At 38.5% G+C, this 72,089-nt stretch overlaps 1 protein-coding gene and 1 pseudogene across 1 annotated transcript; one reads left to right on the plus strand and one right to left on the minus strand.

Annotated features, from left to right (window-relative positions):
- Window positions 1-5,203: 5,203 nt before the first annotated feature.
- On the minus strand, window positions 5,204-59,907 carry ETNK1 (ethanolamine kinase 1). Its single transcript, XM_036296993.1, has 8 exons — window positions 59,478-59,907; window positions 49,048-49,307; window positions 36,054-36,194; window positions 31,555-31,697; window positions 21,822-21,905; window positions 19,403-19,563; window positions 11,134-11,207; window positions 5,204-10,800 (listed from the first exon to the last, which is right to left on the minus strand). Exons 1-8 carry the CDS (start codon window positions 59,631-59,633, stop codon window positions 10,728-10,730), a joined length of 1,092 nt encoding a protein of 363 aa, XP_036152886.1. The 5' UTR covers window positions 59,634-59,907; the 3' UTR covers window positions 5,204-10,727.
- LOC118649676 lies at window positions 50,607-51,348 on the plus strand (annotated as a pseudogene).
- Window positions 59,908-72,089: the final 12,182 nt, after the last annotated feature.

Genomic DNA, 72,089 nt, shown 5'->3' on the forward strand with positions numbered 1-72,089 from the left:
CAATCCAGAACCCCTCGGGGTATGTCGGAGAGCTGGTTTCAGCCCGATCCCTGCAGGCCAGGCTTAGGTATTGAATCCATGCATTGGGCCTCTAACCCATTGGCTCCCCACTTCGGGTCTGGCTCCCCACCGGGCCTTTAGCCCATTGTAAAGATTGTGGGTCTGGCCCTTACAGAAACTTATTGACTGGATTAGCTAAATGATGAGACGAGCAAGACCTATTGGCCGCGGCCCCGAAGTCTGGCACCCATGCTAGCCCATCCACTTAGTATCAATTTCCAATGAAGGCAGCGAAACCGACTACCACTACCACTATCGGCTGGGAAACCGACTGTGGCTTCCCTCCTTCTGGACAGACAGTAGCACCAGCAGGCAACCTCTAGAGAGGGAAGGAGGCAAAGGAGCAGCTCAGGTGGGAAGAAGGAGGTTCCCGCTGCAATGGACTCTGCCTGGCCAGAAGGGCCTGGCAGGAGCCTGACGTTGAGCAGGGTCCTGCCTTAGGCCAACTAGATTCCAGGCTAAGTAAATCCTGTTTGCTAAATAATTGCATTTTGCAGCTAAATGCCCACAAGTCATCAGTTACCGCCAAACTTAGGTTAAAGTGAGATGAAAGAAGCGAGACAGAAAAAGAGAGAAAGTGACATAATATTGGGAGAAGAGAGGAGGGAGCCCGATTCTGGGTGCATCACCTGAGAACCGCCTTCTTGTAATCTGGGACCCCCCTGGGGGATGTTGGAGAGCTGGTTTCGGCCCGATCCCCACAGGCCAAGCCAAGGGACCCTACCAGTGCACAAATCCATGCACCAGGCCTCTAGTAATATACTGAACTACCTAAAAGCTCTAGAGAGCAACCAATAGCAAAATATAACTAGAGCAGATTTTACACTTAGAAAAAGAGAATAGCATTAAGTTGCCCATTTTGTTAGCATTAAGCCACAAGTCAGAGGTTTATGGAACAGCTAAAACTCAGAAAACTTGCAGCCTTACTTGAAGAACTAAAGAACAGAGTTCAAAGCAACCTCAATAGCTGGAAAGTATGAAAAGAAATTCCAAGAAGGATCCAAAGAGAAATGGCACTAAAATCTGCATATACATTGTCCAAAAATTTAGCTACTCTCCAACTAACAGCAGCCAGAGCATTTGAGGTTTGAGTATGGCCTAGTAACATGCCTGTTAAAATAAACAAAATCAATAGTTTCCAGAAGATCATACCAAAATCAAGTGTATCTACAAATTCAATCATAATGTCTAGGACACAAATCAAAACTATTATATATACAAAGAGGAAAATGTAAAGTATACGCAAAACAAATCAAATCAATAGAAGGTCCCTGAGATTGACCCAGTTGTTGAAAATAGTAGACAAGGATTTTAAAGCACCTATCACAACATGCTAAAAATATAAAGACTATGCTCATCATGAGTAAGAAATCCGAAAAGCCAAACAGAATCTCTAAAAATTATCAAATAGAAATTCTACAACTGAAATAATTGCCAAAACGCTCAGCTGGTGTGATTTAGTGGTTGAGTGTTGAAGCATAAACCAGGAGGTTCAATTCCATCAGGACACAAGCCTGGGTTGTGGGCTTGATCCCCAGTAGGGGGTGTGCAAGAGGCAACCAATCAGTGATTCTCTCTCATCTTTAATGTTTTATCCCTCCCCCTCTCCCTTCCTCTCTGAAATCAATAAAAATATATAATCACGAACTCATCAGAAACAGTGGAGGTAAGACACTGTACTTAGGAAATACAAGTTTTGAGAGGCAAAGAATATTTATGTGTGCAAATTGCTCTCAAATAATTCACAGTAGGAAATGAGAGAAAATAATAAAGCAAAGGAAGTAAAATATTAATTAGGGGACTGTGGAAAATATATGAAAGTGTACCAACTATTCTAGTGACTTTTTTAGAAGTCTAAAATGATCAAAATAAAAAGTTACAAAAACAGATGGATCGATATATAGATGCAAGTGTTATGTATGCTAAAAATTATGTAATTTCCTCATTTTGTCAACTGACAAGAATTTAGAAGCAGTAACACCCCAGGAACAATGAATACACCTGGCACCAGATCTCTAAATATCCTCTAAAAATAAAAGCGTCAGGGCTCCTTGAAGAAATAGTTGAGCTGAGGGTTGTTAGGGCAAGGAAGGTACAAGCCTCACCAGGAACGTCTTTATGTTGCAGGAAAAGGAAGTGCTCAGAAAATAATGTGGGCTTGATGAAAGGATATAGCAGCCAATTTGAAGCTCTCAATCACCAAACTGGGACAAACTGAACAACAAAACGATTGTTACAGAGAATGGCTCACAGAATTAAGTATCTTTGTGTCCTTGCTAATATAGTTGAACAAGGAAGGTACAGCTCGGTACAGCTCTTCCTTACAGTGTAAGTCCAGTTTATGAGTGTAGGAGGAAAGAGGGAATAGGAAATCAACATCCAGTAAACATCACAATCATTGGTGCAGGCAAAACTGCCAATAGATGCTAAAATTAATTTTTTAAAATCAGTTTCAAAGTATCCCCTCCCACAAGATACTTAATTAAAATGAGAAAATGGGGAGACACCACTTTCATCCAGAGCTAAGGGCACACCAATTGTATGGTATTCTTAACAAAAATACGTATCTTTTATCAGAGTAAGAAAAAAGTAAAAAAGAAGTATAAAATGGGGGGAAAGGAAAAACTGTGAAGTTGAATTAGAAATTGAAGGTGTCAGTATGATCTCAAGTTCTAAAAGATATATTCACATAAAATATAAGAGATAGGTATGTTTTCTTGCTTTGCCAGGTAGGATCAGTGATATCTCAGGAACAATAAGCATACAATTTCTAGATCTAAGTTTCTGAGTACTATTCCCTCTAAAAAGAACTAGACTCCTTGGAGAAATGGTTGATTCCAGGGCTCAGGAAGGAAAGGTACAAAATTAGAAAGTGAATAAAATGCTCAAAAAATATTGGTGCATATCAAAATGACACAGGAACCAGATTTGATAAGGTTTCCCAAAGCCAAATCTCATACAATTTTAATATCAATGTAAATATGTCCAGTAACATCATAATCCACTGAATAAAATAGAAACCTAAGAGTCTATACTTAAAAAACAGCCACATGTATGGTATATGATAAGTAGGTAGATATATAGAGTGTATGGAGTATGTAGTAGAATTAAAAAATATTTTGCAGCCATCACAATCAAAATTGGTTTAGACAATTATCAAGTGTTGCTAAAATCAGGAAAAAGGGAATGTTGAACAACAGACAAAACACATAAAAATACCGGCATAAGATTAAAGTAATTCCTCAAAGGTTGCTTATTTTTCACAAGGAGGAAAATATTCAGTGAAAACACAGAACAGTACTTTCATCAGGTGATCAAAATTAGTATCAACAATGAGTTCCTCAGATGTTATACCTTAACAAGGACACATCACTTTTCTAGTAGTTTGGCTGGAGATAAATAACCTCAATCTAATCATTAAAAAACACCACATAAACCCAAATTGGAAAGCATTCTGTCACACACACACACATACACACACACACACACACAATCACACTCACTGCTGACTTTATTATGGAGAATTGATCTCATGATAAACATTATCGGAAGGCAAAGACTGTGTCTTTGTATCTCCATCTATCACATTACCTGACGTTAATAAATGCTAGCTGAATGGATACTCCCTTCCTAGACTGTAGATGCTAAGTCCCAGCCAATGTCATGTTTCCAGAACCACACACAGTAAAGACACAAAGTATAGTGGTTAAAAGAATAATGAATTTTTACACTAGGCAAACAGAATCCTCCTATCTAATAATAGAGAAACATGGTAATTAACCGTAACTTCGCTACCCTTCCCATTGGCTAATCAGGAGATATGCAAATTAATCACCAGCCAAGATGGTGGTTAACCGCCAACAAAGATGGCGGCTAATTTGCATACTGCAGGCAGGGCGGGACAGTGCCATCCCGCCTGCCCCGCTGCCATCCAGGCCTGCTATTTGCGACCCGGGTGGCAGGCGGCCCGTATGGGAACAGACCCAGGGCTGGCGGTGGAACCCCAGCGATCAGCCACCAGCCACGCCCACAAATGGCCCTCAGGGAGGGGGCTCCCCAGCCAACAGGTGCTAATGCACTGATTTGCCAAAACACACACCCGGGCAGCCTTTGACCTGCACGAACTATGCAGCCGGGAGAGGGGAGTGGGGCCACTGGGAGCAGGGCAGGAACTTCCCAGGGTTGGCATCAGGCAGCTCAGAGCAGAGTGCTAACTATCCCCACTGGTAGCTGCTTGCTCATTCACTTACTCACTCATTCATTAACTCATTCACTCACTCATTATTCACTCACTCAGCAAACCCACTCAGGTCCATGGCACCAGGCCAGGCACTGAAGTTGAAGGATAAGACAGAGCTATGTCCTCAAGATGTTAGTAATTCAGTATGCAGCCAGGAGAGGGGTGCCAGGACGCTGGGAGCAGGGGGGAAATTTCCCGGGTTGGGCTTCAGGGAGCCAGGAGTGGGGCCGGGACTTCTGCCATGTTGCCATGGCAACAAGGCAGAAGTTCCCACCCCTTAGCTGCTTGCTCATTCACTTACTCATTCATTCACTCATTCACTTACTCATTATTCACTCACTCAGCAAACCCTCTCAGGCCCATGACACCAAGCCAGGCACTGAAGTTGAAGCAGGATAAGACGGAGCTATGTCCTCAAGATGTTAGTAGTTCAGTAGGGCGAAGCAGGCACATGAGGCAGTTGTATGCACAGATGCAGTGTACTGGGTTCTGTGAGGGCTGTAACTAATACCAACTTTGTTCTCTTGATAAATTGGGGCCTCGGGAGTCAGGCTGCCCCAAGCGTGTAGGCCTGTGCCTAGGCCAGGAGTGGCTGGGGTCCCGGAACATGACAGAGGGTGCAGGTCGGGCTAAAGGGTCTGGCCCCACTCCTCCACCCCCGAGTGCACAAATTTTTGTGCACCGGGCTACTAGTTTGTTTATAAGTTATAATATTCTATACTCTTGTCTCAGCCAAATTTTCGAAAGTAAACTTTTTTCAAAACCTTTAAACACTGTATTATAAAACCAGAGAATTGGAAATTTAAAGATGACTTCAAATATAGTTATACACTAACATTAAAGTCTTTTGTTTTTCCACACAAGCAAACCACAAAAATTAGTCGAAGTGACAAGATTTATGGAGACGCTGCAACTAGAACCCAACTTTATTGTTACAACCAACTTTTTATTTACAGAATATAAATCTCTTCAAAAAGATACATTCCTTCATTTAATAATGGTAAAAGGCCTTATTACACAGAAATAAAGCCTAAACATCACTTATATTTTAAACAAAAATACAAACAGCTTCATTAAACGTTTACGAACATAGAGCAAAAACATTTTTACGTAAGCAGTTACATGAATGAGGCTGTTTTTTATTTTCTTCACTGGCAACCCCATTTTTGTCCACAGAACAAGTTTTACTTAAATTAACAGTAGTAAAAATGTAAAAATTAAATTTTAAACATGAAAATATGCAACAAAAAACAGGAAGTATCTTCATTACCAAACAAATTAACAAGTTCTCAGATACTTTCTGAGGCATATCAAAACACCTCCTTCAAAAGTTGCATTCATTTGAGAGGTATCAATACATTTTCAGTGCTGAGACTATTTGTAGCACTTACAGTATATACAAAGCAGCATACTACTATGGTTCACATTTGATACACAAATTTAAGCTTTCTGCCAGTTTCCCAATTTAACATACAACTACGGTAATGACAATTATTCACTGGGGTTTTTTGTTTTTTTTCCCTCCTGCACCTGAAATTATCATTTAAGAACATGGAATGATGCCATGTCTTCTTTTTTTAATGATATTTAAAATTCAAATATTTCAAATCATGGAAATTTCTTCATCCCGCTGTACAATGGCTCCTATATATAGTACAGTTTAAAAGTTTTCCCCTTGCAAATTCCACCAATTTATAGTTACTTTAGTACAAACAAAAGGAAATTTCTTCAGATTATTGTACAATAAAAATGTCAGTGTGTCACTACCAAAACTGAAGTAGCAGCACACCACAACCATGGCAAGCAAATATTCACATTTTCTCCACAGCTTTTTGGGTCTTTTCCAGGTCACGTGAACTAGTTTACATGGATACTATCAGGTCTCAACCTAGCTTTTAAAGTTCCTGTTAGAGTTTTAATATTTAACTAATGTAACAATCTAAATTAGTCAGCTTTTTCTTATTCATCACTAACTAGTTTAAATACACTATGTAACCTTTTCAATTTTTATAAGTATTTTGTGTTTGTTAAAATGATTAATGGGTATATCATTAATGGATAAGATGTTAACAAAAACATTGAGTATTTTACACAATTTTTTTGTAACTAGAAAAGCTATAGGATTCATAATTAACACATTTTATTTTAACCTGTTTGATACCATCAGTAGCATAGTAAGTGCATAGGAAAGAAGAGAAAGCAGATTTCAGCACAGAAATCTACTAAAAACTTTAATTTTTGGATGCCCAACACAAATGGGTCTTCTCTATAAGCACTACTATTAGTTTTTCATTGAAATAGAGAAATTTTCTATTTCAAATTGTGACCCTAAAATAGAATTTTTAGCATGAAAATTGTGTTCAGAAAAATCTAATTCATTATGTAATGTATCTTATTAATTTCAGTTTTCAAGATTTCAAGTAATGCAATCCCAAGCATTTTCTTTTATAGTAACACATTTTAGAGACTAAGCTTCAAAGACAGGGGGAAGTTCATTTAAAATAATTGATATACTTTTCTGTCCAAAGATATCAAACCCAAAACATAACACTATAAGGTGTTATATAAGAAGAAATAAAAAGGCAGTTCAATATAACTAATTTCTTTTTAAAAAAAGGAAACAAAACAAAAAAAATGCCTTGTGTAACTAAGTTTCCAGTCAAAGGACAATCTAAAATCTAATGAACTAAAGAAAAATCAGAGAAAATTAACTTTCAAATAACGATAAAGCTGCTTTAATCACATACTTCTAATTCCATTTTCATCTGTGCATAAGTTACTAGCATTTGCCTCTTGTATAAGTTGTGCAAGTTGGTGCCAATAACAAAACTCTCCTAGCACATAGCACTATTAACTTTGTCTATCAACTGAAGTCTGTATCACTTTGGAATGCAGTATAAAATGCTTATTAAAGGTAATTTAAAGCAGAAAACCAAACTGAGAGTATTGTCATTTATATTATAAAGGAATTAAAAATGATACATAAGGCTTTGTGTAATGTAAAACAGAAATACCTATATAATTACTAAAGTGGAGGTTTTTAACTTGTAACAAAGTGTGTGGGGAATTTTTTAACTTTGAAAGTTTTAGTAACATATTTATGAACTTCAAATATTTTTAATCCAGCAAAAAAATAAAAAGTAAATAGCAATCATTAAAATATTACATCTTTTTGTTGTTTACAATCCCATAATAAACAACTTTATATCTAGAGAAGCCACATGAGATATGCTTTGGTTGAACTAAGAGCTATTATTTACCTATCTCCTGTATACATGGAATTTAGATTCACACTGAGATATCAAAATTTCATATTTTGTTTTTATTGTAGAAAAAAGTTAACCTTGAAAATAGGATAATACTTCAGTTTGCAATCATTAAATTTTATTTTTAATTTGCTTTAGCTTGAAATCATGGAATGGAATTCTGTGCATATTAATTGATCACTTGCAGGAATCTAACCTCACAAAAACTAACAACTAAAGAAAGAAGAAAAGTCATATTAGGCACTGAGAGGCTAAATAAATAAGTACTGACAATAACAAAAACTGATAAACCCTATCTCCAGTTCCTCTTGTTAACCTGCTGTGCAGCCAGAACTGCTGGCTGTTTCCAGTATAAAAACCAAAGAACTGGATCAGTTCCTTACAGAAAATTTTCTTTAAAAGGGAAGAGAATGAAAAACAATACACAATCTCATATGCAAGATACAATTCACACTAATTTACAAATTTTTATTTACACTGTTTTATATACATTCCAGGCAGACCTAGTTGATGAGTTTTGTGCTCGTTTAGATCTCAAATGATCATGTGAACAGTATGATTTACTACCACATCTCTTTGATTTCCAGAAAATGGTGGTAGCATGGGGTTGGGTGTTGGGAGGTGGGGGAATCAAATATTACTGGTCAGGTAAACTCTAACAAGTATGTAGAGAACAAAGAGGAAAAAAATTGTGGAATTCTGCTTGTTAAAGCATCCAGGCCACTATGGTCTATTGACTAATAATGAGTATACATGAATGCCACTTTTCTAACAACCATTTTCGTATTTACAAAATGAGCTTACAAGTTGAGTTATAAGGTAAGGCATTCAAGTTCCTTAGCTTAACATAAAAAGGCAACAGACATCTCAAGAAGCCACAGGACACATTTTAAGAGATGTCTTTCCTTTTGAATCTCTTAAATGGTCAACAAAAAGGAAAGCAATTTTGAACCCTATTAATAGCCTGCAGCATGATCCAAAAAAGATCTGTACAGAACTGGGAGCATCACAACATCCAAAATCTAACCAATGAGTGAGGGAAACACTTTAACTATCTGATTATGTTCCCAAGATCCACCGGATACTCCTAGGACTAGAGTGAGAGCCTTTATTACCCTTTACATTCACTTCTATATGATTCTTTCTGAAATGTTTATTATAGTGTCACAGCTAGTATTCACAGCCTATCAGCAATAACTCAGTGAATCTCTATTCAAAACAGTTTGAAGAATACGGAATAAGGTAGAAAAATGATCTTCTCTCCTCCGTTGCAAATATATACTGTTGCACTTTAAGAAGTCATAAAGCAAAAAAATCAAGAGTTTTACATATTCTTCATTGTTGAAAATAATATTCCAACCACAGATGAAAATCCCACCAAAAACAATTTTTCAAGTACACTCTAACATTATATAAAAAGGTATTTGTTGTTTAATTGGTTCCATTCAGTCAATTAAGTAAAATTCTATTGATTCTACAACAATGTGGTTTATAAAAACAGAAGTGAACATATTTAACATTGGGGAGGTAGGAAACAAATCTTGGTCTAACACTGTTATAGATATAAACAGATTTTTATATTCTATTTATGTAACTAGAATTTACCATTTAAAATGGCCTTTAAGTGTTTCTACTTAATTACCTTTAAACATCTTGAGATAACCCAAGTATTTTAAAGCACTTATCTGAGAATAGAAGTCATTTGGAATAATATATCAGACTCTCCAGAAGATTTCTCAGAGGATAATTTGTAGTTGCATATTCTGAATATGCAGATCCATTAAGCCAACTTTGTACATGGGCACTTATGTGACCAAAGTGAAAAGCTTGTCAGACTAATTTTCTAAGTAAAGACAACCATGACTACTCAACTCCACACGGCAGTCTTCAAAACATGAAACTTACTTATCCCAAAGATCTAACTCCCTTCCATATAATTATTACCATCCTCACTCCAAAACAAAATAAAAAAAATATACAAACAAAATCAAGAGAAATAAAAACAGAATCCTTCCTACAAGGAGTATTTCTGCTTAATTCACATTTTGATATATCAGATTTTAAGTGTACAAGATCAATGCCTTAAATGTTCCTTATTTAATTCTTTTAACACCTCAACTTCTCTGAACCTACATGTATCAAGCAATCATTTGCTATCATTCCAAAGATATGGAGCCAAACTAAAACATGAAACCAAAATGTAAAAAATGAATCGACGGGGGTAAAACAGAATTAATCTAAATGACATTTTCTTGTTCCCACGTATGATAAACATTCTATCTTTGTTTCCAATATTAGCAATTGTTCTACTAGCTATTATTTAATAACAAAGACATAGAACATCTCAATATGTAAAACAAAACATTTGGTTAGAAAAAACTTGATACACTAAAATCTTAAAAGCAAACTAGCAACTTAAATGACCACATTTAGTATATGAGAATATTATTAAATGCAGATTTTGGTGACACAAAATCATCCTATCTGTTCTAGGATTATACAGTAAATATTTATACTGCCAGACTCTGTAGGGAGAGGAGAATTAAATTCTAAGGTAAATTCCCCCCAAAGAAATAGTTTCCAATATTCAGTTCAAAAAGATGTACCACTACCATAGATAGTGAATGTGTCTCACACTCCTAAATAGGTATTTTTCAAAGAACATCCTATCTATACCAGTGTCTGGCATTTCAAGAGTAAATGATCCATTTTACTTACAGTGCATCAAGATAAAAAAGTTTCAATGAACACCTAGAACTTTTAACTAAAATTAATCTTATTAAAATAAAAAAAAATGTTTTCCTCTGGAACATTTTCATTGCTTACACTTAACAGATGAAATAGATGAAAGCAGTCACAGAATCATGTTACATTTATAATAAATAATTCACATATAGCAGATTAAATTATCAAAAAGACTAAACTGACATCTTTATACCTATTTGTAGATTTAACAAATTTCTAATCTACTGCATACTGACAGCAGTAGGTATATTTTTTTACATCATTCAGTCTATTTAAAAAACAAATTGGTTGATAGAGGCATAATTTGTAAAGCAAGATAACCAAATTAAATAATAGAATCTTAGTAATTGGCTTTTCGGAATTTTTCAAGAAAAGATTCACAAGCATTGTTCAGCTACTTGAGAATAATTACATCTTTACTCAGGTATTTTTAATGCAGTCACTTCAGGCTTCATTTTAAAGTACTGGTTAAAACGAACAATTGCATACCTAGTGAGAAAAAAAGAATAACAAAATTAGTCAAAGCTGAAAACTTAATCCTCCCTTTATTTCCACTTACCCCTCAACTAAATTTTTTTAAGTTTTACGATTTTTTTTCAAAAAACATATTTTTAGTTTATTGCACCACCTACTGGACAGCTTTCTAATAGTAAGTGCATTTAACAGATTAAACCAGATTTCCTCTCAAACCATGTATTAAATGTATGTATCCTTTATAACATTTGATTGAAAATAATAACTACAATGTGCCCTATGAGTTTTCAATGTTAATTCAAAAGAAAATAGAGACAAATATAATGCATACAGTAAAATTAAACTTACCCAAGGAAATCAAACTCAATAGTGGAGTATTTGGCTTGAATCAAAGCCCACAATCCCCAAAAGAAATGAGAAGCCTAAAAAGAAAGGCAGAAAAAACAAGAATTACAATAATTCATTTCTCTTTTTGATTTTTTTTGTATTTTTAGAGAGAGCAAAAGGGAGAGAGGGGAGAGGGAAGAGAGATAGAAACATTGATGAAAGAGAAACATCAAAATCAACCGACTGCCTCCTGCATACCTGCTACCAGGGATCAAGCCCGCAACCTGGGCATGTGCCCTGACCTGGAATCGAACCATTGACCTCTTGGTGCATGAGTTGACGCTCAACCATGGAGTTATACAGGCCAGGCAACAATTCATTTCTTTGTAAAGCAAATATCACATTGTTGATTTTTCCCTTTTTCATCAATTCCATAAAAAATACTTTATTGATGCTTTTTTATATAAAATATCTAAAATAAGGTTATAATTAAGTGTTCAGTTATATAGGTAGCTATAAATCACTTTTGTCTACACCAAAAGAGGCTATAATAAACTACTGTCATTTAAAAACTGTAAACCAACTTCTATAATCTGTTTTATGTAGGCAGAGTTCAGCTTCAGCACTAATAGGAGTTGGTTAAGTGGCGTTTTTATTCAAGCTTATTTTTTTTTTTTTTTGGCAAAGAGTTTTTAATGATATTGATAACAACCTCTCATATAAAAAACATTATCAAAGGACTTGGTTACTTGACATAAAAATATAAACAAAATAAAAAATCCAAATCTCAAACAAAAAAAAAATTAATGTGAAGAATGTTCTAGGGGGTGACAAACATCTGGAAACAATTTGTAGTGATCCAACAATTCTGCACACCAACCACAACATAAAATACGTTATTTATGTTAGAGAAAAATGGGTCTTATGAGAAACAAATAGCTGTGTAATTAGGAGCTGTAAAATCATTGTATGCACCCTTTATGATCATTGTGAGTTAAACATAGTATTTGAAGATTCTGATAACACCAATACAACTTCCAAAAAATACTCTAACTAGAAGTATTATTTTAAAAACTTTTACCCTAAAAAGATCGCTTTTAAAAAGTCCGTTGTTATATTTACCCAAATACATGTAGGTTTATTTCTGGAATATTAATTCTGTTCCATAGGTTCTTGTGTCTGTTTTTAAGCCAATACCACATTGTTTTGATTATTATCGCTTTGTAGTAAAATTTGAAGTTAGGGAATGTGATACCTAGGGCTTCATTCTTTCTTCGCAGGATTGTTTTGGCTATTTGAGGTCTTTTGTAGTTCCATATAAATCTGATAATTTTTTATTCTATTTCTTTAAAAAATTTCATTGGCATTTTGATAGGGCTTGCATTGAATCTGTGTATTGCTTTAGGACATACTATTGATTCTTCCAATCCATAAACAAAAATATCTATTTCATTGTGTGTTTTTTCAACCTTTTAAAATAGTGTTTTGTAGTTTAAAGGAGCCACAAGCATAAAATGGAGGGAAAAGGCTTCTTCAACAAATTGTGCTAAGAAAACTGGAAAGCCACACACAACAGAATGAAACTAGACTACAGTTTGTCCCATACACAAACATTAACTCAAAATGGATCAAAACCTAAATATAAGACCCAAAACAATAAACTACATAAAAGAAAAGATAGGTATTAAACTTATGATCTTAGTTTTAGAGGAAATTTTATAAATTTGACCCAAAAGGCAAGAGAAGTAAAGGCAAAAATAAATGAATGGGACTATATAAAACTAAAAAGCGCCCTAACTGGTTTGGCTCAGTGGTTAGAGCGTCGGCCTGCGGACTGAAAGGTCCCAGGTTCGATTCCGGTCAAGGGCATGTACCTTGGTTGTGGGCACATCCCCAGTAGGAGGTGTGCAGGAGACAGCTGATCAGTGTTTCTCTCCCATCGATGTTTCTAATTCTCTATCCCTCTCCCTTTCTCTCTGTAAAAAATCAATAAAATATAAAGAAAAAAAAACTAAAAAGCTTCTGCACAGCAAGAGAAATAGCCAACAAAACAAAAAGGCAACCAACCAAATGGAAGAAGATATTTGGAAACAACAGCTCCAACAAGGTGCTAATATCCAAAATATATAAAGAATTCATACAGCTCAACAGCACACAAACAAACAATCCATTTAAAAAATGGGCAGAGGACCGGAACAGACACTTCGTTAAAGAAGACATACAAGTGGCCAAAACATTTATGAAAACATGCTTAACTTCATTAGCTGTTAGGGAAATGAAAATCAAAACTACAATGAGGTGACACCTCACACTGTTAGAATGGCTATTATCAATAAGACAAGTAATACCAAGTGTTGGAAAGGTGTGGAGAAAAAGGAACCCTCATTCACTGATGGTGGGAATGTAAACTGGTAAAACCACCATGGAAAACAGTAAGAAAGTTCCTCAAAAAATTAAGAACATAGTTACCATTATGACCCAGCAACCCTTCTTCTGAATATCTACCTGAAAAATCTTGAAAAAATTTATTGGCAAAGATATAGGCACCCCTATGTTCACTGCAGCATTATACATGGTAGCCAAGACATGGAAACAACCAAAGTGTCTTTCAAAAGATGAAAGAAAAGTGATACAGGTAGCAATACTTATATCGGACAAAATAGGCCTCAAAGTGAAGGCCATAACAAGAGATAAGGAAGGCCACTTCATAGTACTAAAGGGATCGATACAACAAGAGGATATAACCCTGATAAACATATATGCACCCAATGTAGGAGCACCCAAATACATAAAAAACCTCCTGGAAGATATCAAGGAAGAGATCAACAACAATACAATCATAATAGGGGACTTTAATACACCACTGACATCACTGGATAAATCCTCTAGACAAAAAGTCAGCAAAGAAACATCAATCCTAAATGACTCATTAGTTCAGATGGACTTAACTGACATCTTCAGAACATTTCACCCCAAAGCCGCAGAATATACATTCTTCTCAAGTGCACATGGGACATTTTCAAAAATAGACCACACATTGGGTCACAAGCAAAGTCTCCCCAAATTCAAGAAGATTGAAATCATACCAAGCATGTTCTCAGACCACAATGGCATATTAGAAATAAACTACAATAAAAACAATCCAAAACACTCAAACACTTGGAAGCTGAATAGCATGTTATTAAATATTGATTGGGTTACCAATGAGATCAAAGAAGAAATTAAAAACATCCTGGAAAAAGATAAACAATCCAATCAAAAAATGGGCAAAGGACCAAAACAGACACTTTTCAAAAGAGGACATTCAGAAAGCCAAGAGACATATGAAAACATGCTCAAAGTCACTAATCATCCGAGAGATGCAAATCAAAACAACAATGAGGTACCATCTCACACCTGTCAGAATGGCTATCATCAACAAATCAACAAACGACAAGTGCTGGAGAGGATGTGGAGAAAAGGGAACACTCGTGCACTGCTGGTGGGAATGCAAACTGGTGCAGCCACTTTGGAAGACAGTATGGAGTTTTCTCAAAAAGTTAAAAATGGAACTCACATTTGACCCAGTGATCCCACTTCTAGGAATATATCCCAAGAAACCAGAAACACCAATCAGAAAGGATATATGGATCCCTATGTTCATAGCAGCACAATTTACCATAGCAAAGATCTGGAAACAGCCTAAGTGCCCATCAGCAGATGAGTGGATTAGAAAACTGTGGTACATCTACACAATGGAATACTATGCTGCTGTAAAAAAAAGAAGGAATTTTTACCATTTGCAACAGCATGGATGGAACTGGAGAGCATTATGCTAAGTGAAATAAGCCAGTCAATGAAAGAAAAATACCACATGATCTCACTCATTTATGGATAATAAAGACCATTATAAACTGATGAGCAAAAATAGATACAGAGGCAGAGCAGCATCGAACAGACTGTCAAAGTACAGTGGGAAGGCTGGGGAGGGTTTGGGGGCGGGGGGGGGGGGGGCGGTAAGAGATCAACTGAAGGACTTGTATGCATGCATATAAGCATAACCAATGGACATAAGACACTAGGGGGTAGGGGTGGCCAGGGGAATGTCGGGGGGGGGGGGGATACATATGTAATACTTTTTGTAATACTTTAAGCAGTAAAACAAAATTTAAAATAAAAAAAAAAAAGAAAAGTGATACAGCCCTGGCCAGTGTGGCTCAGTTGATTGGGCGTTGTCCCATACACCAAAAGGATGCAGGTTAAATTCCCAGTTAGGGGACATGCTGGGGTTGCGGGCTCAATTCCTGCCAAGAGGCAGCCAATCAATACTTAGGTACACATGGATATTTCTCTCTCTCCCTTCCTCTCTCTCTCTAAAAATCAATTTAAAATAACAGTGGTACATATACCCTATGGAATACTACTCAGCCATAAAAAAATGAAATATTGCCATTTGCACCAACATGGATGAACCTTGAGAAAATCATGCTAAGCAAAGTAAATCAGAGAAAAGATTTAGAATAATATGATCTCACTCATATGGAGGGTATAAAACCAAAAACAACAAACGAATAAACAAGAATCTCATGGACAATAGTATGGTGGTTACTAAAGGGAAGGGGGTTGGAGGTGAGGGTAAAGGGAGTGAAATATATGGGGATGGAAGATTATTTGACTTTGGGTAGTACAAAATACAGATCCTGTATCATAAAAATGTATACTCAAAACCTATATTGCGTTATTAACCAGTGTCATTCCAAAAAATGTAATTTTTAAAAAGTGTGTTGCTGATAAAAATCTTTATTTAAAATATATTGTTGCAATTCATTATACCATATCATTAATCTATATATATAAAAGCCTAAGTGAATGGACGACCGGACTGTAGCTATGATGCACACTGACCACCAGGTGGCAGACGCTCAACGCAGGAGCTGCCCCCTTGTGGTCAGTGTGTTTCCACAGCGGGAGTGCTGCTTAGCTGACAGGTGGGTGCCAGACACTGGGCTCACAACTGGTGAGAGCAGCTGCAGCAGCGCGAGCCTCTCCCACGGACACTCCCCCTGTGCGCCCAGCGGTGGTGGCAGGCGCAGTGGACCAGATGAGCATGAGGCACAGCACCCAGCCCGGGTTTGGGCTCCTCCCTGGCCGCCTGCCGCTTCGCACACTATTTTGTGCTGTGAGGGATCAACGCGGACAGCAGGCTGGAGCCCAATGAGCTGGCGGGTAAGGCCAGGCTGCAGTGACGTGGAAGTCCACTGATTCCCGCAGGCCAGGCCAAGGGACCGCACCAGTGCTTGAATCAAATAGTACCCATCAAATACAGATATTTTTAAAAAAGAATTAATAATATAATAAAGAGTAAACAGCTAAAGTCACAGGCATGGGAAACATATTGGTTTAAAACAGAAGGGCTGGGCTCTGGAGTCAAACTGCAAAAATTATTAGCTTTGTGGCTTTGAGCAGTTTAACTCCTTTGTGCCTTTGTTTTCTCATGTGTAAAGGCAAGTGTGATATTATGCTTTGTAATAAATATATTTTCGTTCCTCATCCACTATTCCTGGCTCATAGCTCCCCCAAATCCTTAGAATTTCCTAAGCATAAGCAAAATGGGAGCATCTTTTGTTATAATATTTGGTCTCTCGTCACAGGTTCCTGAATAATTCTTGAGTCACAGAAGTTTAAGAAATATCTATAATAATAAAAGCGTAATGTGCTAATTAGATTGGATGTCCTTCTGGACGTCCTTCCGGCCACGGCGGGCGGGGACTGAGCCCATTGCATGAATTTCGTGCATCAGGTCTCTAGTAATCCATAAGAAGCCCTTTTCAACCACACTTGAGTTTACAATATGAGGTTACTTCTGGAAAGCCCCTAAGAAAGCGAGCTGGTTGCCAGGGGAATCTGCCAAGAGATTAGAGAGAAAACTTTCAGCCCCACCACCTCCTAATCTTTGAGGAGAGGAAAGCGGCTGGAGATTGAGTTCAATCAGCAATGGTCAATGACTTAATCCATATTGCCTATGTAATGGAGCCTTTTATAGAATCTCCAAAGGAGGGTGTCTGGAGAGCTTTCAAGTTGGTGAACACATACACATGCTGGGAGGTTGGTGCACCTTGAACTCTAGGGGAACAGAGTTCTTGCATTCAGAACCCTTCTGGACCTTATCCAATGTACCTCTTAATCTAGCTATTCTTATATAGCCTTTATATTATCCTTGATAATACACTGGCAAGCATCTGTGAATGTTGCTGAGTTCCGTGAGCCACTCTAAAAAATAAATCAAACCCAAGGAGGGAGTTCTGGAATTTACCGACAGTAGGTAGGAAGCACAGGAAACAACCTAGACTCACAATTGGCATTCAAGAGGGGCAGGAGGGACAACAACAAACAGTCTTGTGGGATTGAACCCTTAACCTGTGGAATCTGACACTATCTCCAGAACTGAGTTAAATTTGTAGGACACTCAGTCACTTCTGCTGAGAATTGGAAAATTACTTGATAGTGTAAAAATAACACACATCAGAGTAGTAATAATAGTATCTATACCTCCTATATAACAAACATTCAATAAAATATTAATTACTATGTTAAATTATAATGATAAAGATTTTTTAAATGGCCTTCTTTTTACCTAAGTATCATACACATATAATGAGAAGTAAATTATGAGATGAAACTAGAGGCCTGGTGCATGAAAATTTGTGCAATTGGGGGGGTCCCTCGGTCCGGCCTGTGCCCTCTCGCAGTCCAGGATCTCTTGGGGGATGTCCACCTGTCGGCTTAGGCCTGCTCCCAGGGGGATGTGGCCTAAGTTGGCAGTCAGACATCCCTCTGGCAGCCCAGGAGCCCTTGGGGGATGTCCGACTGATGGCTTAGGCCCACAGTCGGATATTCTTAACACTGCCAAGGAGGTGGGAGAGGCTCCCACCAACACTGCTGCGCTCATAACCATCAGTCCAGCTTGTGGCTGAGTGGAGCTCCCCCTGTGGGAGTGCATTGACCACCAGAAGGGCAGCTACTACATTGAACGTCTGGCCCCTGGTGGTCAGTGCGCATCATAGTGACCAGTCGTTCTGTTGTTGGGGTCAATTTGCATATTATCCTTTTATTACAGAGGGTGCCTTTTTTTTTTTGGAAAGTCTAAACAAACCCGGGGTTCTCAAAGCTGTCCATCAAATCCATGAGAGGTTCTTGAGACCCAAAACTACTTTCATAATATGTTACACCTGCCTTTTGACTATGTTAACATTTGCACTGACGGTTCAAAAATAATGGTATATGAAGCTACTGGTACCTTAGCATAAGTCAAGACAGTGAAACTAAATTGTATTAGTGTAGTATCCTATATTCTTCATCACCACACACTCAAGAGTAAAACGTCAGTCTCACTAAAGAATGTCCTTAATGAAATCTTTAAAATTATTAATTTTATTAAATCTCTACCCGAGTGCATGCTACTCTAACATTCTATGAAATTACATAGAAAGCACATATAAAGCACATCTACTACATACCCAAAAAATGGAGATTATCTCAAGAAAAGCATTTAAATGACTTGAGTTGTGAGCTCAACTTGAACATGTATAATGGAAAACCGTATTTTACTTAAAAGAACAACAAACTAAAGTTATAAAACCAATAAACTTTTATGATGTTAACATTAAGATGTAATGATGAATGTGTTGTGGAAAACCTTGTTTCCCAATAATTTGTCCTTGAGTATGCTTTTCATAACATAAAGAAAAAAGAAGACATCTATAATAATAAAAGCATAATATGCTAATTAGACCAGACAGCAAACAACCTTCCGGACGAAGCTCCAGCAGAGGGGGCCGAGACAGTTAGGGGCAATCAGGCAGGCAGGCAGGCGAGCAGTTAGGAGCCAGCAGTCCCAGATTGCAAGAGAGATGTCCGACTGCCCCGAGGGGTCCCAGGTTGCAAGAGGATGCAGTCTGGGGTGAGGGATTTCCCCCACCCCTCCTGTGCACAAATTTCATGCACTGGGCCTCTAATATAATATACAAACACTGATTCACAAATAATCCTAACTCTAACTGGAATCCATTCATTAAACAAATAATTACTGGGCACTTATCAAATAGCCAGGCACTATTGTTCTAGGGGTTGGAAATACAGTTGTGAATAAAACAAAATCTTTGTCCTCAAAAATACTATAGTGAAAAAAATTGTAAAGAATCGCATTTTGTCATTATTTTGAACAAAATTCAAAACAGAAAACTGTTTTATAAGATGAAAATTTAAACAGTTGTTAAATCGTATAAAGAATCTTGTTAAAATTTAAACTTACCAGAGCAAACTGATTGACTTGAATGAAGAGTTTTTCTACCTCCTTTTCAGTAACTTCAGTCCCAAAGCCCTTATATTCTTTGTAGGCTTCAAGGTAAGAACGCAGCCACTGGTTCTGTAGTTCTCTACCTGGGTAGAGACTATAATCTACATCACTCACACCTAAAGTGAAAAAAAAAAAGTGCAATGAAAATTTTAAAAACACATTCTTTTATGGATACTTTTAAATATTCTTACTATCTACATAATTTTCATAGAAAAAATAAAACATCTGGCTGAAATACTAGATTTAATTAGCATGTATTAAAATAAACCAAACAATCATAATGTATATTTAAGTTTGAATGCACAATACAGTTGACCACCATAATCAATTCACATTGCTTCAATTTTTCCTCAGTGTGAAGCTTGAACTACCTGCATCAAAAGCACCGAATATTTGTACTAAGCAGCCCAGAAGATTCTTGTGCACATTAATATCTACAGCATTTCCTACAACTGTGGCTCAAAATCTTTCTTGACTATTGCTCACAGGGTAAGAAAGACATTTTATATTGAAACCTCATACACATACCTGATATTAAGTTTTACAAACCATATTTACCCTAGCTATACGTTACAATTCCAACATTTTCTACTACTTATTTTCTGGTCCTTGCTTTAAAATAATTACCCCACAAATTTGATCTTATCATCTGCAGTTTGCAAAAACTAGCCCAGAAGATAAAGTTCATACTATTTTGCCTAACATTCAAGGTTCTTCGTAATTTGGTCCAAATTTACTTCTCTGATCTTATAACCTATTCTCCTGCATGAATTTCATATCCTATAAAAATAAGTACACTCATCTTGGAAGTTTTCTCCCTTCTTCCTATAGTACCCTCCTTTTTCTTCTATCTGTACATGCAAATGCTACCTAACTCTCAAGTGTTACCTTTTTTTCTATGCTACTTTTCAACTGTTAGTTTAATTTCTTTTCTACACAAAATCATACTAAGATCAGTGAAGTTTCCTCTTTCATATCCAAAGCAGTGACTATCCTTAATACTAACACAATGATTATTCATTATATAAACAGTGCTTTCCCTTCCTACAGAGATGTGGAAATATGTACAGTATATATGTAGAGATATGACATGCATATGCTAAGCATGGTGTAGGGAAATTATTGAATACATGTAAATTGAAACTTTTCCTCAAGTTTTTTTCCAGCCGGTAACCTAAAGTATATTAAAATATATGAATGCATGAAAAAAAAATATATGAATGCATGAATGTATACAAACACAAATTCAGCAATGAAAAATTCCTACTAGGTGTAAACCATCTAGGGGAATTTCCTATTCCTTAGTTCTAGAGCATTTCATGTTTCTAAGTATAGTCATAAAATGTATTTTAAATTAATTCCATTTACATTAGAAAACCTAAACCTTTTATACTTGACAGTACTAATGGAATAACTTTCAGGGGCAAAAACGACCAGCTTTTCAATTATTCATAGTCAAAGACAAAAAAAAAACACACATAAAAACCCCTCAAGCTTTTTAATTAATCAACATTTCAAAAGCCCAATTACACAATGGAAATAGCAAAGGCTTTTAAATTATTTTTAAAATTGGTTTCAAATCATAGTCTCTGTATTTTACTGTGCCCTTGATGAGTTATTTTCCTCATCTGTATACTGGGAATATTACCTAACTTAAAATAATTGTTGTAGAGGAAAAAAATAAGGTAAAATAAGACTTATAAAAGCACCTTACACTGTGTCAGGTCCTAATAAAAGCCTCAATAATTATTTCTTACTAGAGACCTGATGCACAAAATTTGTGCAAGAGTAGGCTTTCCTTTCCCCGGCTGCCGGTACCGCTTCCCTCTGGCAGCCGGGACCCGGGCTTCCCTCACAGCCCCGGTTTAGTCCAGAAGGTCATCCAGAAGGACGTCTGGAAGGATGTCTGATCTAATTAGCATACTGTGCTTTTATTATTATAGATTTCCCTTGAGACATTAATGAAGTCTTCTCTATCCTCCAGTAATAAATAAAAACAAATAAAGAACAAAGATCAGCTGAAACCAGTTTGGCTCAGTGGATAGAGCGTCGGTCTGTGGACTGAAAGGTCCCAGGTTCGATTCCAGTCAAGGGCATGTACCTGGGTGGCGGGCACATCCCCAGTAGATGTGCGGGAGGCAGCTGATTGATGTTTCTCTCTCATCGATGTTTCTAACTCCCTATCGCTCTCCCTTCCTCTCTGTAAAAAATCAATAAAATATATTTAAAAAAAAAAAAAAGAACAAAGATCAGAAAAATGTTAATAGAATTTTGCTCCTCTTCCCAATTTATCTATTTTAAAGAAAAAAAAATTCTAGAAGTGTCAGATCAAAGTTACATTATGCTATTCCACTAGTTAAGCCCTGGATTTTACCTGCAAATTCATTGAAATGATTTCCAATATCATATGCCAGGTAGTTGTATCCAGAATATTCATAATCAATGAACTGTACATCACCTATGTGAGACACAAAAACAAAGACATAAGAAATCACATATAAGATCAGAAAAACCCTAAGCTATTTGTAATTAAATAGCTTTTAATATTTTGTCTCATTGTACGTGCTTGGTTACATGCACTTCTGAGACAATACAGGGTAAGGCTGTGAATTTATGGCAATGAGCTTTACAAAATTCAATTAAGTATCTTTGTCAACAGCTTCTTTATGAACATTAATGATCACTATAATTAAGAAAAGTCAAAATACTGTACAGTCATTCTCCAAATTCAAACAAAAGCAAAATGTCTTTCACCACATGGGGGCATCAGTTACTTAAAAATTCAAGTTTAATTAGAAATGAAAACTATCTTTGGAAATTATTATCTAAGCAATATTTTTTAAAAATCTGACACTCTAACAAGTGAACTAACAAGCTAACCTACATATAGGAATCAAATATAAACTTTGAAACACTTGAATTCTGTGAATCCTGCAGTTATGCTATTAATGCTTGCTGATCAACTTAACAATATCCCTAAAGAATTTAGCTGCAATCAAGTTTTAAGATTGTCTTAGAATGCCATATAACTAAAGTTTCTAATACATACCTGAGCAGCATTAAAGTGGTTGTTTTATCTTTTCTAAAAAAACAAAGGTACACTGACCACTATAGGAGATCTGGGGCTCAACAGATTCATGTTGTTGATTTTAAGAGACAAGAGAAAATGCTGAGAGCAAGAGAGACCGAGAGTGAGAGAGAGAATATGAATCTAAACGGGTCACACTATCTATAGCAGATATCATAAACTCAAAGGCTTACAAGGGCCAACAGTTAAAATGAATACATACACAGAGACACTGTAAGAAGAATTTATAAGCTGCAATTGTGAAAATAAATAGCATATGCCTGGTTACCCCGTCTTTTAAAGATAGATCATACTAAGGTAACAAACTCCTGGTCTTATACACACTGGCTTTCCTCCCTCCCAAAAAAAAGATCTTTTGAACTATAATGTCATGATACATATATGTATGTTTAATTTGTGATATATGTTGATCATATTCAAACTCAGAAAAACAGAATTTATGACAAAAAAAGTCACAGCAAATGAAGTATTTTACATAAAAGTAAATTTTTAATGTAATTGTATTTAATATATCATTATAAACTTGTATAAATAATAGTCAAGTCTAAAATAAAGTTGAGAATCTAAGTATCAAAGTTCAGTTATCAAAATCTGTATGCATACTGACAAAATAAGTAAGATTTTAAAATGTTGGTAACTACAATAAATCACTGCAATTTAAACATCATAAATATTGCATTCCTGAATTCACAAAAAATTATCCCATGGAAAGTCTTAAAGTTAACCAAATCACTCTACTAAAGTGTAGAATGAGAAGACAGAGCGTGTTTCAACCAGTCACTTTAAATTATTTTCTGGCCCTGACCGGTTTGGCTCAGTGGATAGAGCGTCAGCCTGCAGACTCAAGAGTCCCAGGTTCGATTCCAGTCAAGGGCATTACCTTGGTTGCGGGCATATCCCCAGTAGGGAGTGTGCAGGAGTCAGCTGATCGATGTCTCTCTCTCATCGATGTTTCTCTCTATCCCTCTCCCTTCCTCTCTGTAAAAAAAATTAATAAAATATATTTAAATTATTTTCTGGTTACCCTTGGGAATGAGAGTGAAGATCACTATCATGATAAAACACTTTGCAGCCATGAAAAAATTTTTTCATTTTCAAAGATGATTTAATGACCAGGAGAATTAGAAATGTTATATGAAAAAGATACAAAATAGTAAATGCCAATAATCCAATTTATTAAAATATTATGCCTAAAGAGGAAAAAATAAATAAAAATAATACATGGGGGTGGGTGGGGGGGGGAGTGAGTGGAAATAAAATATTTCAACTGCTTTCATTACCAGTGTGACAAATGACCCTTTTTCCTTTATATTTTAAATTCTTTACAATAAACATACTTTTAAGAGGGGAAAAAAGATAGTTTAAAAAATTAAGATGAATTCTTTACAAAACTGTAGATAGGTAAGAGACTAAAACACAATGATTTGGGAGATGCCTATTCACTTGGTCTACATGAAATCAGAATTCAAGATTTACCAAGTTGCACAACCGAACTAACGAGACAGTTTTAATATTAAAATGTTTTCATTGCAGCTGTTGATTGTTTTAGCTCTTTAAACATAAAATTCTTGTAAAGCTCATATTAACAGTTACATGCCAATAAAAATACACAGCCCAGTCCTGAAGTTTACTTGCCACATAAACAAGTTTCTATTTCAACTTTCAAAATTATATTTAGAATTTGGCAAATAAGTTAAAATGGCAGGTAAAACATGCCTGCTTATAAATACAACTTAAATAAGGCATAGATCATTTTAATAACAGTTAAAATCTGTTTCAGTATGAATGTTTTAGCAATGACTTTTTGTAGTAGCATTAATTCATTAAAACTATCCTTTATTTTTATATGCTATGTCCAGTTTATAAATAATGAAATTTTAAAAATAAGAAAATGAAGCTAAGAAGATACAGATGAGGCTGTTACCAGGCTCCGTGCATGTGAACAAGTGATGCGATAAACCTCCAGTCAGTGCGTTTAAGAAGCACGGGGTGCGCCGCCACATGGCAGCAACAATGGCATACCTAATCTGTAGCAGATGAAGAAAATTTGGCAAACTCACATTTTACAAGACACAAAGCTTAAAAGGAAAAAATTTTTAAATCCGCATTAACTATTCTTTTTCAAACTATTGCAAACAAAGTGGAACTCAACCTTAAATTTAATCTTCTGCAACAAAGTAAAATTAAAGACGCCTACTTCCCTTACTTTGGGTGCCAGAAAAATCAAATTACTACAAAATGCTTTCTACTAACAGAAAGCATACTAAACCTTTTTTCTTCTACAAATTTAACTTCTGACTTCTAAAATTTCCAATTATTTAGAGGAACGTTGACATCACTATTAACAATCAATAGTTTATATGGCATGATTATCTTTTTATTTCTTTAAAACAAAGTTTTAATAGGATTTTAAGGATGGAAAATAATGAGAATACTCCTTAAATTTTTATACAACATTTTATATGTATATGCATTTTCTGAGGGGATTCTCAAGTCTTCAAATTCTCAAGGGATCCTTGACCTCTGAAAAGTAAAGGAGTAGTGCTTTAAAGGCTAAGACTATATATTATTTATCTTTATTAATTACCACACTGACTAGCGCATAATAAGTAAAGCGTAAGATTATTGAATAAAATAATTTATTCAATTTTTAAAAGCTACATTTTTTCATTACTATATTTCTTGTATATCTTCACAGTAATAAAATCTACTCACTACCTAAACAAAGTGTTAAAATCTCAGTATAGCTGAAAAAAGCCCATTTTTAAAGTACTTTAAAACCAAAAATATATATATTAACTAAGACTATAATTCACATGACATTCATTTGGACTCCTTTATTTTACTGTTGCTAAGAAGAAAGGAGGAAAGATAAAAAGTAAAATAACCAATATAAGAACCTGAAAATCTTTCTAACTTACTCTACTTCGTCTGTAGTTTTATACATACAGTATGTATGTACTATGAGTATACTAATATTAGCAACATGCTTTCTTTCTTACACAGAAAAAATAAATACTCTGCTCTGGGAAACTATCCCTCTGGTTTTCAGTAGTAGCTTCACCACAGCACTCATCCTTCTGAATGTAAGTATCTGTTTCATAATCCAACTCCTCCACTACAGGACATATGGCTTCCTGAAAGGGCAGTAAGTCCCTCTCATCTTTCATCATACAATCCACAGAGCAATACCTAGCACACAGGAAGTATTAAAATGCTAGTGGAATAAATGAAAGTTTTTCAGAGAATGCTGGAGGCACAATGCTAACACACGTTTAAATGTGTGTGGGGAGAATAAGCATGAAAGAACAAAGGGTGGCATTTTTGACATTCATATTCAAGTATATGATTGAATATACAAAGGGACTGAATGTATGTACAGAAAACATTAAACTACTATTTTAGGTAGCTATTTTTACAATCCATTTAAGTTTTTTATTACCTGATTTAAGGATATTTTATTTTATGCCAATTATGACCTGAAATACAAGTTAAAACAAAGTTTAACTATCCTTCATAAAAATTCCACCCTGTAAAATATAGGTTACCAAATACAAAAATAAATTTGTATTTATTTAAATTTTAAAATAAAACCAAATAAGAAACTACCTCTCTCCTAAGTTATTAAAATGTCAGTAAAACAAGCACAATAATGCCTTTTCATGAATAACAGAATGGATAGGATTTAGAGCCAATCAAGTGACGAAGAATAGTGACTCACCCATTTTCTATTTATATTGTGTAAAACTAAAGAAAAACCTGGTTTACACTGTAATTCCCAGAAAAATCTTTTCTTTCCATTCATTTGTATTTCCTTAAATAGCTGTAACTCAGCTTCTTATATTTTGCAGACATAGCAAATAAACAATGATTGCCATTCCTGAAACTTAAAGTTATATATTAGATCTTTATATGAGCTTTTATGAAGAAATGGGGAGGGAGAAAATGAAACCACCTCCAGTTAACACTATGACAAAGCATTAAGACATGAGGCAACAAACTAAAAAACTTTAGCAATTATTTCTAACATGTCAGCAACTAAAGGTTTATTTGAAATTAAAATATTAGATTTAAAATGAGGTAATAAGCATTATTACTATTTGTTCTACTTAGTATAAATTATTTTTAAATTAATCATTGATGAATTTAAAAGATGACTAGTGACTGGTAAGTCTTATCTTACAGTTCAGGAGCAAGAACCACTGCTTTTGATTTTCTTATTATGTAACAATCCTATCATCGTATCATTAAGTAGTCTTTTCTTACCTTTTTAAGAAGTCATGTCACTGAAGGCGAGAAATGGGCTGCTGTTTTTAAAAACCACCTAAATTCTGGGACTAACTTTTCAAAAATCTTGACAGCTACCATCAACTTCAGAAAGGAAGCTCACTCTTCTCTCATATTCCTGAGTCCTGTCAACTGACATGGTGAGAAGAGGCAGTGGCAGTATTTCTTCCTGTAATGCCTACCATTCCTATAACATTCACAGGTGAAAATGCCTATAAACTGCAGGGTGCTCATAGTCTTCATGTGTGTCTATATGTGAATATGTAGTTATATAGTATATACATACATACACACATACATACATACATCCTTAAACTTTAAATTAATCACTCAAGGTACAGTTACCATAGAAAAGTTGCACTGAAAGACAAACTGCATTGTCATCGCATACCTAGGAGCCAAAATTCTCCTAGTTATAGTACATAATTAACCTTCTTACTTACAGTAACCATTTTAACTTTTTCACAGTCAGATACATTTTATAAAATGGATCCTAGACACAAAATACAGGTGTTGGCAAACTATGTATGCTGAGTCCAAATCCAGCCAGCCCACTGCCTGCTTTTGTAAATGAAATTTTACTGGAATACAGCCAGACATATTTATGTATTATCTAAGGCTATGTTTGCACTACAACAGAGTTGCACAGTTGCAACAGAGACTATAATATGGAATGCAGAGCCTAAAATAAGTACTATCTAGCCCAAGCATGTCAAACTCAAAGACTAACAAGGGGCAAATAAACAAGGTTTAAGTTTATGTGGGCCACATAAAAACAAAAGCTTCAATTTTCATAGAAACGTAGGTGTATTTAGATTAGACACATGCTGAATACAAAGGGCTAAAATAAATGAGTAATCGTTAGCATAAAATAGAACATTTTAATAAAAATTTTTTCTTAAACATTAACTTACCAGACACTGAATAACTGCACAAATAAGCGTAACGCAAATAAACCCATTTTTTCTTGTTCTCCGAAAGCAAAATATTTCCTATTGCACACACCAAACAAATCAGTACAAGACTAATGATGTGGCAATCAGCTGCTAAAATATTCGCTGCTAGTATTAGTGGAGAGAAATGGTGCGCCTACGCCTAAGACGTGTAAGGAAAATGAATGCAACACGACTACAGTAATCAGTCATGAGCAAACGTTGTAGTTCATTATTAATAATTATGTATAACAGGATATTGTAAAAATTTAAGTTATGAAATTTTTTATTAAAACTCTTACATACCATTATTTTAGCTGGGCCACAAAAATATTCATTGTGTGCCTCATGCAGCCCACAGGCCGCGAGTTTGACATGCTTGTTCTAACCCCTTACAGAAAAAGTTTGCCAACCCTTCTCATGGTAAAAATACCTGTAACTGACAGCTGCCTAGTACCTAGTCCAGTGCTATATACTTGATAAGCATGATCAGAAACCATCTGAAGTAGATATCATCTAAGTTGAAAATAAAGCAAACTAAAGTTCTAGACTATCAGCAATATAGGTACTGCATGGAACTCTCTGCTAAACATGCAGATTCTTAAGCTCATCTATAGAAATTTTTGTTCATTTGGTCTTGGACATTTTTTTTCCAGTAACCTAGATGATTCTGGCACAGAACTAAATATAAACACTGAATATAGAGATAAAATGACTTTTCTCAGGGGTGGGGATTGTCCTGCCCGGGGGCCGTATAAAGCCTGCAAAATCATTTGGTCTGGCTCTGTCAAGGCATTAGGGGTAAGTTAATTAAATGTCTGACCAAATATAGCAGGCTAATTTTTAAGTTGATAATTTTGTATGGCCCGCAAATGATGCTCTAAATATCCATATGGCTCTTGGCAGAAAAAAGGTTCTCACCCCTGACTTATCTAATACCACTCGCTTCCATATGTGATTGAGAAGAAATGTGAACCAAGGTGTGCTCCATTCCAAAAGTCTATGTTCTAACTTCTCCTGATTATAACTAAGCTTTAATATATATGCTTTTAAGAGTTAACGTAAAGATTTTTAAAATTGAGTTACAATATACAAAATCTAAGTTATTATGATTGAAAAATACATGTGGAAACATTGATAATCCAGTTTAAATTCATGAAGTTTAACTAAAATTTGCACTTCTGAGATATTAAGGATCTAAAACATACAACAGAGATACTAAGCTTGATGATGTCAAGGCCAGTTCCTTGGCTTTCATCTCATTATTTTTATATATTTATAGCTCATAGGTGAGTATAAAATCGTGAGGTCCTGAGCTCAAATTACAAAAAGTGATAAACTTATTTTGAACATAATATGCAGCTTAATAATTTATTCTATGTAGAATTTATTTTAACCCCAAAAGATTCAACACTTGGCTTTTAGATGCTGTACAAGGTGACGAGTTAAGGTAAAGAACTTTGAGATACATATTTCTCACTTTAATTATCATTCTTCTGATTGCAGCCATAAGTAAATACTAATGCTAAGCTACAGTCTATTTTTTGCTACTAAATTTTATAGAATTTACATTCTTTTAAAGTCTGAGGCATGGTATCTTCCCCTTATAAAGACAAATATGTCATACAGTAATGTTACTTCAAAAAATTAGCTAATTTGAAACAAAATGAGATAATAATAAACAGAAAAGGCTTGTCACAAGATTCCAACCACATTTTCTTAATGCTTATCAACTAATAACATAAGAATTGATTTTTTTTAAGTGGATGTCATGGAATTCACACTAGCCTTTCTAACAAACACTATAAAACCATTGGTAAGTAAAAAAAAAACAACAAAACATCTCCATAACTAACACACAAACAAACTCAAAGACAAGAAACAAATGGTATATAATAGACTTCTGAAGAAGGACAAACTATAAAATATCTATCAAAATAATATTTGTTGAACGTTGAAATTTATTGTGTAGAAAAAAAAATTAGACACAAAAGTATGATTTAGGTAATTCTTGGTAAATATAAACAAATGACAATTTTGAATTCCTAAAGCCAAACTGAAGCATAAAAATTTATTTCAAAATATGAGAACTTTTCATATCACCGATCAATAGTTTAGATAGGCAACTGGTAAAATTAAAACATAAAAATGTACTTTTAATAACTAAGACAAAGTAATATGATTTTTTTGGTCCCTTCTGTTTTAGTTTTATAAATAAATTTGTTCTATGAAATGAATATGCAAAAGAAACATAAAAGTATGAAAGTTAAAATTATATTCCAAAGGAAATAGACTCTCTTTGATTAACTTGCAGTTAAAAATAAAGCTGAGTGTCCACTTCAAGCGCAAGATGAAGTCCCTCACTTGAAATTCCATTACATAAAATAATGTGTTATTCGGTCTTACACTGAACTTAAAAGCTAATACATTCCTTTAATGTACAACTAATACTTGTCTCACAAATGGCACTGAGATTTGGTTACTAGTATATAATGTAGTACATATAGTCTATGGCAATAATATATAATAAATGGACAATAATAAACTAAAGGACACTGTCAAGTACTTAATGTTTTAAGTTACTCCTAAAGTTTTAAGAAAATAATTCTATACAAAAAATTCCAGATATTCAAAATAAAGATGTTAGCTTAGTGTATTTTTAAATAAGGAAATCTCTAAACTGCATTAAAATAGCAAATATAAAAGTTACTCAAATGTTTTTGAAAATAGATGCTTCAGGCTACCACCCTTGACAGTGTTCTTTACTTGGTTTTCTTCAAGTAAAGCAAGTTACAAATATCCACCACCTCTTATTAGAATAGTCTCAACTTACAATCTATTAATAATGGTCACAAATATTAATGTAACGTAACTATGACCATTTAATCAGAATTCTTTGGCTTTAGTATCTTCACAACAACACACTTTTGATTCAAAACAATCTTCCAACTATAATGATTATCTTCAAAACTGATTTCCTATAAAATGCAATAGCTTCAGTTTCAAACAGGCTTTTTGCATACTAATCTTTCAATCAAAATTGTATTTTTATATTTCAGTTTAGTACTGAAGGACATCTGTTTAGCAACCAAACCTCAAACCACTCTATCCAATAATAATACAACCAAGTGTTTCTGAAATATAAAACAGAGAATTTGAATATAGAAAGATATGATCAAAGAAAACATTTCACCAGAAAGTATCACTGTCTACCTCAAAATATATTAAAACTATTTGCCAGATCGTATTATTACTTTAGTAGGTACAAATATTTCCTCCATCTGTGGCCCTCTTCTTAGCATCAAACTACCTACCAAATCAGCATAATAAACAGGTTAACAGAAAACCTGGAAACATGTGTTTCTAATACTGTTGTCCTTCCTAACACTGAGAAAATTTCTATATTTATAAAGCAGCATAGTGTCAGTTGGTTTTTCAATAAACCCCATTACAAGCAGGTGTATTTTCGAATAATGAGTTATCAAATATGTTTTATAGTTAGATTTTATAAACAAGTCATTAAACAAGTCATTTTTATCATGTCTCATTTAAAACTCGCTTAACAGGAACCAATCTGTTTCTATTAAATCAACTCTAGGAAACAGTTTATACAAATATACAGAGAATATATATATTCCTAATTAGTAGTTACCATGACTTTATAACCTATAAGAAAATATTTAAAGACTTCATGCATGTTTTCAATCCTTGCATTTGAATTAAATTTGAGACAAATATCAAAGGACCACAAAGAACATCAAAGAATTCATCTCTACTTACAGCTAAGGTCAAATACCTACCTTGTTTCTCATTGTAGATTATATTCTTACATAGTAGGTCATTATGGCAAAGCACAACAGGTGAGCCCAGGTTGGAAAGAATCCTCTTCATCCAATTCATCTCTTCCTGAAGAATCTGAGAGCTTGGAATATCACTTAGGAACCTTTTAATTTTAAAAGAAGAGTTATAGTTTGCTTAAGTTAATGACATTTTTTTCAAGTTGGACTAAGGATTAATAATTAATTTAGTAAATTCTTTCCGTTCAATAGCACAGACTCCTGAATTAAAACAAGCCAATTATTCCAAAGGCCGGAATAAAGAAAAACCTTTACAATGAACTTACACATGAAAAGAAACTGAGCAAGAGTTAAATTTCAGGGCAGAAAAGTAAAAAATACATCACTACAAAATTGAAGGAAAAAATATATATGCTAATAGCTAACACTAAGCAGTTTTCTAAAAGTTTTACATTTACTTCCATTTTGTAGAGGGAAAATCAGGACACAAAGAGTTTAATAAAAACATGTTTAAGTGTATTACTTAAAGTTACAAAGACAGTCCATTAAAGAACTAAACATCTACTTCAAGTTTGGAAGGGTAAATGCAGTATAAATCCATTAAATTCACATTTCAAACTCAATCTATACTATCCACCATTGATAAATGGACTCCTATTATTCCATGATAATCTATAATCATTATATTACCATGTGGCAATCACACCATGGAGTTCTCATATTATTCATTGTAGAAACTGGCTCATAGTAGTCAGACTGGGAAGGGTGAGAGGTAGTGTGACAAGATGGCCTAGAGATCATAGCTCTTTACCCTACACTCTTCTGTACATTTATTATGCTATACTTATGTTAATTCGACAAAAATAGGGTGCTACCACAAAGTCCTCAATAGCACCATCAGGCTTACAAAATTGCTGTTAGTTTACTCTTTCTCTTCTTCCCTTTATACTTTAAGTCAAGTTCTCTGCATTCTTTCTCTAGACCAGGGGTGGGCAACCATTTTGTGAATGCATGCCAAAACCAGCAAAATCTCTGACTCAAAATTCTTCTGCGTGCCAACCCTAATTTTTTGAGAACATGTTACGCCTACTTGTTAACTCTTAAGGTGTACGTATGTGAAGAACCTTGAAGAAATAATAAAATTCATTCGAGCGACAAAAACACAGTATATGATGATGAAAAATACATTTATTTTTTTAATGTATACATGTACAGTGATAGTCCAACAGAAAACTTTGACTCCATTTGATATTATCAATGGGACTTTTGCTGCTGCATCACTGATGACAGATTTTACATCAGGTTTATATTTCGTGACCTTCAGAGATATGCACGAGCTACTACTTTCAATTGTCAAGCTACTCCTATTACAAGACTTAACAAAATTCATCACTAAGCACAAAGATTCACAAGCGTATGTAGATGAAACCAAAACACTGGTCGGATCTAGGAAGGCAGGGAGAGTTAAGGCAGAAGCATAGAAATTGCTCTTCCCCTCTCTCATCAATCCATGTCTATCGTCTTTAAGATAACTTGTTATGTAAAATTATTTATTTATCTAAGATGCACCTACAACTGAATTTATCTGAAAAATAAAAAAGTCGATATTAAGAAAAAAACTGTAAATGGGAGATTATAAGAGAGGGTTTCGCATGCTAGCAAAAGTTACTGGCGTGCCATGTTTGGCACGCGTGCCAGGGGTTGCCCACCCCTGCTCTAGACTCTCAAATTATCCCTTACTTTTCCATACCTCTTTCTTTCTTTTCTTTCTTTCTTTCTTTCTTTCTCTCTCTCTCTCTCTCTCTCTCTCTCTCTCTCTCTCTCTCTCTCTCTCCCTCCCTCCCTCCCTCCCTCCCTCCCTCCCTCCCTCTCTCTCTCTCTCTCTCTATATGTGTGTGTGTGTGTGTGTGTGTGTATGTATGTATATGCCTAAGTGACCATTAAGAATGACCAGAACGACTGGATGACCAGCAGTAGCTATGATGTACACTGACTCAGACTTTGCTGCTAGGGCCCTGACAACCCTGAATCTGGTTCACTAACACCCTGGACCCATACAGGAGAAAGGAGGGAGCCCGATTCCTCGTGGAATCAGCCATTGATTAGCTTGCTGCTGGGGCCAACCTCCAGCAGTCCCTCTCCCTGGCCAGCTTCCCTCCCCCACAATCGCCCCAATTGGGGGAGGGGGCGGCCCCCCTATTGGTCCCAATCACCAGCCAGGCTGAGGGACCCACCCGTGCACAAATTTGTGCACCAGGCCTCTGGTTACAATATAATAAAGATTCTGTACACTGAATTTACTTTAATGAATTTTCCAATTCAGGTGGTTGCTACCTGTATTTTTCCCACTACTGCATTCTACTCTACACAGTTTCTAAAAGTAATCCTTATAGTTCTTTAAGTGGTATAACTGGTTCGAAAATCTATTTTAAAAGTACAGAGTTAAGTGGAAATAACGGGATTCAAAGGATTATGAACATGGTAATTACAAACATGTACAAACAAAAAGGTAATTGCTTTTAATGTTCTAGTTGAATATTTTCTATTGGGACAGGATGCTTTCACCCTGTTATTAATCACTGGGCATCTCCAGCTTTTCCAAAGTATCACATCAAGATTTTAAAATATACCTCAAAAGAGTCTAGGAAATATGACCCAAAACCTATTCTACCTGCTCTGAATTTTAAAAGTACTAGCTAAAATTTATTTAGCACTTAAATGGCCAGGCAATGTTCTAACTAATTTCTACTAGTATATACTAACTCAATTAATTCTCACAAAAACCCTCAAAGGTTTTTAAATGTACTACTCTTGTTTTTTTCCATTTTACAAATGAAGAAATAGATAACTTGCTGCCAAAGGTTAAAAAGCAGAAATGTTAATTGGCAAAACTGATATTTCATCCCCAAGCAATACAGTTCCAAAGTCTTCTGCTCCAAAACCATACTATACTGCCTCTCAAACTCTGCCGTCATCTTTAAAAAAAACCCACAAGGAAATCTAGTATTCACTTTTGCCATCTACTTCATTATTTTTAAGTAGCCTTCCCTAAAATCTTTCAACAAAATAGCTATTTCCAAAAAGAATTTTCTGTTTTTATGCTGTTGCTTCCCCAGCACACTAGACATTTGCCTATCCCAGTTAAAGGAGAATAATATCCCTATCAAATTCAAAGTTTGACCAAATTCCTGCAGATACAAACAGTTACACCACCCTGGCCGGTGCTGCTCAGTGGTAGGAGTGTTGGCCCTTGCACCAAAGGGTTGAGGATTTGATTCCTGGTCAGGGGCACATACCTGGGTTGTAAGTTTAATCCCCAGCTCTGTTCGGGAAGCATATGGGAGGCAACCAATCATAGTGTCTCTCGCACATTGATGTCTCTCTCTCCCCCCACCACTGAGGTTTAACAACAAACAAAAACAAAAAATAAACAGCTACACAGTGATTCAAATTAAATGTTGAAATAATAATACTCAACAGAAAAATACAACTATTTTTCCCTAATAAAAATTATTTAAAAAACAAAAGCAAAAAAACTTTTTAGGTCCTACATGTGTCTGTTGTTCTTAAAACAAAGACTTGCTAAATACAAAAGCTGAAGTTTTAATGTACATTTTAGATGTAAAGAACAAAATAAAATTCCTAATTTTTGTACTAATATTAATTACACTATAAAATATATGTTCAGTGGGGCCCACATGGCTAAGTGAGTGGGCAACGACTTATAACCCAGGAGAAGTCATAGTTCGATTCCCGGTCAGGACACATGCAGGAGGCACCCAATTAATGACTCTATCATTGATGTTTCTATCTCTCTCTTTCTCTCCCTTCTTCTCTGAAATTAATAAAAATATGTTTAAAATATATATATATGTTCATATAACTTAGAGTCTACAAACTGATTTATGAATAGTTTTATATAGAAAATAATGAAATACTATAGTCAGTTTGACCCTACAAAATCTAAGTAAGACTCTAGTAAATGAATTTTCAACTTTATTATATGGGACTTCAATAGCCATAGTAAACTAAGACAATCCAAGCTTTTTCACATTCCAATATTACTATAGACTGCCCCAATGTAATATCTAGGCCTATTTAAAACAGCTTTGAACAAAAAGATTTTTTTTAAGTCTCAATGACCAACTCATACTATGCAAAAACATACCTATTCATAAGTGATCTTTGTATTTCAGTTACTTGCAAATAAATGTTCTATATTTATTTTTTGTCCCCTCATCTCTGCCCACTCCCATATCCCCTTGCTTTTGTAGGATTTGGTTTTGTTTTTGGTTTTTTAGTCATCTGGGGGGGAAAAGAGAGAGGCTTTATTTCTATAGTGCCATCTGAAAGTCAAATGAATCAATGACTATTTTATTTCAATGCAGAGATAAACCAAACCAGATTTTATATACAGAAACCTTATAGTTATCTTTGAGAACTAGTATTTAGAGCAATGTGAAATATCATTTCAAATGTAAAAGTAATTTTAGTAATTTTACCTTTTATTAAGATCTTCATCTGCAAATCCTGTGGGAATAAGAGAGAAGTATTTCCTCATCTTCAGCCATAGATTAGATTTGGGAATCCAGCCATTGTGTGCATGAATAGCATGAATTTTAGCAAGCTGACGTGCAATTAGCCTGTTTAAAAACAAAAGAGCATAAAAAGAAAATGTTAAGCAAGTCAATTCTCACAAGGAGAGGAAAACAAATGCTTAAAGCATCAGAAGGAAGAAAATTACAATTAATATGGCAATTAAATACTGTGTCCCAAAAGGGGTTGAGTATCTGAAAGTAGGTGGCCTATTTTGATTACACAATGTTTGGGACCAGCAGAACAATACACAAATATAAATTATATCAAGACACATATTAGACATTAATCAAGAGATGCATACATTTATACTGAGTCACTTTAATCTTGAGCCTTGAGGTTAAGGGGCAAAAAGGGACTAAAGTAAAAAGGTAACCAGGGAGATAAATGGGTTCTATGAGTTAATTTCTGTAACTGTTGTTAAAGACAAATTCTCTGAAAAAATATTTGGGCCGAAACCGGTTTGGCTCGGTGGATAGAGCGTTGGCCTGCGGACTGAGAGGTCCCAGGTTCGATTCCGGTCAAGGGCATGTACCTGGGTTGCGGGCATATCCCCAGTGGGAGATGTGCGGGAGGCAGCTGATCGATGTTTCTCTCTCATCGATGTTTCTAACTCTCTGTCTCTCTCCCTTCCTCTCTGTAAAAAGTCAATAAAAAATATATTTTAAAAAAAAAAAATATTTGGATTTTACAATGTCAGAATCAATCATCTTGATGCAACCTCAAAATAATTTCAACTTGCATAATCTAGTGCCCATGCTATGTTTGTCTCTGTAGAAACCAGTACAGCAAATCTGATGGAGGAATAAGCATACCAAACAAAAATTAGTTACCAAACAGCCTATAGACTAGCAGGCGAAAAAATGACTTAACAATAATCCACAAATTAAAAAACTTAAAACTGACATATTGTCAAAATGCTAACAATCTAATGTAATGCTCCTCAAATTAGTTCTACGACGTACTACAAAGCACCATGTACAAATGTCTGAGGTCCCACCTGAGATCTATTCAATCACAATCTCTGAAGGTGGGGCCCCCAATATTCTTCATTTTAAACAAAATCTCCAAGTAATCCTAATCCACTTGTAAAGTCTGAAGGGCACTAATATAATGCTCTATAGCTTGGCTGTGTACTGAAATCAAACTCTGGAACTTCAAAGAAAAAAATACAGAGCCCCCCCCCCCCCCACGACCCCGAAAACTGTGATTTAATTGGTCTGGGCATTGGGATATTTAAAAGCTTCCCAGATGATTTCAGTATGCAAAAATGGTTGAGAACCACTCAAACTAAGGCACACAGGAATCTAACACTGTAGTAATCCTTCACCAATCTGTGATGACATAACATAATTTTATGACAGTTTTATTACTATAGTGACTATTTTTATCTACCCAGTTCTGATTTGTCCTTTGGAGAAATTTCCATACTCTTCATTTTTAGTTCATGTGATTCATACAGAGTTTATCTCAATCCTGACTCCCTGTCCTATCTGCAACAGTAACTTAAGTGAAGATATGACACACACTTGCCCAGGGCATTCCATCCTTCAGGCCACAATAATTGGTTCAGGGCACATTACCCAAGCTAGGTAAAAAGGACTTGATCCCTGAACTTTCATTGAAGCTTTGACTTTGGTTGAAGCCTTTATAAAAAGAGGAATTCCTTACCCCACAACCTGGTGTGGCAATATTAGGTAAGCCTGCAACTGCTGATCACTGTAATTGTCACTCTTAAAAAAATTTGCCAGAAAATAAAACTTCTTAATAAAGTTTGTCAGAAAATAAAGCATGTGGCTCAGTGGATGGAGCGTCAGCCAGCACACGGAAAAGTTGCGGGTTCGATTCCCTATCAAGGACATATAGCTGGGTTGAAGGTTTGATCCCCCAGCCCAGTGAGTCCAGGCACATACAGAAGGCAACAGATTCATAGCTCTCTGTCTCCCTGTCTCCCTGTCTCTCTCTCTCTCTCTTCCCCCAGCCCCCTTCTACTCTTTCTAAAAATCAATGAAAAAATATCCTTGGTTAAGGATTAACAAAAACAAACAGAACTTTTTCAAAAAGATAGTGATATTCCTAATGATACTGTTCTAGAGCCCGTGGATCCATCCATGTTTGAACTCATTCTCAGTTGTATGTACCAATAAATTCCTTCTTCTTTAGGTCAGTTTGAATTCTCAAGTAATCCTCAATCAAGAGTACTAATGCATTACCAAAATATTAAAATCTGTAACCTTTTTAGGTATGTGTGCTTTGGTTCATATCTCTCAAACAAATTAGGAAACAACTTTTTATATAAATTAAATAACTGCTACTTGATTGACCTTCCTGAAGACCACATACTTCTGTCTAAAAAGAATACAGTAAAAAAGAAATCTATTTTTATGCCACGTTCATACCCGCATAGGCCAGTGGTTCTCAAACTTCTGGTCCTTTAAATACAGTTCCTCATGTTGTGACCCAACCATAAAATTATTTTCGTTGCTACTTCATAACTGTAATGTTGCTACTGTTATGAATCATAATGTAAATATCTGATATGCAGGGTGGTCTTAGGTGACTCCTGTGAAAGGGTCGTTCGACCACCAAAGGGGTCGCGACCCACAGGTTGAGAACCGCTGGCATAGGCCCAAATGAATGTATGATACTTTAAGCAGATGGAAACTTCAGGGAAAGCCAGGTGATGATAAAGACAAAACAAAGAAGGGGGCAAATACAAACACACACACACGTAGAGATGTGTGAGAGAGACATATATGTTTTTATGCCAGTAAGAATAGGTTTAAAACTTTAAGAATAGAGTTGGGACAAGAGGCCTGAGGAAAGATACGATCTGTGTTAGATAAAACTCATGGGCGATCTATGTCAAAAGAACATTATGTCCTAGAAATGTTTACTGAAAAAATGAAACTGGTGATTCAGGAGAAAAATCACATATTAGAACAGGTATTTAACACTGACAAACTTTATTTACTGTGACTTTTAAAAATAAAAATAATGTCAATTTTTATAGTTTTACCCAGAGTTTGTATGAAACCCTGATTTGCAAAATATAAAATGTAGTCTCAGATGTTGTCTAATTCTAAGTTATCTAGCTGGGAGTGACTAGAATGCCAATTCTCTGGTAAATACTTCAAAAATGAATAATAAAAATGGCCACAATTTCAAGGGGCTCTTATAGATAAATGGAATCTGTTGAATATGACTAGCTGCTAGAAGAGAAAGCATGTACAAATTTCGAATGTCTTGACTTTTCCAGCAGAAAGGTGAATAATTGGGGTTGTGCCAATTTCCTTACAAAAAAACAAAATTGCTGTTTTATTTCATAATCTTTAAGTTGTCCTTCAAATCTAAAATTATAAGCCATGGAATACCAGAAAAAAGTGCATAAAAATTTAATTAATTACATGAACTTCACCTTCACATTCATATACAAAGATCCTGTAGACTACTTCCCATTTCACACCAATTTCCTACTAGTTATAAGAGAAATATTAAATGAATATAAACTCTAGGTTAACAAGCAAAATTTTCCAAATGATGATTTTATAAAACACTTATCAAATACCATTGTCTCCTTTCAACAAATTTGATATTAGTTGAAAATGAGTTATTTTTATATGAAATTTAAAAAAAAACATTTCTGCATAAAGTAATATATACCTACGCAAATGGACAATAAACTAAAATATTAATGAACATACTTGCCGGGAGCCGGTCCATGCTTGCTGTTTCAAGGGACCTGGCATATATGGCATACTGTTCTTAATATGTTTGCTCACCTTCTTGGCACTATGTGTTTTAACCAATGTCTCTGAGAAAGGTTGTTTCCCCAGGTAGGGATTTTCCCCTGAAGTTAGGGAGGGAATAAAACCTCTTAACTAGTGCCAGGTGGGTAATTAATCACTTTAACTACGAACAATCATGCTTAAGCTACATAATCTTTACTCCCTGGAATGGAGATAGGAAACACCCTAACCTTTGTAATAGAGATTGATAGGATTGAATCAACTGGTATAAATACAGATGTAATAAGACAGTAAGAGACAGAACTTAGAATACAGACCAGGAGAGACGGAACCTAGGCACAGAACCTACACAGAACATTCTCTAGAGACAGAAGAACTTCGCTGGATAGAACATGGCAAAAGATCCTGGACTGAACCTGACTACAGAAATGGGCAAGAGAACCTGACTAGAACCTGGTGACTGAACCTGGCTGGAGAACCTGGACAGAACCTGGCTGGAGAACGTAGCGAGGGAACATGGCTACAGAACCTGGCTGGAGAACCTAGCGAGGGAACATGGCTACAGAACCTGGCTGGAGAATCTGGAGAACCTAGCAAGAGAACATGGACACAGAACCTGGCTGGAGATCCTAACCAGAACCTCTCTGGAGATCCAGACCAGAACTTGGCTGGAGATCCTGGCTAGGCTGCTGATCAACTGAACGCTGCCTCCATGTCATTCCTTCTTCGCCGACTCCGTCTACGCCTTTGGGGACCCCTGGACCTGCTGGGGTTGGACTCCGGCACATACTAGAGCAAAGTTAATAACTGTAAAAAATATATCAAAACTTAAGAGCTAATTATGATCTTCTAAAGTAAATTACAGATATATTTGCCCTATGTATAGGTGCATTATTAAAATAAAACTAAATTATATAAGGGGCAAAATTAATATTAAATAATTGTATTGTATTTAATAGTTAAAATACATTCAGAATGTTATTTAAAATGTTTTGTGGCATTTTCCCATAAAATTCAAAATAGAATAATGGCAAATAATAATAGTAATAGTTGAGATTGCTCGGTCAATACAATTGATAAATACTTCCATAAATTATCCTACAAGGAACAAAGATCATGCCTTATTCTTCCATCTAGTGTAGAACTCAGCATTTAGAAGAGGTACTTAATAAGCATTTGATAAATTAGAATCATTATATTAGCACCAGACTCAGAGTACATTTAGAAATTTACCAGACCACCAAAAGATTCTGCCACTAGTAGCCTTATTGTCAGATGGATTAAAATCTATCTTGTATTTTTTTTAAAATCACATATAGTCAGGATTGTAACAAAATTAATGGCTTGCTATATAAAAACAAAGTGACCATTTGAAATACTGCCTGTTTTTTAAAAGAAAGACATCTTCTACAAGCCTCTTCTCAAAGTATAGAAGTCAAGTCAACTTCTACAGGTCCTAAAATAACCTGCTCGATTTTTTCTGTAGAAACGTTAACAAGAGCTATGGCCGGGTGACTGAGTTGGTTGGAGTGTCGTCCCATAAACCAAAAAGTTTCATGTTTGATTACTGACTAGAGCACATACATAGATTGTGGGTTCTATCCCTGGTAGGCAGCATAAAGGAGGCAACTGACCAATGTTTCTCTCTCATATCTATCTCTTTCTTTCTATTTCTTCCCCTCTCTCTCTCTCCCCCACACACACGTCCTCTCTCTAAAATCAATAAACATATCTTCAGGTGAGAGAATAAAAAAAAAAAATAAGGAAAGGAAGAAAATCTATTTATAATACAAATATCCTCCTGGAAATAACAAATATAGTTCAACTGTAATCATAGCACCTACATACTAAAAAAGTAGGCTTTGCTAACATTTTTTTTTTTTTTTAAATAAATCCTTCATACAAGTTCCATATTCACCTAAAATTTTTGATAAATTGGGCTCTGGACCCCAAAACCCTATGTATTATTTCAGTGCTTAATATTAGAAGTGTTTTGGGTCATTATTTAGAAGACTGGTGATGTTTCTATGACCAGAAATATGTCATTAGAACTTAACTCTTGTTTACAGTTGACCCTTCAACAATGCAGCAACTAGGGACACCAAGGTGGACTTCCCTGCACAATAGAAAATCCACACATAGCCCTAGCCAGTTTGGCTCAGTGAATAGAGCATCAGCCTGTGGACTGAAGGGTCCTGGGTTCAATTTTAATCAAGGTCACCTGCCTGGGTTGCTGGATCGATCCCCAGTAGGGGGCGTGCAGGAGGCAACCAATCAATGATTCCCTCTCATAATTGATGTCTCTCTTTCTCCCTCTACCTTCCTCCGGAAATAAAAAAAAATAAAAATAGAGCCCTAGCCGGTTTGGCTCGGTGGACAGAGCCTCGGCCTGCAGACTGACGGGTCCTGGGTTCGATTCCAGCCAAGGGCACATGCCTGGGTTGTAGGCTTGATCCCCAGTCGGGGGCGTGTAGGAGGCAGCCAGTCAATGATTCTTTCTCATCATTGATGTTTCTATCTCTCTCACCCTCTTCCTTCCTCTCTGAAATGAATAAAAATAAATTTTTTTAAAAATGGCTATTACATTAAAAAAAAAAAAAAAAAAAAAAAAAAAAAGAAAAAGAAAGGAAATCACATATATCTTGGACTCCCCAGAAACTTAAATACATTATATAGTTGACCCTTGAACAGAACAGGGATTAGGGGTATTGGCCTCCCATGGAATTGAAAATCTACATATAACTTTTGACTCTCCCAAAAAATAACTACTAATAGCCTACTATTGACTGGAAGCCTTACTGATAACATAAACTCAATTTCCTACAATGGGATACCACCTCACAGCCAACAAGATGGATACTATAAAAAAAAAAAAAAAAAAATCAAGTTTAGTAAGGATATGGAGAAATAGGAACCCTTGTACACCGTTGGTAGGAATGTAAAATGTTGCAGCTGCTATGGAAAACACTACGACAATTCCTCAGAAATATAAAAATAGAATTACCATGATACAGTAATTCCACTTATTTAGTGGCCCAGTGCACGAAATTCATGCATGAGGTTGGGGGGGCAGGGGGGTTGTCCCTCAGCCCAGTCTGCACCCTCTCCAATCTGGGACCGCTCGGGGTATGTCTGACTGCTGGTTTAGGCATGATACCTGTGGACAGCAGTCGGACATCCCTCTCGCAACCCAGGACTGCTGGCTCCTAACCACTCACCTGCCTGCCTGATCGCCCCTAACCACTCTGCCTGCCGGTCTGCTCACCTCCAACTGCCCCCCCGCCGGCCTTCTCACCCCCAACTGCCCCCTCTTGCCGGCCTTCTCACTCCCAACTGCCCCCCCTTGCCAGCCTTCTCGCCCCAGAATGTCCCCCCTGCCAGCCTGCTCACCCCAACTGCCCCACCGCCAGCCTGCTCACCCCCAAGTGCTCCCACTTGTCAGCTGGCTCGCCCCCAACTGCCACCCCCGGCCTCATGGCCCCCACTGCCCTCCCTGGCCGGCCTCATGGCCCCAACTTTCTCCCCTTGCCAGCCTTCTCGCCCCCAACTGCCCCCCCCCCCCCCCGCTGGCCTGATCATCCCCAACGGCCCTCCCCTCCTGGCCTGATCGCCCCTAACTACCTCTGCCTCGGCCCTGCCACCATGGCTTTGTCCAGAAGGATGTCCGGAAGGTCTCCTGGAAGGTCTCCCAGCCTAATTACCATATTAGCCTTTTATTAGTATAGATTGGTACTTCCACCTAGTCTCAACAAATAAGGTTTTGGTTATAAGATACAAGATTTGGGGCAATTTACTCAGTCTCTGTGATGCATATTTCTTATCTATTAAACAGACATTCTCCACCTTTGAGCTTGAGAACTAAATATTCAATCCATATAAAGTTCTTATTATTGCCTCTTGCCAACAATAAACGATCAAAGAGAATTAACTATTATCTTCATTATTATCTTAAGAACAAAAACTTTAAATTATATTTTAGCTATTTCTTGTCTATTATTACCTATTGTTCCATTCATTCTGTTACTGTATCTGTATAAAAGGTTTAGGCTATCACCTTATAAAAATATTGATTAATCAATATCTATATATATAAAAGGCTAATATGCTGAGTGACCTACCATCCAACTGGTTGCTATGATGCGCGCTTACCACCAGGGGGCAGGCCCTCAATGCAGAAGCTGCCAAGCTGCAGTGACTTGGCAGCAGTTCTCAGGTGACACACCCCAAAACCAGAGAGGAGGGAGCCCGATTCCTTGCAGGGCCTTGCAATTCCACCTTTGGCTGTGGGTTATGTTGTTGCTGGGGCACTGTTGGGCCCCGAATCTGGTTTACTGCACACCTGCATTTACTTAACACAACCTGTTACAGCAACTTTGCAGAGTGCCCTCTTGTACTCTGGGACCCCTAGGGGGATGTCGGAGAGCCGGTTTCGGCCCGATCCCCGCAGGCCAGGCTGAAGGACCCCACCTGCCAGAGGGACCCTGCTCACTCCACAGATGCTGGGGAGGGTACCAAGGGAGTTTGGCTCCAGGGCATGTCCAACCAATCTTGCCCAGTCCCACCCCGCGGCCATCTTCTAATTTCCTTTCAATGTGCATGAATCCATGCACCAGTTCACTAGTTTATATAATAAAAGTGCAATATGCTAATTAGACCAGACGTCCTTCCAAACGTCCTTCCTTAAAGACAAAGCCGCAGCCAGCATGGCCACGGCAGAGGTGATAGAGCCCCGGGCCACAGTGACAGCAGGCATGGGCGGGGTCAAGGCCCTTGCACGAATTTTGTGCATCAGGACTCTAATATTAAATAATTCAACAGAAACAGAACATCAACTATGTTCTGAGCATTGTTAGTCGTTGATGAAATAACAGAACAAAACAGATTTGTTTTTTGTTTATGGGATTCTCATAGTTCACTATGGAAAGATTTAGATAACCATGAAAGGGGAATTTTCTATTTTATTATAATAAAAAACTACCATCCTATTTTTAATTAAAAAAAAATAAGGTTTTACTAGACTAACATCAAGGCAAATGCTACTTAAAAATCCCATCCTATCTAATAAAAGAGAAACATGGTAACTAGCCGTATCTCCACTACCCTTCCCATTGGCTAATCAGGGCGATATGCAAATTAACTGCAAGCCAAGATGGCGGCCGGCAGCCAGGCAGCTTGAAGCAAACATGAGGCTTGCTTGCTTCAGTGGCGGAGGACTCCAATGTTCCCTGCCTGCCGCTGCCAGCCTCTGAGCTTGCAGTCTGAAACATTGTTACAAATGTAGAAGCTAAACAAAACCCCAGAAACCTGCTTTCAGCCAGCCGGGATCTCAGAGCTGGAGTTGAAACAGTGTTTCAATTATAGAACCCAAAAAAACCAGATACCTGCTTTCAGCAGCGGAGGCCTCAGAGCTGGAGCCAAGCCTCAGCGCTAAAGCTGGCCCAGAATTAAAAAAAGAAAAAAGAAAAAAAGGAGCGGTTGGGAGCTTCAGTCACCCACCAGCCTGAAAACAGCCCTCAGCCCCTCACCCAGACTGGCCAGGCACCCCAGTGGGGACCCCCACCCTGAAGGGTGTGTGACCAGCTGCAAACAGCCATCATCCCCTCATTCAGGCTGGCCAGGAACCCCAGTGGGGACCCCCACCCTGATCCAGGACACCCTTCAGGGAAAACCAGCCAGCCCAAGCCTCTATCCTATATAATTAAAGGGTAATATGCAAACTGACCCTAACAGCAGAACGACTGGGAATGACTGGTCACTATGACACACACTGACCAACAAGGGGCAGATGCTCAATGCAGAAGCTGCCCCCTGGTGGTCAGTGCACTCCCACAGGGGGAGCTCTGCCCAGCCACAAGCCAGGCTGATGGCTGCCAGTACAGTGGTGGTGGTGGGAGCCTCTCCTGTCTCCTCAGCAGCACTAAGGATGTCCGACTGCAGCTTAGGTCTGCTCCCCACTAGCAAGTGGACATCCCCCGAGGGACGATGGAGGAGAGTGGGCAGCACTAGGCCAAGGCAGATGCGAGCAGGGGCCCAATTACCCTGCCAACTGCCCCAAAGATGGCAACCAGTGGCCGGCAGGCCCTGATAGCCCTATTTGGGTGGGGCTCCGGGCTGGGACAAGGAACTGGGGGTGGGTTGTGGTGCTTGAGTTGGGGCTGCATCCTCTCACCAGCTACCTGGAGATGGGGGTGACTGGGATGGTGGTGCAGTGAGAATGCAGGGTGTCCGCCAACCTCACTCTCATTCCCCCCTGCTACCCTCTCCCAGGATGCCAAGGCTCATGCGCCAGGCACCTGTGAGGAGCCCACCCCGCAGCCGCTGGGTCCGCAGGGGCCAGTCAGGCTCCACGTGGGTTCAAGCAGGAGCCAGTCTGTGCGGACAGCCGGAGAGAGCGCACTGCCTGCCAGGCTTCCACACGGTGCAGCTGGGCGGCCTAGAGGCCCACGCTGTGCCCTGGCCCGTGGCATCCGGCCTAGCTCACCACATCTCCGCATGGGGACTCAGGCACTGTGACTCAGGTGGAGGGTGTGTGCAGACACTCGGGGGCCCAGGTGCTGCCCAGGGCCCAGAGGTCAGCTGGGACCTGCCCTTCTATGCCAGATGCTCGCACTTCGATCACTAGCCAGGCCCAGGGACCACACCTGTGCCCGAATTTCGTGCACCAGGCCTCTAGTACTCATAAAAGTCAAATGTTTAAAAATCATAAGGCTTCAGAGACTTCCTCAAATACTCACTAATACTCAGTAATTGCTTCCCCTCTTGGAACTTCTTAAATAATTAAGAGATTGTAATAACAGAAATTTTCTGAAATTGAAAAATAATCCCTAATCCTACCATCCCAATATAGTTTACTACTGCCCCGGTGCATGGATTCACGTACAGTGAAAGGAAATTAATTAGAAGGTGGTCAGCGGGGCTGGACTGGGCAAAAAGGGCCAGACATGCCCTGGAGCCAACCTCCTGTGGTCCCTCCCCAACTGGCTGCACTTGAGGCAGTTCCACAGCGCAAAGGTCATCTGAAGAGTGAGCGGGGTCCCTCCAGCAGGTGGGGTCCCTCGGCCTGGCCTGTGGGGATCAGGCCGAAACCAGCTCTCTGACATCCCGAGGGGTCCCAGATTGCGAGAGGGTGGTTCTCGGGTGACGCACCCTGGAATTGGGCTCCCTCCTCTCTGGTTCTGGGGTGCATCACCCAAGAACTGCCGTTGCCAAGTCACCGCAGCTCGGCAGCTCCTGTGTTGAACATCTGACCCCTGGTGGTCAGTGTGCATCATAGCTACCGGTCAAAGCATCTGTCCCTTGGTGGTTAGTGTGCATCGTAACTACTGGTCGGTCACTTACCCTTTTATATATATAGATTTTATTTTTACACACTCCCTTTTAGTTTTCACCTAAGTAAATTATTACCTGATTATAGATATAGTTCAGTTATCAAGCTGATTTTTTTTCTTTGCCTTGTGTAAGCCGTTTTGCCTGGTTTAGACAATGTTCAAAATTATTACTTCAATTGTAGCATAACGCTTATTAGTTCTGGTGTATCTTAGTTATACCTAAATATGAATTGTCATGACAGAAACATAATTTTCTTTTGTAAGTTAATTTTATTACCTTGTTGATTTCCAAAAGAGAACATTACCAATTTTACTTGTAACCCACAATGAACCAGTTTCACTACAATACCCTCAGCACTGTAAGTCAGTGTTTTTTAGTTAAACTTCTTGAAAAATGTACAAATTAATTTTAAAGTACATTTCTCCATTATGTCTGTTGCTGGGTAGTTTTTAATTAAACTTCAGCCAGGATTCCCAGCAAGAGGCAAGTTTTAGAGAAATACCTGATAAGAGACAATTCCTAAACACCTTTAAATTTTAAAAGATTTTCTAAAGGCCTATGTAATATATGATTGTTACAGAAGAGTTCAAATAAAACAGATTGTGATAACTTTCCACAGTTGAATTACTAGTTAAGCATTAAGTTGGTACAAGTCATCTTTTCCTATCATCCCATTCCCTCAGCCTCCTCCATGCTCTGCTTGATCCTTTAGAGCCAAGTTTAAATGTAATTTCAGTGAAGCACTGCCTAACTTCCCAAGTATACCACAGTAAACTATCTGTACTCTTTTGAAAACCTTTTCCTTTCTTCAGTTATACCATTTCACTTTTTCCCCAAGATTATTGTCTGTCACAGACTCTAAATTACTAGGAGAGCAGGGACTGCTTAAATTCATTTCTCTCCCCTAAACTGGATCAAATATAAACATATATTCTAACGCCTTTTATATTCAAAGTAGATATTCTTTGTTATATCCATAATATAAGCAAGTAGATATGTCTGAATGAATCAAAGTAAACAGAGCACTGTGGACTTTGATCTAAGATTAAATCAACATTTACTGAAGCTGTGATTAATCAATCCACATTGTTGGCTGCATATTACACTGACCTAAAAACAATGGCTTAAAATGTGACATCTAGGCCCAGCCGGGTAGCTCAGTTGTTTATAGCCGCGGTTGCCAATCTTTCAGACCTCACAGATCACCAGTGGTCCACAGACTATAGGTTGGTGACCGCTGGTTTAGAGCATTATCCCCATATCCGAATATTGTGGGTTGGATCCCTGGTCAGGGCACATACAAGAATCAACCATTGAATGTATAAATAAATGGAACTAAATTGATGTTTCTCTTTTTCCTTGTCTCTTCCACTCTCTCTAAAAATCAATGAATAATTTTTTTTTATTTTAAAAAATAAATAATAAAATATGGCATCTAACTAATCCCAAATTGGTAATAAGAAATGTGAAATGCTTTGAGTTAAGCACTACTTTAAAAAATTAAGGAGACCCTAGCCGGTTTGGTTTGTTGGATGGAGCAGTGGCCCCTGGACTAAAGGGTCATGGGTCCAATTCCAGTGAGGGGCACATACCTCGGTTGCAGTCTAATCCAAAATCTCTCGTAGTTCTGTCTTTTGCAAAGAGTCAATAATTGGCATGGAAGACAGAAAATGTTTCTTTACCAAAAGAAAACCCTAACTAAAGAAAGTTTCTAAGTCAAACAAATAGTTGCTCAAAGGAAAGGCAGTTTTAACATATATTTTCTTAGTGCACTTAATACTCTTGTTTTTCAAAGAGAAAACTTTTAGAAAAAGGAATGTACCTGAAAATAGCAGGGTTGCAGACATGCTTTGGATCCAATGCTTCTCCCTGTATAAATTCATAGCATAGTCCATTATTGAAGGTACAGTAGAGTTGTGGTGCACAGCCATGAGCCTGTAACACTCGGAAACTCTTCACTTCCTCATCTCGATCGACTAACAACTCGGTCTTGTTGCCATAAATTCGCACCAAAACTACATCCTCCATTGCATTACCCACATAACAGCCAATAAGTTTATTTGTGATTCCATCTGTGAAGACCTGCCCAAAAAGAAAAAAGGGGAAGAAATTATATACACTCAAAGAACTAAATAAGAGATGTGAAAATAAATACCAATTAAAAGAAATTATCTACTTTTTAATATAAAAGAACTGTTGAATATAATTTTGCCTAACATGTCTATAATTTTAATTATAGATTTTAAAAAATAGCAATCATACTGTTTAATCTTGAACTTAGTTTTTATAGCACTGCCTTTAATTTGTGTTAATTATTCAACAACTAGTATTTCTACACTTTTGAAAGCTATTATATCTCAGTCTGCCTTGAACATTGCAAATGAATGTGTTTATATTCTACATTCTACATACACACACGCACGCGCACGCGCACATACACAATCTCTCCTCTAATAGAGTGGAAAGTCTCAGAAGACAGAGACACTGCCTCCTCCCTAGCATGGTAACCTATATAATAAAGAGCTAATATGCTAGTTAGACCTGATGGCCAAATGACCTTCCAGGACGACCTTCCGGACGAAGCCGGGGCTTCGAGGGCCAAGGCAGCTGGGGCCTCTAATATGACATAAAAAAAGGTCTTTAATAATGTTCATGAGTCTACTAAAATTAAAATTTTAAATGCTAACTGTAATGGTTACTTAATATGCATTAGAAAATTTTTTAAGTATTCAGGTTATAATCATTTCTTTTCTTTCTTTTTAATATATCTTAATTGATTTCAGAGAGGAAGGGAGAGGGAGAAGGGGATAGAAACATCAATGATGAGAGAGAATCATTTATTGGCTGCCTCCTGTACACTCCCTACTGAGGATCGAGCCTGCAACCCAGGCACATGCCCTTGACTGGAATCAAACCCGGGACCTGTCAGTCCGCAGGCCCACACTCTATCCACTGAGCCAAACCAGCTAGGGCCAGGTTATAATCATTTCAACTTGAATGCTACAGCTACACAAAGAAGCACAACCTTAATTGGAGGAAGATAGGTAATTAGAGATTTCTACAATATTTTCTAAAATGAACTTTTGGCCCTGGCCAGTGTGACTCAATTGATGGGGTGTCATCTGCACACCAAAATGACATCTAACTAATCCCAAATTGGTAATAAGAAATGTGAAATGCTGTGGGTTTGATTCCTGGTCAGGGACATACCTAGATTGTGGGTTCAATCCCAGGTTGGGGTGCATATGGGAGGCAACCAATCAATGTTTCTCTCTCACATCAATGCTTCTCTCTCTCCCTTCCACTCTCTCTAAAATCAATAAAAAAAACTTTAAAAAAAAAAGAGAGAATTATTAAGGGTGAAGCCCTTGAGCCTGAAAGATGGCAGCAGCCACAGAGCTAGCACTGCTAAAGAAGTCCCTGGTCTAAGTAAAGGGAAAAATATAGCACTCAGGGTGAGCGCCAGATTCCAGTTCTTCAAACAAGGGTCCATGTCTAACAGGATTGACTACTATAGTAGTTCATCTAGTCAAGCAGCCCAACAAAGACTACCTGGCTTGGAAGCACTGCAGAAGAAAAAGCAATAGTAGCCCAGTTGGTGTGGCACAGTGTATGTGCATTGACCTAAGAACCAGGAGGTCACAGTTCAATTCCTACTCAGGGCACATGCCCAGGTTACATGCTCAATCCCTAGTATGGGGGCATAGAGGAGGCAGGCCATCAATGATTCTCTCTCATCATTGATGTTTCTCTCTCTCTCCCTCTCTCTTCCTCTCTGAAATCAATAAAATATATTTTTTTAGAAAGGAAGAAAAAGTAGTAATATTCAGCAATGGTTAGAACACAGAATAACTCCAAAAGATGGAAACTCCAATAAAAATGATATCCACATTCTGTTGAAGGATCTTAATTCATATCTTGAAGTTAAAGTCTATCTTACAGAATATAACTTTACATTAGCAGGTACTCTATTATTCTGTGGATCCCATTGCTTCATAGGTGACTAGACAGTTCAAGAAAAGGAGAAATATCTTAAATGTGCCACATTCAGCATCACCCAGGCATCAGGCAGCATCTGCCTAGTGTTGTCTTCAAAAACAAACTACATACTAATTCCCATTAGAAGCTACATATGCCATACAGAAGTGATTAAAAATATATTAAACAGAAAGTGTACTCAGGAGCAGAGGACTAAGGTAAATTGATATGCAGTCATTATTTGCTAAAGTTGATAGAATTTTTAAAATACAAACTAGTGTCTGAATGTTTTTTGTTCTTTAGTTGAAATTTGTTATATAAAAATTCAACTGCTGTCAATGCTTGAGTTAAGATCAAGTTATAAATTACCTTGTTTTTAGAGATGAAACTTATTTTAGTAAAAGTTGTGAATCAGTGGTTTGTTTTTAACGTCCGTTTAATGGTTCACCTATTTGGCTATCTATTTAGCACTCTTTCATAGTTTGAAATTCATTTTCCTCTTATTAATATACTAGAGGCCCAGTGCACGAAAATCATGCACGGGGGAGGAGGGGGGGTGTCCCTCAGCCCAGCCTGCACCCTCTCCAATCTGGGACCCCTCGGGGGATGTCTGACTGCTGGTTTAGACATCCCTCTCACAATCCGGACCGCTGGCTCCTAACCGCTAGCCTGCCTGCCTGCCTGATCGTGCCCTAACAACTCTGCCTGCCTGCCTGACCACCCCTAACCCCTCTGCCTGCCGGCCTTATCACCCCTACCTTGCCCTCCTGCCAGCCTGATCGCCCCTAACTTGCTCCCCTACTAGCCTGATCGCCCCTAACCGCCTCTGCCTCGGCCCCCAGCCTAAGCCGCAGTCTGGCCTCCCTGTGTGGGAGGCAACCTGGTTAATTAGGGGAAGGCGCTGCCCCTATTATCCTGCTGCTGCTGCCACTGCCGGCCTGAGCCTGGGCCCTTCGCAGCGTTGTGGCTTTGTCCAGAAGGATGTCCGGAAGGTCATCAGGAAGACGTCCACTCTAATTAGCATATAACCCTTTTATTAGTATAGATATAGTAGTTTATTTATTAAGTTCTATAATAATTTGTATCAAGGATAAAGAAAGGGAAGACAAACTTGTTTTCAAATATTCATGTGAACCAATAAATGTGACTGAAAAAATTAAATTAAAAATAAAGTCCCAGGGGGGTGGCTCTGTTGATTAGAGTGTGTCCCATGCACCAGAAAGGTTGTGAGTTCAATTCCCGGACAGGGCACATACCATACCTAAGTTGCAGGTTCGATCTCTAGTTGGGGCATGTATAGGAGGCAAATACACAATGCTTCTCTCACTGATGTTTCTAACTCTCTCTCCCTGTCCCTTCCACTCTGAAATCAATTATCTGTATTAAATATTAATAAAACGGTAATATGCTAATTAGACCGGAAGTCCTTCCTGACAAAGCCAGGCCTGGGTGAAACCGCCCACCCGCGTCCCAGGCGCCAGTGGCTGTTGCTGCGGCCCTGGAGAAGAAGCTGCCTGCTCGTGGACCCGGGCACCAGTGGCTGCAGCCCGGACTAAGCTGCCCTGCCCCAGGTCCCAGTCACCTGTGGCTGCTGCGGCTGCGGCCCAGGCAAAGCTACCCCACCCGGATCCCGGTCCTGGGCGCTTGCGGCTGCAGCCCAGGTGAAGTGTCCCCGCCCCCCCCCTCCCCCCCGCCCCCGTCCCAGTCCCGGGCACCTGCAGCTGCGGCCAGGGCAAAGCTGCCCTGCCCCCAGTCCCACTCCAGTCTTGGGCACCTGCAGCTGCTGCTGCAGCCTGGGCAAAGCCACCCTGCCCCTGGTCCTGAGCCGGCCAGAGGGAGGGAAGCCTGGGTCCTGAGGTCCTGTGGCCGGCCAGAGGAGGGAAGCCTGGGTCCTGGGTGCAGCCCAAGGCAGAGGCAGTTAGGAGCGATCAGGCCGGCAGTGGAGCAGTTAGGGACGACCAGGCAGGCAGACAGAGGTGGTTAGAGGCAATCAGGCTGGCAGAGGTAGTTAGGGGCAATCAGGCAGGCAGGCAGAGGGGTTAGAGCAGCCGTGGGCAAACTATGGCCCTCAGGCCGGATCCGGCCCGTTTGAAATGAATAAAACTATTGAAAAAAAAGACCGTACCCTTTTATGTAATGATGTTTACTTTGAATTTATATTAGTTCACACAAACACTCCATCCATGCTTTTGTTCTGGCCCTCCAGTCCAGTTTAAGAACCCATTGTGGCCCTCGAGTCAAAAAGTTTACCCACCCCTGGGATAGAGGCAATCAGACAGGCAGGCAAGTGGTTAGGAGTCATTGGTCCCAGATGACGAGGGGTATGTCCCTGTAGGATCGGGCCTAAACTGGCAGTCGGATATCGCCCAAGAGGTGCCAGATTGGAGAGGGTGCAGGCCGGGCTGAGAGCACCCCCCCACCGCCATTCACAAATTTCGTGCACCAGGCCTCTAGAGTGTGTGTGTGTGTGTGTGTGTGTGTGTGTGTGTTTGTTTTGTGTGTTTGTGTGTGTATGTATATATACATATATATACAATTGTATATATGTTTATATATAACGTATATATATGGGACAGATTACATGGGAGGATGTCTATACTAACATGGGAGGATATCTAAGATATATTATTTTAAAAAGCAAGATACAGAGTAACTTAGTTATGTATACAAAAGGAATATAGTGGTATTTATTGATATTTATCAACATACTTGGATATGTGCTCTGGTAAAATACATAATTTACTATTTTTTAAGAAGTTCAAAGGAAACCTTTCACAAAATTACCTGTGGAGAGAATGACTTGGAGTTGAGGAAGTTAGACTTTTCATTTTACATTTATCCTTGTATGTGTTTTAAGTCATATATCATTTATATTTTTTTAAACAGTATCAACCGGTTTACACAGAATATCAGTCTTTCTAATTTTTCTTCATTATACTCTTCAAAATTTTTTTAAAACCTCATTTTAAATTAAATGTGGCCCAGCCAGCATGACTCAGTGGTTGAGCATCAACCTATGAACCAAGAGGTCACAATTCGATTCCTGATCAGGGCATGCCTGGGTTGTGGTCTTGATCCCCAGTGTCGGGCTTACAGAAGGTAGCCAATCAGTGATTATCTCTCATCATTGATGTTTCCATCTGTGTGTGTGTCTCTCTCTCCCTTCCTCCCTGAAACCAATAAAAAATGTATTTTAAAAAGAATAAACTGCCCTAACTGGTTTGGCTCAGTGGATAGAGTGTTGGCCTATGGACTTAAGCAGGGGTGCTCAAACTTTTTAAACAGGGGGCCAGTTCACTGCCCCTCAGGCCGTTGGAGGGCCGGACTATAGTTTAAAAAAAACTATGAACAAATTCCTATGCACACTGCACATATCTTATTTTGAAGTTAAAAAACAAAAAGGGAACAAATACAATATTTGTATTTGCATGTGGCCCACGGGCTGTAGTTTGAGGACCCCTGGTCTAAAGGGTCCCAGGTTCAATTCCAGTCAAGGGCACATGCCTGAGTTGTGGGCTCAATCCCCAGTAGGGGGTGTGCAGGAGGCAGCTGATCAATGATTCTCTGTCATCATTGATGTTTCTCTCTCTCTCTCTCTCTCTCTTTCTTCCTCTCTAAAATAATAATCATAATAAAATTAATTAATTAATTAATTGATTAATTAAATGTGCCCTAACCAATTTCAGGTCAGGGCACCAGCCAGGGTTTCAGGCTCGATCACTGGCAGGGGGCATGCAGAAGGCAGCTGATCAATGTTGATGTTTCTCTCTCACTGATGTTTCTCTTGGTCTCTCCCTGTTCCTTCTTTAAAAAAAACGTCAACGGAAAAATATTCTTAGGTAAGAATTTTTTTTTAAATGCAGCAGAACAGTATATTTTTAAGTGCTTTCATGTAATCTTTACCTGTGAAAATCTGAATGTTCATTCCAAAAACACTATACTACATATTTTCTTCCATTTGTACTGTACATCAGAGTGAGAATTTCAAATAACATATATATTGTTTGTTTTTTTGATTCGGGCATCCACTATACAGTAGTACTCAGTAGTGGTTAATAATTATTGTGAAAGGTAGCATTTATTTCATTCTCACAACACTGAGGTAGAACATTTGGATCTACTTTATAACTAAGGATACTGAGGCTTAGGAAAGGTAAGTAACTTGACCAAGATAACACATTTAGTTAAGCAAAAAGCCTGGACTCAAAACCAGCACTATGTTCAAACCCCTGTTCTTGACCACCGTAATATATTGTCTATTGAAAAATTAACACAAGTACTATATAGCAATTGATCTCATTGAGACTCTATAATAAGAATAAATATCTTAGCTTACAATGCCACATAATAATTAAGGCCTTTCTATCCTAACCAATCTTTCCCATCATCTACTATAGGTACCAAGTTATTAAAAAAAAAAAAAAAATCACAAGTTAGTGAAACAACATTGTCCAACATTGCAGAGAATGATCCAGAGACCAGAATATTCCAAACACTGATTCATCAATTTTTTTAGAAGAAAAACAATTTTAAGAGTCGCCTGAGAATTATTCCATTAAGCCTAAAAGATCTCACTTGCTTCTTTATTCTTTTTTCAAGGACTATCCAAAGAAATGAAGATAAATCAAACTCCACATTTTCATGTAAGATAGGGAGTTGTTACATAACAAAAGGAAAGCTGAAGTGAATCCCTTTTCTAAAATGTCACAGGTTTAAAAAGTAATGCAAATTTATGTTCAGAAGAACTTAAAGCAGAATCTTTTTTTGGGCCAAAGCTTTTATTTTTAAGAAATTAATTTTATACAGAAATGGCTTCCCTGACTTAATCATAATATACAAACAAACTTTTCTTAATCAAAAAGCAGTAATTCATAAGATGGGTTCTCATCCCAGATATGCTATTTACAAACTGCAAGTTCAATTTCAATAATTATAAAATACATGTTAATAGTCTATATCTAACTCACAGGATTGTTTGGAGAATGTATTTGAAAGTGCTTTATAGCCGAAACCGGTTTGGCTCAGTGGACAGTGGATAGAGCATCGGCCTGCAGACTGAAAGGTCCCAAGTTCGATTCCGGTCAAGGGCATGTACTTGGGTTGCGGGCACATCCCCAGTGGGAGATGTGCAAGAGGAAGCTGATCGATGTTTCTCTCTCATCGATGTTTCTAACTCTCTATCTCTCTCCCTTCCTCTCTGTAAAAAATCAATAAAATATACTTAAAAAAAAAAAAAAGAAAGTGCTTTATAAACAGTAAATTACTATTAAATAGAAAGAACTGCAACTTAAACTGTTTAGATATTTATACTGCAAAAAGCTCACCACCCATTTGCACTTTATTATTTAATCTTATACAAGCAGAAAAACCAGATAATTAAATAAGATGTATTGTTCCATGTGTCTGTAAGTTTTGAGCAAAGAATGAGCCCTCTATCATTCTGAGTGCATTGAAGTCTTTTTTGCTTGCTTCTGGGTTTTTGGATATGTGCTGAATTGTTCAGCTGGTAGGAGTAAAAAAAAAATATTACTAGAGTAAGTTTCTAATGTATGTTTAAAGCACATTTTAAATCATTTAAGAGTTTTAGAAAAAAACCTTTGACAAGAAATGGACTATATATATGACTGATACTGTTTTAATCTATTGAGTACATGATACATACTTCCACTTCTGAAATGTGAGGTATGACTTTTATTTTTTACTTCAACGGAAATAAAAGCAAATTAAACAATATATATTCCCAATGAGATTTACTAGGGAAATCCTGAAGCATCACAAAAGAATGTGGAAGTCAAACCTAAACTGAGAGATGAATAACCAATTCAGCTTGATGATTCCAGCTTCTGTATCAAAAGCTTTGCTGCACATGGAGGAAATGTATTTCTTATCATCATCTCTACAACAAAACAAGTGGTGGTATTTACCTTCACTTACAAATAAGTATATTAGAGGTTTGGATTATGAGTCCAAAGGTCTTGCTATATAGATAGAAGGTTCAATCTCAAGTACTTGCCCACAACAAAAAAGTTTGACATCACAACGTTTTGTCCCTTTTTCACCTATTTGCCGGTTTTAGGAGAAGGCTGGGAGGAGGGAGAGAGGAGGGGAGGGGAAGGGAGGAAGACCCTGGCCCCTGTGGCTCAGTAGGTTGGAGTATCCTCCTGTACACCAAAAGGTCAAGGTTTCAATTCCCGGTCAGGGCACCTACCCAGGTTGCAGATGCTAATCCCTGCAATCCCAGTAATCCTACCAGAGGCAATTAATAGATGTTTCTCACATCAATGTTTCTTCCTCTCTCTCTTTGTGTGTGTCTCTGTCTCCCTACCTCCCTCCCTTCCTCTCTCTCTCGATAATTTCTTTTTTTTTAATTAAAAGAAAAAAATAAAGAGCCTACCTAAATGATTGTTTGGGGGATTAAATGATAAAAAATATAGATCACCTAACCCAAACCGGCACATAGTACCTCAGGGTCGCTATTATTACTGTTCAACAAACAGAAACTCCAGTCTTCAATGCTTCAAACTTTAAAATCTCTGCTTCAAAAATAACTAGTTTGCCAGCACCAGACTTTACCAGAAAGCATCATGGCTTTAATTAATATCTGTTTAATTTATAACTGACAGGATACAAATCATTTAAGTAAATATAAAAACCTATAATAAACTACAAATAAGTTAATGAGCAATGAACCAAAAAATCTGGGTTTCAATTAAATATTCCTTAATTAAAGGAAATATATCATTAATTTTTTTTAATTCACACATGAAAATCATTTGGATTCACACTATCCTACATAGTTGGCTAATAAACACTCCCTTATAATTTCAAAATTTTTGTCTAACAATATTCCCCCCCAAAACATATGGATCTTTTTATTTTTTTTTAATATATTTTTATTGATTTTTTACAGAGAGGAAGGGAGAGGGATAGAGAAGCTAGAAACATCGATGAGAGAGAAACATCGACCAGCTGCCTCCTGCACACCTCCTACTGGGGATGTGCCCCCAACCAAGGTATATGCCCTTGACCGGAATCGAACCTGGGACCTTTCAGTCCACAGGCCGATGCTCTATCCATTGAGCCAAACCGGTTTTGGCAATCTTTTTATTTTTTAATCTGCTCACAAACTCTTCTAGGCAATAAGAACTGAAACTAACACTCAAGAAAGCTTGAGTGTCAGGAAGTGTTCTGGGCCCTTGGGCACTATTTATGTTTTATTCATCTTTGTATAGGTGGCTATTTTAGCAAAGAATCTCAGATACTGTTAAGTCAGTAACATTGTGGAATAAATTAGTCAACAAAACAAGGCAGGTGATTTGGCTACTTCAATGGTCTTTAACCTTATTGCTCAGATTTGAAACAAACCCCGAATATCCTAGCCTTTAAAATTACTTTGTGTTTGCGAGGAAAAAGGAGGTTCATTTCGTATTACAGTTCCTGAAACTCCAAAAGTTAAACACAAATTAGTATTCAAAATAAAGTCCCATGTACACTAAATCATAACGTTATTAGAAATTACTAGAAAACACCTAGATTAATCATTTATTCCCCCAGTTTTTGTCCATCTCTGAATCCAGTGGCTCAAGAAAAAAGAAATATTCACAAGCTACTGATCATTCATTGTTGATGTCACTCCGGCGACTTAAATTAACACCGACCCAAATAAAACAACGTGTGTAGTGCTACCCAAGAATCCAACCTAGTCACGCATGTCCTGGTTATTGCTTTGGGAATCGAGTACTCTCGCCAATCGGAGGATTCGAGACGGTAAAACGCAGGGCGAGGGATCAATGGGAGTGAACCGCCGGGGGAGGGGAGAGGGAGGAGGAAAAGGAAAGGATCAGAGAGGATTAATCTACAGCATTACTTGCGGGAGGAGACGAGCAGGTCGCTTGGGCCGCCTGGCGAGGACCCCTTCCTTCCAAGGGGGTGGGAACGGCCCATTTTGCCTTGAGAACGGGCGCGGGAGTGGGGGGAGGGGCCGCCATCCACAGGGGTCCCCCGGGTGCGGAAAGGGATGGTCACTTACGCGGCCGCCGCTAGACCGAGAAAACATGCCCTCGGGGCTGCGTCCACAGCGATTATGAAGAAGGGGGAGTGACCTTCCCCTGCGTGGCGAGGAAATGCGGGGTCACTCCTCCAAGGGCTCAGGCAGACGACGTTCCCACCGACACCCCTCCCCCCCGCCCCACGTTATCTGGGAACAGAACGTATGGTGAAAACCCAGGGTCGCGGGGGCCTGGGCCCGAGCGAGGGCTGAGGGGTGGGCGTTACCTGCAGGGTCACCTCCTGAGGGTCCCAGTGGGGCCGCAGGTGTTGCAGGAGGCTCAAGGCCCCTTCCCGGCAGCGCTGCTCCTCCTGATCCTGAACCGTGACGTCCAGCTTGGGGACCTCCGGGGAGCCGGACGGGACGTGGATGTAATTGGCCATGGCCCAGGCGACGGCGGAGACGACCACAACGACGACCGCGACGGCGACCACGAGAACGGCGGGCGCCGACAGACTGCTGGATCCTTCCGTCCCGGGGCGCCCTCGCGGGAGGGCTGGGGGCGCTCAGACCGACGAGGGGGCAGTAGGAGAACGGCTGGAAGCGACGAGTCCGGCCGACGGTCTGGACAACAACTGAAGGGAGCCGAGGCGGTTCTCGGGAAAAATTCCTTTCGCCTGCGTCCGACCGCCGGGGCCGCGGAGCATGCCGGGACTGGCCTGACGCTGGCGTCACGCGCGGGGGCGGGGCCTCGGCTGCGTCAGCGCTGAGGCCGGCGCTCTAGCCGCCGACACAATGGGCCCGCCGGCCCCTCGGTCGTGTTGCGTGGCCGGATGCGCGGCTTTGCGTGCTGCTGATCGGGAAATAACGGGGCTCCTCCTCGGAATGGGCCTGAGCCCTGCCAAGACCCCAAAGGCCTGGGAGCTCTAGCTCACCGATTAGGAAAGTCTGGCTGGGGTCTGGGTGTGAGGTGGGGATGAGTTTTTCTGGGAAGCAGGGACAGGTCCTGAAATAATCCCTGGATCAGCCTCTGAATTTGGCCTGAATTTAGGCAAACTGCATTAACTGGGTTGCGTTGACCTGGGAGCTGCTGTGTACTGGGGACCCCCATAGCTGGGATGGCGACTAAATTTTCATTTTTACTAAGATCATGGTCTATGCAAGCAAGATATTTGGGTAAGACAAGGACAGCACTTCAGGATTTATTTTTACTTTTAAGGTCAGATGTTTTACCAGAGTGAGAATTATTCAGAGGCAGGAAAAACAGGTTATAGGCCGGAATGAAGATGAAAGGGAAGGAAAGGAAAATAGTTTTGAGGCTCCGCGCTAGACTGGCTATCCCATGCCTGTTAGGGGAATACTGGAAACTGAACAATCCACAAATAATTTATGGGGACCTAATTTTTCTTAAGATTGATGAAAATGGACTGAGATCTGACCTCTTAATCTATATCGTATCTGTAGCACGTAGGACTTGGTGAATAGGTTTGTTAGAGGTAAATTAAATCACTAACTGAATTCAGCTTAATTAACATTCAAAATGTTTAATTACCTCATAAGCCTGAGTTGTTCTGATCAGAAAAACTTACTTTGTAAATCACAAAATAAACAGCTCACTGTCCATAATGGTAAATAGCATAAACTAAAAAGAGGAAAGAGAAAATAGAGTCTATATATCTATATATATAAAAAGCCAGTGACCATAACAGCCATAACGACCATAACGACCAATCGCTATGACACCCACTGTAGCCAGCAAAGCGGCCTGATCAGGGGGTGGGGCCGGTGGCCAACCTCACGGCCCCTGCCCTCTGCCAGCCTGTCCCTGGTCGGACTCTCTCACCCCAATCTAGAACAGGCCACTGGCCAAATGCCCCCTTCCTTCCCCCATGGCCAGCCCCATCCCTGATCAGCATGCCCCACCACAATAGGCCCACAGCCCTTCCCCTGGCCAGCCTGCCCCTGATTGCAACCCCCCACCCAATAGGGGGCAGGGCTGGGTGGCCAACCTCCTGCAGACCCTCCCCCTGGCCTCCCTACCCCTGATCGCATCCTCACCCCAATAGGGGGTGGAGCCAGCCCATCAACCTCCTGCAGCTGCTGCCCATGCCGGGTCCCACCCCAGATCAGCACCCCCACCCAATCAGGGGCAGGGCCGGCCAGCCAATTTCCCATGGCCCCTTCCCCGAGTCAGCCTGGCCCTGATCGGGGGCAGGCGGGCTGGCCAACCTCCCACCATCTCCTCCTGACAGGCCCAGCCCCAATCCGCCCCAATTGGGGCTGGGCTGGCTGGACTGCACCCGTGCACGAATTCATGCACTGGGTCTCTAGTTATAAATAAAACAACTATTATATACCTAAGAAAAAAAATTAACAAAAGATGTAGAAGACCTCTAGCTAAAATTATATTAATGGAGAAATAAGTCATATTCATAAATAAGATAACATAATAAAGATCTGTTTTCACTGAACTAATCAATAAGTATATGCAATTAAAATTTCAACAAGGTTTCTCACAGAACTTGTTAAAATGGCATTAAAATTCATACCAAAACTTTAGATCTAAGAAAAGCTGCTATAATCTTTTGTGGGCAAGAGAGCCATGAAGAATGAGTTGGGAGAACCCATCCTACCAGGATTTATTATATAACAGTTTAGAAATGGACAAATAAATGAGTAGAACATAACAAAGACTGCAGAAAAAGACCAACACATGTATGAGAACTGAATATGACAAAAATGGCACTAAAAATATGAATGAGCTCTACCCAATGTGGCTCAGTGGATAGAGCAAGCGTCAGCCTGCATACTGAAAGGTCCTGGGTTCAATTCTGTTCAAGGGCATATGCCTGGGTTTCGAGCTCAATCCCCAGTAGGGGGCTTGTAGGAGGCAGCCGATCAATGATTCTCATTATTGATATTTCAATTTCTCTCTCCCTCTCCCTTCTTCTCTAAAATCAATAAAAAATTTTTAATTGTTCTTTAAATATATATATATACGTATATATACACACACACACACACACTAGAGGCCTGATGCACGAAATTCATGCAAGAGTAGGCCTTCCTTCCCCTGGCTGCTGGCGCCAGCTTCCCTCTAACACCCAGGACCCGAGCTTCCCTCTGGTGACCGTCAGGCACCCGGGACCCGGGGTTCTCTCACAGCCCCGGCTTCATCCAGAAGGACGTCCGGAAGGACATCTGATCTAATTAGCATATTACGCTTTTATTATTATAGATATGGATGAGCCCAGCTGGAATGACTCAGTGATTGAAGGTTGACCTGTGAACCAGGAGGTCACGGTTTGCTTCTGGTTTAGGGCACATGCCCGGTTGCAGGCTTGATGCCCAGTGTGGAGCATGCAGGAGACAGCTGATCAATGATTCTCTCATCATTGTCATTTCTCTCTCTCTCCCTGTCCCTCTCAGGAATCAATAAAAATATATGTTAAAAAATAAATATATAAAAATATGGGTGAAAAAGAGGTGCTGTAATAAATCATAAATTCATGGCTGGGTGGGTCATGGTGGGTAGTCAAAAGCATTTAAAAGAAACTGCAAAACTCATTATCTGGGGCATTTGAGATCTGGTTTCCTGGCAATCGTCGTCAGGTTTGGCTCAAATAAACTCATAAAAATTCTCTACAAGTTTGGACATTTCTCACATTGACAAAAATTAGGGAAGGATAGGCTAGTCAATAAATGGTACTGGAACAATAGCTCTTCATATGGGAACATTTTTTATTCTTTTATGTGTAAAAATTCTAAAAAATTAAAAACCTAAATGTGACATGCAAAACTTTAAAAATATATAAGGTTTTTTTTTCAATTACAGTTTTTATTCAGTATTATTTTGTATTATTTTCAGATGTACTACAAAATAGTTAGAAATGTCTGGTGTTTTGCCCTGACTGGTTTGCTCAGTGGTTAGAGTGTCGGACAGAACACCAAAGGGTCAAAGGTTCCATCCTGGTCAAGGGCAGGTACCTGAGTTTCAGGTTCAATCCCCTCCTTGGTGGGGGTGAGGAAGTGGGGAGGAGGACTGAGGGACTTTCACTTTACAATACAGTGGGGCCTTGACTTACGAGTTTAATTCGTTCCCTGACAGAGCTCGTAACTCAAATTACTCGTATGTCAAATCTTAAAGTGAACGAGTGAGACACGTGATGCTAGCCTGATGTTGTGGCATTCACTGTGACATTCCCTGTGCCAACTAGCGGTGGGGTAGCTGAAGCTGGCTCATAACCTGAATTTTAGCTCACAACTCAAAGCAAAAAATCGGCCAAGAGACAGCTCGTATCTCGAAAAACTCGTTAATCGGGACACTCGTAAGTCAAGGTCCCACTGTATACATTTAAGTTTCCTCCATTTTTTTTCATAGATTGAACCCTCCCCTCATTTTCTTTTCTTTTTTTTGTTAATCCTCACCTGAAGATATTTTTTCCATTGCTTTTCAGAGTGAGTGGAAGGGAGAGAGGGAAGGAGGGAGAGGGAGAGAGAGAGCAGGGCTAAGAAGAAATGATGTGAGACACACGTGGATTGTCCTCATCATCTATATTTTTTTCCCCTCATCAATGTTATAAACAAAACAATGCTGAATGAATAGTCTTATTCGAGAACCTACTGTACTCTAATTATACTGAACTCTCCTGTCTGACCACTTTCTAAGCCATAGGCCAGTCCATTAATTATCTTTGGCCTTGAAACAAATCCTTAGCTACAGGACATCATTAAAACTGTCCAGCCCTAGCTGGTTTGGCTCAGTAGATAGAGTTGTTGGCCTGTGGACCAAAGGGCCCCAGATTGGATTCTGGTCAAGGGCATGAACCGTGGTTTCAGGCTCCTCTCCAGCCCAGGCCCTGGTCAGGGCGGGTGCAGGAGGCAACCAATTGATGTGTTTCTCTCACATCGATGTTTCTCTCTGACTTTCCCTCTCTCTTCCACTCTCTCTAAAAATCAGTGGAAAAATATCCTCTGGTGAGGATTAAAACAAAACAAAACTGTCCAGGACCTTGCAACATGTCAAGTGCATATAGATAGTTATGATTATATAACATCAATATAAATGTTCAATACATTTTAGTCCCCTTCCTGTATTTAGCATAACATTGGGGCCCTTCAATGCCTGGATTGATCTGTCTCCTATCTCTGCTTCTTGAAATATCACTCATTCTGTTCAGTTGATATTTATGTCTGCCTTTATGCCAGTCCCATACGGTTTTGATTACTGTAGCTTTGTAATATATATGAAGTTGGGAAATATTTTATTATTCTTTCTCCAGATTGAATTTTAATATTTTTTTTCTCTATTCCTGCAAAAAAAAGGGGGGGGGACTTTTTTGTTGTTTTTTGTTTATTTTTGTTTTACTAAATAACTTGAATTATCAAGTCTTTGAAGAAGGACTATTTGGGTCTCCCTAAATGACACAAACAAAATATTAAATTAAAGCCTATGCTGTTTTATGTAACATTTTCTTCTATAAACCTGTGGCAAAAATTTCTCAAATTATTTTTATTACAGTGTAGTAGTTGAGTAGAATTGTATTTAAGTGTACATGATGATTTGGTACAGTCATTGATATCCTGATAGGTACTGCATCAAATATATAACTCACTTTGTGTAGTATGGACATTTTAGCAATATTCATTCTTCCAATTCATGAACACAGATGTCTTTTTTTATTATTATTATTGACTTCAGAGAGGACAGGAGAGGGAGAGAGAGAGAGAAACATCAATGATGAGAGAGGATCATCAATTGGCTGCCTCCTACATGCCCCGCCCTCCTCCACCCCCCCACCCCCCCACCCCACCCCCGGGAATCAAGCCCACAACCCGGGCATGTTCCCCTGACCGGAATCAACCTGGGACCCCCCAGTCTGCAGGGAGATGCTCTATTCACTGAGCAAAACCAGCTAGGGAACATATTTCTTTTGACTTATTTGTGTCTAATTCCTTTTAGCAATTGCCATAATTTATTGAATCGGTCTATTTTCAGTATGGTTTTTAGTGTGTTCCAATTGTCCACTAATATAATTATTTAAAATGTCTTTTGGAACCTCTGAAAAGGGAAGTCAATTAAGAGACTTTTTGTGAAGCAGATAAAATGAAATTGGTTTTATCAAATAATATCACTGAGTGTTATATGCTGCCAAGTAAGTAGCAAGGGGAATTTACTTGGGAAATGTTCCTTTGAATCTCATTTGAAATTCTAGAGCCTATGTAAAGATGAATCTGACCAATATGGAATAGGTATTATAACTTAGTCATTAATAATAGACCCTTTACCAAAATTCTGGAGTCAAAGTCTTTAAAAACCAAAAGTTCTCTTTGACATTTGCCACAAATGAACCGGGTAACAACTTCAGACCTGAACGAACAAAATAGAAGCAGAGAAATAAATACATGAAACAGTCTGACAGCTGTCAGAGAGCACTTGGAAGCAGGAGACTGGATGAAAGAAGGTGAAGGGATTAGCCAAGGAGCATATATGCATAACCCATGGATGCAGACAGCAGAGTGGTGATGGCAGACGGAAGAGGGGACTAGGTGGATGGGCGCATAGTGGGGCTGGGGTGAGGGAGGGCAGAATGGGAACATCTATAATAGCGTCAACAATAAAAATGAAGACAAAAAATTCAGACCTGAACTGAAATCAAACTACTTATGGTCCTCACTTGTCCCACTTTGTTTTGAAGTCATGTTTAAATCAGATATATTCATTTCTTTGTTTATGGAGAGGGTTCCAGACTCTGATGAAAATGTAAGATAAAATTTGGCATAGGCTCTCATTTACCCTTCTAACATCTGAAAAATTTTGAATTCCAAAATACATAAAACTTTATCAGTTTCTGATAAGGGGTTATAGTCTTGTAATGATTAAGATTTTTAATAATGGGCTTTGAATCAGAACTCAAGCCTTGCTTACTTAGCAAATAGGTAAAATCAGGCAAGTTTAATGACTACTCACACTCAGTTTTCTCATTGTAAAATGCAAATAATATTACAAACTACCTCATCAGATTATTACCTAGATTAAATAAATCATGTAGCCCTAACCGGTTTGGCTCAGTGGATAGAGCTTCAGCCTGCGGACTCACGGGTCCCAGGTTCGATTCCGGTCAAGGGCATGTACCTTGGTTGCAGGCACGTCCCCAGTAGGGGATGCGCAGGAGGCAGCTGATCCATGTTTCTCTCTCATCGATGTTTCTAACTCTCTATCCTTCTCTGTAAAAAATCAATAAAATATATTTAAAATAAATAAATAAATAAATCATGTAAATCACAACACAGTGGCACATAGTTCCTACCCAATATACATTTTCTATTGTTAATAGTTCTGGTAAGTTTAAATCAACCTAAACTACCCATCATAATGGTGACCTTGACATATTGTTCTTACAAAATATAAGCAATTTAGATTTTGCATCAATAAAAAGAAAATGTATATTTGAACTATCTAAGACCATGTTTATACCTTTTAAAAATATAAGGAAATCTATTTTTTTCTTGTGCTGTGGTTTGACCCATATAACACAGCATCTGACACTGAGTAGGTTATCAACAAATATTTCTTAACACAACACTTGATAAACAGTGTCATAAAGTTATAAAGCATCAGCCACGTGCTTCAAATTGTAAAATGATGATTCTGAGTCCACGTGAATGTACATCCCTGAGAGCCTTAGCTGATAATGATAGATAATAAAAATGTTAATGTGTTCACTGACTTCCTGTAAACAAACAGTAGAGTCCATAGTCCATATATCATTAGAGTTGTACTGAAAGAGACCTTACCATACTTACCTGGCAAGATGTCTAACAAAGAGTAAAAGGTCAGAGCTTTCCTTCCCATTTCAAATCCCTTAGGCCACTGAGGAAGACAGCACTCTAGTGAGTCAAAGTGAGTCCAACTAGGCTGAATTTTCAATAACTGAATATGACTGGAAAACTCTGGGGTCTAACTGGAATGTCATTAGGAAATGAGTCAGGGGGATTTGATAGAAGAGTTGAAGTAATTTAGAAAAATGTAAGTATTATGTTTATACTGTACTAGAGGCCCGGTGCACAAAATTCATGCACGGGGGTGGGGAGGGGTGGTCCCTCAGCCCGGCCTGCACCCTCTTCTTTTCCCAAAGAAGACATAGTAATGCCAACAGGTGAAAGAAAAGGTATTCAACATCACTAATCATTAGAGAATTTCAAAACAAAACCACAATGACATATTATCTCTCACCTGTTAGAATGGTTGTAATAAAAAAGATGAGATAGCAAGTGCTGGTAAGAATGTGGAGAGAAGGGAACACTGTACACGGCTGGTGAGAGTGTAAAGTAATACAACCATTATGGAAAACAGTATGAAGTTTTCTCAAAAATTCAAAATAAAGCTACCAAATGATCCAATATTCTCACTTCTGTGTATATATCCAAGAAAAAAATGAAATCACTATCTCAAAGAAATAGGGGAGATAACTTCACCCCCATCACTGCAGCATTATTTACAATAACCAAAACAGAAACAACCTAAGTGTCCATTGAAGTTGCATGGGTAAGGAAAATTTAGTATATACATTATTCAGTCATAACAAAGCAAAGAAAAAAATTATGCCATTTGTGACAGCATGGATGTACCTGGAGGACATCATGCTATGTGAAATAAGTCAGACAGAGAAAGACGAATACTGTATGATCTTATTTAGATGTGGAATCTCAAAAAAAATAAATTCATAAAAACAGCAGCTTGGTCATTGCAGGGAGGGGGTGTGGACTGAGTGAAGGTGGTTAAAGGTTGTACAATTTTCCAGGTCTGAGTAAGTTATGGGGATCTAATGTACAACATGGTGACTACCAGTATAGTCAACAATACTGTATTGTAAATGTGAGAATTGCTGAGTGTAAATATTAGAAGTTCACACACACACACACACACACACCCGAAACCATGTTAGGTGATGGATGTGTTAACCAACCTTGCATGTGTTAACTAACCTCATTTTATAACCTATCTGTACCTCAAATCATTATATTGTATTCCTTAAACTACACAATGTTATATGTCAATTATTTATAACTAGAGGCCCACTGCACAAAAATTTGTGCACTCGGGGTGGGGAGAGGAGGTCCCTTAGCCCGGCCTGTGCCCTCTCGCAGTCTGGGACCCCTCGGGAGATAACGACCTGCTGGCTTAGGCCTGCTCCCGGGTGGCAGAGGGCAGGCCTAATCCCTAGGTGCAGCCCCTGGTTGGGCTCAGAGCAGGGCTGATTGGGGAGTTGGGGCACTGCCCCGTCATGCACAGAGCAGGGTGGATCGGAGATTGCGATGCCACCCTCAGTCACGCTCAGGGTAGGGCCGAATGGGGGGTTGGGGGACCACCCCCTGTCACACTCAAGGCTGGGTTGATAGGGAGGTTGTGGCGCCACCCCCTGTCATGCACAGAGCAGGGCCAATCAGGGTGTTGGGGCTCCGTACCCTGTCACACACAGAGCAGGGCCCATCAGGGGGTTGGGGAGCTCCCCCCTGTCACACACAGAGCCCGCAGGGCGATCAGGGGTTTGGTCGCTGCCCCCTGTCACACTGATCCCGGTGCTGGGAGGCCTCGCTGCTCCGCTGATCCCGGGCCAGGAGGCCTCGCGGCTCCACTGATAACCGGGCCGGGAGGCTTCTCGGCTCCACTTATCCCGGGCAGGAGGCCTGTCGGCTCCACTGATCCCTGGTCCCTGAGGCCTCTCTGCCCTGCCGCTTCAGGGCTGTTTGGCTTCGTTCCGCTTGGAGCCTGAGTATGCAAATTAACTGCCATCTTTTAGCTTCTATAATTGAAACATTGTATCTTTTGGAGTTGTTGCTTCAGGAGCTTAGAGCCCCGCAGCTGCAGACCGGGAACCTTGGCTTCCTCCATCGCTGGGGCAACCAAGCCTCCTGTTCTCAGCTACCTGGCTGCCGCGGCCATCTTGGCTGACAGTTAATTTGCATATCTCGCTGATTAGCCAATGGGAAGGGTAGCGGTCGAACGCCAATTACCATGTTTCTCTTTTATTAGTGTAGATAATAAAAGCGTAACGTGCTAATTAGACTGGATGTCCTTCCGGACGACCTTCCGGAGAAAGCTGGGGCTTCGAGGGAAGCCCGGGTTCCGAGGGAAGCCCGGATTCCAGGTGCCAGAGGGAAGCCGGTGCCAGCAGCCAGGGAAAGGAAGACCTATTCTTGCATGAATTTTGTGCATTGGGCCTCTAGTATCTCAATACAGCTGCAGGGGTGGGATAAAATATTTTGGAACTAGATAGAGGTGTTGGTTGCATGACATTGTGAATGTACTAAATGACACTGTTTTATATGGTTAATTTAATATAATTTCAATTTCATGTAAATTAAAAGGGAGGAAAAAAACCAGTATAAATATCACCTTTAATAAAGTTATGAGTATCATTTTGTATTATAATTCTCTGTTTATGTTTCTTTTTTTCCCTAACTGGGTGTATGTTCTTTAAGGATAAGAACTAGGTTTTGTTTTTGAATCCCCTACATAGCACAATGCCTGACACATTGTACTAGTAGTCATTTAAATAGTTGACTTAATTAATGAATTAACTACGCCCTATATATTTCTCATCATTGAAAAGTTGAAGTTTTGGATAACTAGCACAGTTTGGAGAAGTCGTTATGTTCCTGAACATGAAGTACTGAATGAGTTAGGTTACTGAGACCCTTTTTCATAAGGTTACCGGAGATTTACCTAACAGAGCTGATAATTGAAGTTATTGTTCACAAAATTACTCACACTAGCATAGCTGTTAAAATTGAGAAAAATACCTAAATTGCATTGGCTCTTTAAAAATCACTGTTTACTTCAGTCTGTGATGAATTTATTACTGTGAAGCCAATGAACAGTTCTAAAAGAGCTTAATTTCCCAGTAATGTGATAGTGAGCTACATGGTGGAATATGACCTAAGGCTTGTAATTCTACACTGAGTGTTTAACTTCTTCAAGTAACTCATTAACTACCTGTATCGCAAATATAAAGTGCGTGATGATTCTGAAATAACCAAATTACTGATAATAGTTTTTGGAAATGGAAAACCCCTCATGCTTGTATACTGCTAGGGTACTAGACTGCTTGAGTTTTCTTTCTGTTCACTGAGCTATTCTCTCAAGTTTTGCCTTTGTGTTTAATGATTCCAGTTTCAAACATGCTGCAGTTACATTTGTAAAACCTTGAACTTTGTGACTCATAACAATGGAACTTTCAACTTGATACAAATCAAAATGTGCATGGAAATAGTCTTCAAAGAAGTAAACATAGTGACGCAGTGATGACTTAAAAAACAAATTTAATATTTTTAAAAATATTTTTTCATTATGCTAAGTGAAATAAGTCAGTCAGAGAAGATAAATATCACATGGTCTCACTCATCTGTGGACTATAATGAACAACATAAACTGATGAACAAAAACAGATCTAGAGACAGAGAAGCACTGATCAAATGCGCAAACCTCAGAGGGAAGATAGGGGAGGGTAAGGGTAGGGGGGAGAGATCAACCAAAGGACTTGTATTCCTGCATATTTTTGTTGATTTCAGAGAGATAGGAAAAGGGAGAGAGAGTTAGAAACACCAATGATGAGAAGGAATCATTGATGGGCTACCCCCCACACCTCCCAGATGGATGAGTCTACAACCCGGGCATGTGCCCTGACCAGGAATTGAACTTTGGTTGAAGCTCAACCACTGAGCCATGCCAGCTGGGTTCAAATTTTTAATATTTTTTGTTCAGATTCTTGTATGTAAGGATATAGCTTTTAGATTCTAAGTAAAGACATTGGTATTAACATGGTTATTTTTAATTTTTACAAGTCTGGTTGCAGGTATCTTCTGATCATTGACTTGGGTAAAGTGTCTATTGTAAACATAAAATTTCCTCAAGTAAAGATGAAATATTTTCAGAGGCAGTATTAAGTGAAACTCCAGCTTAGCAACAATATAGATACTTATGTTTGTCTAATGTAAACATAAAATTTCCTCAAGTATCTTTTGTTTCGTGGTAAAAAACGACCCCAAGCCCTGGACTAATTATTTTACAATCTCACAGTATTTAAACTGAACTGCAATTAAATAATTTTCTTTCTTTTTGATACATAACTATGTTTTCACACACATAGTTGAGTACCATCTTAATCAAGGAAAGCAGGTAGTTTCACTGAATTGAGTTCAGATAAGACCTTTATAGAATTGCTATTAATATATGACATTAAAAGAAAAACAGAAGAATAATACTCTTTTAATGAGTAATAGATAAATATAACCAAAAGATCTAGGCCAGTGGTCGGCAAACTGTGGCTCACGAGCCACATGTGGCTCTTTAGCCCCTTGAATGTGGCTCTTCCACAAAATACCACGTGCGGGCGCACACATACAGTGCGATTGAAACTTCGTGGCCCATGCGCAGAAGTCAGTATTTTGTGGAAGAGCCACACTCAAGGTGCCAAAGAGCCGCATGTGGCTCGCGAGCTGCAGTTTGCCAACCACTGATCTAGGCTGATTATATCTGTGCCTCCTGGGAGCTAAAGTAATATGTTAGTTACTAATATGTGACACTTATTGTTAGTTACTGTCACTTATTGAAGATTACTAGATGCCAGCCAGTGTCCTTTGCACTTTACGAATATCATTAATTTTTACAAATACCCTGTGAAAGAAAATCATAATGAGGTACATAGCTTTCTTCAAGGAGAGAAAAACTTTTTACTAAAACTTGGAAATATTAGGTAATTGAGTCTATTTTTTAATATTTTTATTATTGATTTCAGAGAGGAAGAGAGAGGGAGAGAGAGATAGAAACATCAATGATGAAAGAGAATCACTGATCAGCTACCTCTTGCATGCCCCCTACTGGGGATTGAGCCCAC

The sequence above is a fragment of the Myotis myotis genome, unplaced genomic scaffold (genome assembly GCF_014108235.1).
Source record: "Myotis myotis isolate mMyoMyo1 unplaced genomic scaffold, mMyoMyo1.p scaffold_m19_p_3, whole genome shotgun sequence".
Taxonomy (NCBI): Eukaryota; Metazoa; Chordata; class Mammalia; order Chiroptera; family Vespertilionidae; genus Myotis; species Myotis myotis.

Bases quoted from the DNA above. Each gene is read 5' to 3' on its own strand.
- ETNK1 (XM_036296993.1), bottom strand. From the start codon at position 59,633: ATGGCCAATTACATCCACGTCCCGTCCGGCTCCCCGGAGGTCCCCAAG. The intron at 31,698-36,053 runs GTAAAATTACTA...TAAAATTAAAAG, and splicing joins GATGAAGATCTTAATAAAAG to GTTCCTAAGTGATATTCCAA. The intron at 21,906-31,554 runs GTAGGTATTTGA...TGTCTCACATAG, and splicing joins AATCTACAATGAGAAACAAG to GTGATGTACAGTTCATTGAT.